General features: G+C 41.0%; 1 pseudogene; it reads right to left on the reverse strand.

Moving 5' to 3' along the window:
- Positions 1 to 34844: 34844 nt before the first annotated feature.
- LOC145393160 (5S ribosomal RNA) lies at positions 34845 to 34964 on the reverse strand (annotated as a pseudogene).
- Between the last annotated feature and the right edge of the window lie 37125 nt (positions 34965 to 72089).

The following is a 72089-nucleotide window of genomic DNA, read 5'->3' on the forward strand; positions in this document are numbered from 1 at the left end:
AAGAGAGAGACTATTACAACAGAGTTTTGAAGTTCAGTTTCCTGCTTGTCAGAGGTACAGTACATACTTGATGGATTTTTAATCTGGTGCCTTCTTGTGGTACACTTACTGATAAATTATATTGCTGCACATTCTTAATCGAATAAATAGTTTGTTGGGTTAATATCGTATCAGTGATATTTTGAAGTCATTTGCTATCTGCTCGGCTTAATAATGCTGTTTAGTATGCCAAATCCCATTTCTGCTTCTGAATATGTTTGGGATATTACTGTCCTACTTTGATAGTGATGTTGCTTTTAGGTTTTGAAAACGGGACTTTCCTGGTGTTATAAACACTTCGGATATTTTATGCGATGTCTGTCTAGTGGTACATATATGAGGAAAATAACATCCTGTCTCTCCTGTTGTACAGTTGTGAACTTTCCAAACTTAGTGATGCGATCCGCGGTGTACTTCAAGCTTTCCATAATAATATAAGAGTTTCCTTATTTGACTATAATCTGCAGGGATGTTAATGTTTGCAGCCTAATATTTCAGGGAGATATTAGTTTTTGTGGTACAGTTTCTTTGGATATTTCCCCCTCTCGCCTTCTAGTGGTACATTCACTGGGGATATTAATATGGTGGCATGACCAGCTGTGCTCCAGTTGTTATACAGCCATTAATCCCAAATGTTGTCAACCGCACCCCAACCCTGACTCTTATCCTCACCACTCCCACCACCACCACCAACACCACTACTACCACCACACCTCTTACCACTTCCAACACCATACTGCTGTCTTTACCATCACGACCACCATTACCCTTACCGCTTCCACGACCACTACCACTACCACTACTATCATCATCACGGCGTCCACATTTTGACACCATCATCCCCAAAAGTACCTCTTCCTCTCACCACGACCATGATCACCATTATCACTACTATGATTGCTTCTGCTTTCACCACCAGTACCACTGTCACTTGTTTCACCACCACAACGACCACATATTACCACCGTCATCTTCAGTCTGCCTCTTACCCTTCTCGCAACTACTAACACCACAACTACATCCATCATCACTGCCACTGTCACTGCATCTGTCTGCACAATCACCGTCACCACCGCTTTACTTCTCTTTTCCAACGCCAGCGTCACCACCACCACCACCATCATACTGTATTACTGTATTATCACCTTCACTGCCACTCTACTGTACTTTTTCCCTTTCACCATTACCACCATCACTTCAGCCACTACCATTACCACCACTCAGATCACTACCATCACCACCACCCCTACCTCTACCACTACTGCAATCACTGCCATCATTACTATCACCAAAATCACTATCACCACAACTATCTACATTACAGTATTCCTAGATTATCACTATTATCAGCATCACCACAACCACCATCACAACCACGGTCAGCACCACTACCATCAGCAACACTCCCACCACCACCACCATTTCCTCTGTCACTACCACTCACACTTCCAGCCTACCTCCCCTCCGCACCAAAGTAATTTCCCTTTCGCAGAACCACCATCACCCTTCCTGTTCCTTCACCGCTATCACCATTCCCCTGCTCCCTCCATCACAGCAATATCTCCCCTCCCTACACCATCACCGCCATATCTATTATGTCCAGTCTCACTCATACTCCTCTCTCTCTCTCTCTCTCTCTCTCTCTCTCTCTCTCCATCCGATCTCCTGCCTCTCCCGCTCTTTCCATACAGCAGCTGTGACGTGAAAAAGCCTGGACCGAGTTTTCATTGCTTCTCTATGGGTTTATGTAGAGATCTATGGCAGATCTAAGGTTATATTGGATCACCGGCTGGACGTAGCGAGAGAGAGAGAGAGAGAGAGAGAGAGAGAGAGAGAGAGAGAGAGAGAGAGAGAGAGAGAGAGAATTAGAACTGCAAGGATGAGACCGCCAAGAGCGAATGAAAGACCGTGGAAGAGGACATTAGAAAGCCAAAATATAGTAAAGGAAAAGAATAGGATGTAACTTTCAGCAAGAGATTTGATATACCGGTATACGAGTGTATATATATATATATATATATATATATATATATATATATATATATATATATCCCCGGGCGATTCTATGCAGCACAGGATTCACTTTTCAGCAGGGTCAGGGGGTGGGTACACATTACCTTTAATAATGCTTGTGTCATAAGGCTATATATTTTCTGCGTGTTCATTAAAATCGTTTGGTCGTAACAAGAACAATCTCCTAAATAGTCAAGTGATTGTGAGAGAGACATTTTGAGGGGAGAAAAGCAGAGGAACAGAGAGAAAAGTGAAAATACACAGTCAGGGACAAAAGTTCATGTTTTGTCTCCATGCTTCTGGCTACACTTAGAGTCAGTCCGTCACTTTCCTTCCTCATTCACTCTATCAAAGAGAATATCATTGTTCAGAAAACATGCGAAGTATCTCCCAGTTTAGCAGTATTAACTAGCAGGCGAAAGTAAAAAGTAGAAGGGATGAACAAATAGAAGAACCCATCCTCCAACGGTTCAGAAACTAGAGAAAGAAATGCCGAAATGAAAGAAGGGGAGTGTAAAGCTCAGGGAAAGTGTTAGCAATAATGTGCACAAAGAAAGATGATAAAGGGCAAGAAATTATATATATACTGGAGAGAGAGAGAGAGAGAGAGAGAGAGAGAGAGAGAGAGAGAGGACAAAGACTCTAGAGGAAAGGCTGACTCTAAAAGGCAAAAAACCCTTTCGAGTTCTTATTTATCAAGCACTAACGCATTCACTCCGATGATGTATTATCATGGTCTCAACACTACGGTAGAACGATACTGTATTTTCAGCTTCATTCATCTGTCTTCTTTTCTTCTCTCCTCTCTGCTCATATTTTATATTTAGGCCTCTCATGGAATTTCATGAGGTTAAATGTGAAATCATGCATACACATATTTAGTGAAATGTGGCAACACAAATCCTCAGAGTTTACCATGCTTCTGCGGTACGGGATGAGAACAAAACGCATTTTGGTTGCTAGAGATTTTCTGTGAAGATTACCTTAAATTTTCTTGGGAATATTGGCTGTCATTAACAACAGTTTACTCGTGTTTTTACTGACGATTATATGAAGCGTATGAGAGTCTGATGAACCGGAGGAGTTAGATGCATAATTCCTAAACTAAAAGAGGTTCATCTCGTCAAATAAAATCATCACGTAGTAGCCTGAATAACTTAAGGAGTACGTCACCAAAGTGAAGAGGTACAGCCTCTCATGAACGGAACGACTGTCGCATTCCATTCCAGTAAGCGTAAGACGAATGTTTTCAAATGAAAGTAGACCAGTGGGAGCCAGAGGGTGTCATTGCTGTCAGCGATAATTCTCTCCGGGTAAGGACAAATCTAGTAATATATTCCAGCTAATTTTGTGCGATTTGTGTTCAACTAAGATCTAATATAGAAGCATAAGCATGTTGTTATTGTCACAATTAACTCTCACGGTCTGGGGAGCAGTATTATTTTGTTACGAGTACCTTTAGGGTCATAGAAGACTGAGTGCGTGCATCATAGAAGACTGATTAACTATTAATAAATTTACAGTACCTAACTAGTCTCCACTGCAGTTCACTGTTCTTATATATTTCATAAAATAAGCTTTCACTTCAGAACTCATTCTACTCAGTGACAAAGTACTTAATATCTGTATGGGTGAAGATAAAAAAAAATAAAGTAAAGGAGAACACGGTCTCAGTACAACTTTCCATAGTCTGCAAAGGAGGCAGAGCCCCTATAATATTTTTGCGTTCTACTAACATTAAAGCCTGGTCTAGGGTGTGTGACCTACGTAATCTCTGTCTGTCTGTCTGTCTGTCTGTCTGTCTCTCTCTCACACACACACACACACACACACACACACACACACACAGTTGCATTCACACTGCTCCAGCAAGTTTGGAAATACTGCCTCTGCTGACTCCTCTTCCATCTCCGATCCAGTGGTCCCACAATCTTAACTTCTCCCCTAACTTTGACCTCAAGTCCAAATGGAAACAGAGAAGGCACATATATATGGGCTACTCGTTATGTGTGTGTGTGTGTGTGTGTGTGTGTGTGTGTGTGTGTGTGTGTGTGTTGCATCAAGAAGGACAAGTATCGCTGTGTGTCGATGTGACTGCTGCCTTGGATTTTACCACGTTTGGAATAGCTGCTTACTGGGGATATACAAAAGTTTTGGTCGAAACTGTTGTGTCTCCCCAATAAACAACTTTTCTCAGTATGGGCACAATCCTTCCCTTACTTATCTCTGAATCTCTGTCTGAGTCTCTGTCCAGTTGTCTATTTCTTGTCCCTCTTGCTTGCGTCTTTAAACTTAATTAATCACCGAGTGAATTGCGAGGGGAGAGCAATATCCTTACCACCATATAAGTGTATGTACAGTACATTTTACCCCTATGAGTGTAGATCACTGTATTCCTGTTCGTTTTACTCTCTCTCTCTCTCTCTCTCTGTTCATTTATGTCTCCCCTTCACCTTCCTGTCTCCGCAATACACTATGTCGTCAGCTTAGTTGGATGTAGGTGGGGAGAGGGCTAAGTATACGGGTATTACCGATACATTTTTGTCTACCTTGCAACCTCAGACTTCATCAACTGCCTATTTCTTCTTTCCCTTTACATTCATGTGGCTAAATATATACCCTGTAATTAGGCCAACAAAGTCTATATCTACTTCTCCGTACCTATCCCCTCTCCTGCCATCCTCTCTAAACTCCATCCATCAGGACTACGTAGAGACGGCAGAGAGGGTTCACAAACTGAGCGAGGTCCTCAAACTCAGCACTGGCAAATATTGACGACTCACCCTCCTCCACGGCTGCTCTCTCTCTCTCTCTCTCTCTCTCTCTCTCTCCTTCCACACATTTTGCCTTGCTTGAACACACAAAAGGAGAGGAGAGACGTGTATCAGTATTTATGTGTGTTTTGTGCAAGTTCCACATATTGTGCTCCCCTTAAAACTTAGGTGGCGAGTTCTCGTTTGTTAAAGGGACGGCCCGTTCAGCTTTAGCAGAGTCTAGCCTGTATCATTTTTACTCCACCTGATCCTTTCATGCCTTTGTGCTTGCGTTAGTATGTCCAATATTTGAAGTCTTATTTCTACACAGGGATAACCCACTCGCACTCTCACATCAAGTAGTAGCATACTACGGGGGAGGTGGCATGGGGGGGTATGCCCCCTTGCAAATCACTGACCCTCCAGACGCACCCTCACTCAGCCTATGACTTAGTGATCAACATGGATGAGTTTATTAACAAGTTTTCTGTCAGTCACAATAACAGAACAATTTAGCAATTCCAAGACATACGCAAGAGAAGCATAAATAAATCTCCGTTATTTTCTGTACAAAGTACAGTATTTAACTGTAACATCTGCATGCTGTTACGAAGTATTCTCTGTTCAGTACAAGCTATGACGAATTTGTGCAGTTCAGTAGTCTTTACGAGCATTGGATATTTAGACATTTTTTAACTGCTACATATATGATCATCTTGAGTGAGCAACATATACTGTACATGAGATTTACTTTACGTTAATAGATATGCATTCTAATATATCTACCGTATATCTAATGTTTTACACCAATATTTAATTTTTTTTCGAAGGATTTCGGACGTGTTGTAGGCTGTAATGATAATCGTAATCGTAATAGCATTAACAATCGTGTGCTGTAATATTTTTAATTTTCGTTTACTGTTCTAGTGAGTTGTAGTAGTAGTAGTGTAGCAATATAGTAATCGTAGTGAATATATATATATATATATATATATATATATATATATATATATATATATATATACATATATATATATATATAATTGGCGCCTGGTGGTTTAGTGGGTAATTACAGCGCTCCAATCGGATTGAGCCGGTGAAGGTTTATATCCAAGGGATGGTTGGGGTTATTGCTCATGTAATGCCACTCAGGGATGAGTGAGGCGGGTCACTCTCATCTTAAATGTCAGGATCGAATTGCCTAGCCCCGGGCTTCTACGCTCCTCATGGGGCAACGTAGAATTAGAATTGGATGATGGATATATATATATATATATATATATATATATATATATATACACACACACACACACACACACACACACACACACACACACACACACACACACACACACACACACACACACACACACACGCGCGCGCGTAGCCATCCTCTCCACTTGCAGCAACCTCACGCACCCCCCCCCCTCCTCCCCCACCCATGGCCAGGCGGATAGCTACGTCACTGACAGCAGACTGACTCGACCCCGCAACATGTCACTGCCAGGTGTGCCCCAAGGAGAATGCAATATACAGAATACCTTGTATGTTGTACAAATTACTTGCGTACTAACTCTTTGGCACCGGTGAGCTTCTAAAGTCTAGTAAACAGAATACGAAGATCCTCATTCTTGGCCAAAACTTAAAACGAAGACAGTTTTAACCCTCCTCATTTTTATTCCGTGTCAAAGGCTTTTCGCACTAGCATTGTAAAATCGTCTGTCCTTAGGCGAAGAAAAATGCACAGGTGGTATTTCTTGGACAATGAAGTAAACAGATGTCGTCAACGATCGTGACAATGTTTGCATCATTTAATAATTCTGTGAAACTTGGTGCTGTCCCCAGGAGGTTGCCTCCAAGGTCATTGCCCAAATCCATTGATAGCATTAATGTTTTCGCTTCTTACTCTATGAATATTTATAGAAAATTGATTGGCCCAGCCACAATATTCACTGTTATAATTATTCCTTGGCAAGCCAAAACACATACCATTATTTCTGATTAGTTTCACACACAAAATAATTCAGAAAGAAATTCGATGCGGGAATGAAAATATTTAGTTACTGATAGCGTGGGCGATGAACGGTTTGGTTAGGTTACGTATGGTGGAAAGTTTGTTATGGGAAAGGCTTAATTTAGGCTGGATGATAACGGACAGTAAAGTGGTAAGCTTACGATAGGGAAGAATTAAGCTAGATAAGGTTAAAATGAAAGAGTCGTAAGCTATCAGTCGGAAAAAGGATTAAGTTAGGTTTGATTAGGTTGGAGGCAGAATAGTAAGCGAACGATCGTAAAGGGTTAGTTTAGGTTAGGCTAGGTTAGAGTGGTAATGTAAGCTAGTGGTAGTGATATAAGGTTAGACAGGAGATGGAGTGGATAGCAAACGATGGGGAAGGGTTAAGTTGTGCTAGGTTAGGTTAAAGGTACAGCAGTAAGGTGCTAACAGGGGAAGAAAGTTGGTGACAACAAAGAAACTAGATACAGAGAAAATCACCCATCACCAGTAAAAAAGGGTGATTAGCTTGCATCCTCCCTCTGCGTAGTAAATGAGGGAAAATGACTTCTGCAAGCCCAGAGTGAAGCCTGAAAAAAAAAAAAAAAAAAAAAAAATCTTGACTTTGATACGAGTCGCCGGTTTGCACGATCTAACATGGCGGAAAAAGAAAAAAGAAAAAAGAATCCTTCTTGCCCAGATAATAGCACATTAACCTCCTCAGTCCGATAATGTATTTGACAATATTAGGCATCGTATTTCCGACATTATTCAGAATACGAGAAATTAATGGAATTGGAAGGGTAAGATTTAGTAGAATAATCATTGCAGTACAGTGATTAATGTTGGACCTTCAGAGCCGCATTCAGGGCTCTATTCTACGTAAAATGGAAGGCTTCAGACGCCTTTTCCTTATAAACTTATGTTGTATATGGCAACTTATGATTCACTCTTATGCTTTACACTTCCTTATACTTCGTTTTGATAGCTACATAGTTTACATTATTAACATTCAGAAGGATTCATTAATGTCTAACGCTCAGAATGAATCGCTCGATAGAAAGTGTTACAAAATCTCCAGTGCCGCGTCAGATACGATCCCATATCTGATAACTCGCCTTTCATCTCCCGCCTCACCAGCACCGCCGCCAAAGAGAAAATAACATGTGGGGATATATATGTTTCTGAAGATGATGGAGCGCTGGCCAAAACATCCCGTTGTCCTTGAGTTCGTTTATGGCGTCGCTTTCAGCAGCGTCAGGAAGCAAGGAGAGAGAGAGAGAGAGAGAGAGAGAGAGAGAGAGAGAGAGAGAGAGAGAGGCAAAGTTTGAAGGTGGTGGTGAAAACTGAGAGAAATACAAAAATTAATTAAAAAAAAAAAAGAAACAGGCAACTGTAGACCGGAATATGAAGGTTATGGGAGGAGATGTAGTGGAAGAGCAATCAAACGAACTAAGACTAGGTGAAGGGAAGGTAGCCAATTACGAAAAAAAGTGGAAAAGTAGTATGCATTGATGAAGGTGAAAGGGAAGACTAAGGAAAATGCAAGTGGTATAAGTCAGGAAAAGGATATAGAACAGATGTGAAAAAATAGAAGCTTGGATTAATGCTTGTCGTTTGCATAAGGGTCATCAAATGGAAAATGAGACGAGATGTGGTGAGGTTGAGGGAGGGGGGAAGGAAGCTATTAAAAAAAATAAAGACAAGGATGAAAACAACTCCGATAATAAGCGAACAGGAAATAAAAATGTTATTGGAAACATGCAGGTCATAAAGCCAAAAGTGTAGGGAAAAAAATTCATGCAATATGAACCAGGAATGCAAGTTAAAAATAACAGAAAGAAAAAGCAGAAAGGAGATGGGGGGATGTAGCGGGTTAGGGAGTACACGCAGGCAGTGAAAAAAATAAAAAGTGAGGAAAAATATAGAGGAGAATTTCTAGATCAAGGGGAAAGAATGAGAGTGGTGGTTTAAGAGGAGAGGAAAATATGAGAATTTCTAGATCAACGGGGTAAGGAGTGAGAGCGGTGGTGAAAAAGGAGAGGAAAGTAAGAGAATTTCTATATCAAGGGGAACGGGTGAGAGAGTTGGTGAAAGAGGAGAGGAAAGTAAGAGAATTTCAAGATCCGGGGGAAAGAGTGTGATTGATGGTGAAAGAAGCGAGGATATGAGAATTTTTAATATCAAGGGGAAAAGGGTGAAAATGGTCATGAAAACTAGAAAAAAAAATATGAGAAAAGAGGGAGAAGACAGCCAGCAAATTACGTAAAAAAAAAAAAAAAAATGAACGTATGCAGTGGAAAGCAGGGCCTGAATAAAACTTCCTAAGACCAGATGGGAGAGAGATGGTGTGAGAGGGGCAAATAGTTGGGTAAAGAGAAGCAATGATGAATATAATGTTATAACGATGAGAGGAAGTGGTGACAACTGGAAGAGAAGTAAGGGGAGGGGAGGGGTGGTGAGAACTGGAAGAGAGACCTACGGAAACGAGAGGATAAATGATGGAGAGGAGTAGCCTACACACACACACACACACACACACACACATATGTACTGTATGCCGATGAAAGATGTAAGAAAAGAGAGCCAGAAAAAAAAATACGGAGAAACGGGATGGCTGAGTTACTAAGGAACAGGGAATAATGGAACAAAAGCTGACAGTGTCTGGGGACTGATTGAGTGGATGGAAAATGGAAGCGCAAATTGGAAGAGAGCAATGTGACACTATACGCAAACAAAGAGGAAAATGCGAATGTATGAGATAAAGTACAAAAATAGAGACAATTATAATAGATGAGGGAGGGAAGGAATAATGTGAAAATGAAAAAGAGAAGAGTGAAAATCCAGCAATGTGAAAGTAGTGGAATAAGAAAGAACTAAAAAAAAAGAAAAGAAAATATGAATCACAGAGAGGAAAATATATAGGCTGCAACTGAGGGAATATGGTGAAATGTCTGGTAAACATTTACGAAAAATAATAATGAGGAGGAATACCTGAAATGTAATATGAATATCTAGTGTGAGAAGATGTAAGGTAAATGTCACTAGAGAGAAGGCGGAGTCATTTAAGAGAAGCACAAGGATAAAAATATCAAAATTAAGGAAAAAGAGGTGAAAATGTTAGTGATGAATGGATGAGAGAAAAGCTTATATCAGTCACAACTACAGAGAAAGTAATATGTATGGTGAAAAAAAAAAAAAAAAAGGAGACAGAACGAATGGTAGTAAAATGGAGTAAGAGGCTATATATAAAGAGAGTGAAGAGATGTTCAGGCTCCATGACTGAAATGTTGGGATGGGGTGGAGGAGAGATTGGTGGTAAAAATTGGAGGAGAGAAATGACAAGGCCCAGAGACCATTTATGTACAGGAACGAAAAAATTAATAGAAACTGTAAATAAAAGAAATCAGGGAAACAAGGAGGCAAAAGTGTTATTAAACTTGATGATATACGGACAGAACGAGTCAGGAAAAGGCAAGAAAAACATCAGACTGTTCCGAGATTGATAAATGGTCCGAAAAATCGAGAGTGAAGAAATATGTATGTTGAAAAGTAACAAATAAACTGACAACATGAAGAAGGAAAGTAACAGGAAAAATGCGTAGATATATTATAGAGTTCAAAGACTGGGGAGAAAGCTGTTGTGAGAAATGGTGAGCACTAGTGGAATAAAGAAAAATATGTGGATGTGAAAGATGAACAAAAAAGCATACGAAAAAAGTGAGTTGCGATGAGATTGAGATCCGAGGCGTGTGGAAACGGCGTATAAAGAAAATTTCTACAGGTCTATGACTGAGGGGAAATTGGGGGAGAGAGGATAAATGGTAAAACTAGAAAACAGATTTATTGCCAGACGCCTTAATCCTTGAGGTGGCCACAAACAAAACGCCTTCATATCTTCCGATAATCCACCATCACACCATCAGTTACCGTCCCTACAGCTCACACATACTCACACACATCCTCATACATGTATACTCGTATCTCCACCCCATCCAACTGCCTTATCCTTGGTATCCCCATCCACCTCTCCCTCTTTTTCTACCCCTCATATATATATCTGTGTATCTATCTGTCTATCTATCTATCTGTCTGTCTATCTATCTATACAGTATATATATATATATATATATATATATATATATATATATATATATATATATATATATATATATATATATATATATGCAAAATGGTAGAATGGTCCACAAACAGCGCCCCAGTAGAAACTCATGTAGAGGTTCCTTATGTTTTGTAAGGAAGACTTAGTCTGCTGGTGTTGGTTTGGATTTGGCAGTGGGAGTACAGAATTAATAAATGATGCAGGATAGATATTGATAACGCTCAGTGGGCCGTCTTCGTAACACACGAGATATAACTCGACGGAGTGGAAGAGGAGTAACTTATATATATAAACATTGTATACAGGCAGACAGGTAGGTAGATAGATAGGAAGATTGATAGACAGATAGAAAGGCAGAAAGATAGATAAAACATAAATAATGGAATGCCATGGTACGAAAAATAAAAAGTATTTTAATTAGAGTCGGTGTGGGGGAGAGTAAGCTATTAGGTATAGGAGGTAAGGAAGTAATGAGTTCCGAAACTGAGGGAAAGAGGGTGAAAATGATGGTGAAAACTGACAAAAGAAAAAAAGTGCAATGGAAGAAAATGATATGTATATATATTACGGATGGATGCGAGATGGGAGACTTAACAGTTGAGAAAAATGAAAAACAAAATTAAACAGTCTGCAGAATATAGAGAAGGTGGAGAGGACAGACCACTTAATGAAGAGCAATGAATCAGATGAATAACAGGACCTAATCCAAGTAGCAGTGAAAATATGGGAGACGGTCAATAGAAAGAGAGGGTAGAAAAGTATAGATTTTGGAAATGCAGGGAAAGAGGGTGGAAATGACGGTGAAAAATCTATAGTGAGGGGTGGTAAGGTGGTAGAGGGGTCTGGTTTAATTGGAGCTCGTGCCCAGGCCATTAATCAAGCCCTGTGCCTGTATTGATTACATGTCTTTAATAAAACGTCCATAGGCTGATCATTCGTCTCACTCCCATCATATTTTTTTTTCGGCGGGTGTTGTAGGTTACCCATTCGCTGTGAAGGGTTAGCCTATCTCTGAAGTGGATAAATTAATCTGATGGAAACAAGAAGAAGAATAACCTAAAAAAAATCAGTGAAGTGAAGAAAGGCTGCGTCTGTTTGCCTGTGTGTGTGTGTGTGTGTGTGTGTGTGTGTGTGTATGTGAGAGAGAGAGAGAGAGAGAGAGAGAGAGAGAGTAATCTTTTTCTGTCTGTCCGTCCATCAATTTATGTTTTAATTTGGAAAGCCTCGACAAAATCTCCATTTTTTGAGGTCATGGTTCAAAGCTTCACATCACTGGTTAAAGCAATGTTTCGCTGTTTGCAAGTATGTGAGTTCCATCAGAGCCTTGAAACCAGTTTGATGCTTTAAATCTAAATAAGACAGGCTTTAGTGATCTACGTCAACATCCCGTTAATACCACGACACCAGTACTGAGTGAGACGGCCCTAGCATGCGTTCTGTATTGAAGATGGGACGTTTGATAATATCTGTGTGATAGGAACTGAGATACCTAGAGACATTACACCGGCGCTCGTCGTGCAAAAAAAAAAGAGTTTTATGTATTTCTGCGTGCATGCATGTGTGTGTGTGTGTGTGTGTGTGTAAAGAAAAGAACACAGTTTTTATCCAATATGAACCAGACTTAGTGAAAGGATTACGAGGTAGCCAGTGAGGAAACTTGATGGTGTTAAGAACAATAAGTCGAAAGTCAAGGTTATAAGACTAGATCACAAGTTGACCTAGCAGAGTCAAGCAACACAGATTCCATCCAGCTGTGACCAAACATGAGAGAGTGACTGACGGCAAGAAAAGAATAAATTCATTAGGTTTGTAGAACAATCAGTGGAAGGTCGAGGCCACAGAGCTAGGTCATGTTCGTCCCGTGTGTGTAGGTATTAACAACACAAACAGTTTTGGTACGGTTTTCACGAAACTTGAATGTTTTAAGGGTCAGGGAAAGAATACAGACTTTCCTCCTTTGAACAGTGGGTCATAGTTCAAGGTCACAGGATAAGGTCAACTTAAACACTTTTTTGCCCGATTTAGACGATACTTCGAGGAATGGTTGAGAGTTATTCACGAGTAAATGAATTCGATTTTGAGCACAATCTGACAATGGCTGTAGCTTCAGGGATAGGTAATATGCTAAGGATATATGGCAAGGTCAATTCAGACAGTTTTGAATTGATTTAAACCAAACCTTTATGAAGGGTTAAGGATCAAGCAAGAACAAAATGATTAAATTTTTTGGACCAATCACGCAGAAGTCAAAGTCACAGATCAAGGTCAGTTTTCAGTCCGTGCTTCTGTATGTGAACAAAATATGTAAAATAGTTTTGAATGCTTTGGATCAAACTTGGTGGATGAGATCAATATTACGTAAGAGGATGACCCTGTTTTTTAGAACAAAGTGTCGAAGGTGATGAGCACATGACAAGATCAACTTAAACACAGTTATTCAGCGTAGACAAAATTCTGTGGAATGGCAAAGGCTAAACAAGAATTAAGATATTCGGTTTTGATAACAATCAGTGGAAAGTCAAGATCACAGAGAAATGTCTAAAGCCAAAGTGACTGGACAAAGTCAGTTAAATCAGTTTCGATTTGATTTGAACCAAAGCTGATGAAAGGATTAAACTTTACAGATAAATGAAGTAATTCGGTTCAGGGAGTTGTGATTAAAATCAAGGTCACAGCGCAAAGTCAAATATTCGGCTCTTAGATTATTTCCTGTCGTTTGCAACTGATATCATTCTAAAATTCTTCTCATTTCACGTGACGCGAGAGCTTGCTATGTATTGTTGTTGTTCAGGATTCCACATTCTGTGGAGTTCTATTGATATTGTAGATATTATTTTTTTGGGGGAAGGAGATCTAGAAGGCTGGGATTCCAAGACCGTTCGAGATAGAGACCTGAAATTTTGAGGAGTGATGTATCTTGGAAGAGTTTCTAGAGAAGGGAAAGAAGTTGTATGTGGCCTTCATGGATTTGGAGAAAGCATACAGTATGGCAGGGTGGATAGACAAGGATTGTGGAAAGTATTAAGAATATATGGAGTAGATGGGAAGTTGTTGAAGGCCGTGAAGAGTATGTATGAGGGTGCTAAGGCTGCGGTGCGTGTGGATAGTGAACTGAGCGAATTTTTCTCTTTAAAGGTTGGATTGAAACAAGGATGTGTCGTGTCTCCATTTTTGTTCATTCTGTATATGGATGGGGTTATAAAAGAGATACAAGGTAGGGCAGTGGACGTTTGAGCGGCCCTAGTGAGAGAGGGCTGTGTTTGGAAACTCCCTGTACTGTTGTTTGCAGATGATACTGTGTTGTTAAGTGAAGACGAAGGGGAGCTGCAAGGCTTGGTATATGAGTTCGGAAGAGTGTGTAAGAAATGGAATTTAAAGGTGAATGTAGGGAAGAGTAAAGTTATGGTCTTCGAGAGAAGTGAAGTCAGTGAATGTACAGTGAGGTTGGATGAGGAGGAAATGAACAGTGTGAGTGCGTTTAAGTACTTGGGTAGTGTGATGAGTAAGGATGGAAGTATAGAGGGTGAAGTGCTTGAAAGGGTACAACAGGGAAGAAAGATTGCTGGTTCCTTGAAAGCAGTGATAAGAAACCGGGAAGTGAGCATGGAAGTGAAAAAGTTACTGCATGACAGTATTGTGATACCAACTCTAACGTATGGAAGTGAAGCTTGGACTTTGTTGGAGGGACACAAGTCAAGAGTGAGAAAAGTGGAAATGAGTTATTTGAGAGGCGCATGTGGAGTCACATGGAGAGACAGACTGACAAATGAGGAAGTGAAGGAGCGCTGTGGTGTGGATGTGGATGTGATAGGAAGCGTTAGGAGAAACACACTGAAGTGGTTTGGCCATGTGGAGAGGATGGAGAGTGAGAGACTGACGAGGAGAGTGTATGTGAGTGAGGTGGAAGGGGTGAGAGGGAGAGGGAGGCCAAGGATGAGATGGAGGGATGGAGCCGAGAGATGTATGAGAGAGGGGGGTGTGAGCTAGGAGAAGGGCAATGAACTGGCGAGGGACAGGGCGACATGGAGGCGATTTGCTTGTGACCACCCATTATGGGATTGAGGTGTCTAGCTATAGATAGATGTATCTTGGTTGCAGGCTTCTTTTGACACAAACATTTTTTTTTTCCCTAGCGCTAGCGCCGCACTAGCGCCCTCTATGTTATTTTTTAAATTGTTGCTCCTCTGCGCAGCAGAAACTACAAAATCGATTGCTTTGCTAATGATCCAGTATGTAGTCGTCAACATATGCTAGTGCACATTGATAATAGTATTGAGATCCGACAAATAATTTTAGAGATATTGAGGAAAATCAATTTTTTTTTTTTTTTTTTTTTTTTTAATGCGAGGAAGAAGGAACCAAATGCCATAAGCCCGCAGTAACAGTTCCCTCCAAGAGAAAAACAAAATACAATAGAGAGCCAAATTCAAGATCCGATCATTTTGAGATGTCTGGACACACTGCGTTTGAAAGACTGGAGATCATAGGCAGCAGGAAATACAGACAGAGGGAGACAGTTCCAGAGCTGACCTGTTGCATAAATGAAAGACTGGGAGTAACGGTTAACTCTTGCATTAGAGAGTTGGACAGAAAAGGGATGAGAGTTTGCTGCCAGACGGGTGCTACGCGCCCGTCGTAGAGGTGGAGGAATGCAAGCAGACAGTTCAGAGGAGCAGTGACCATTAAAGTAGCGATAGAAAAGAGATAAAGATGCAACAGAGCGGCGAAGAGACAGAGGTTGAAGGGAGTCAGTAAGAGGTGGAGAGTTAATGAGACGAAAAGCCTTTGACTCCACCCTATTGAGAAGAGCTGTATGTGGGGAGCCTCCCCACACATGAGAGTTGTACTCCACACAGGGGCAGATAAAACCCCTGTATAGAGTCAACAATTGTGCAGGGGTAAAGAAAGAGCGGAGTCGGCTTAGCACACCCAATCTCTTGGAAGCAGATTTTACAAGAGATGTAATATGATTTTTCCAAGATAAGTCCCGAGTAAATGAAACCCCAAGCATGTTCAAGGATGATGCAGGATTAAGCTGAATATTATTAAACATTAGTGGGTATACCTGTGGAAGATTTTGTCGGGTTGATAGGTGTAAGAACTGAGTCTTAGATGCATTAAAGACAGCCATATTATTTTTACCCCAGTCAGAGATACGAGCCAAGTCAGACATTAGGTGTGCCATAGCCTCATCCCTTGTTTCTTGAAGTAACTGTTGAGATGGGCGTTGCGGGAACCGAATGGAAAGGTGAAGGGTGGAGTCATCAGCGTATGAGTGGATAGGGTTAGATGTACAGCTTAGAAGATCATTGATGAATAAAAGGAAGAGAGTTGGTGAAAGGACAGAGCCCTGAGGAACACCACTGTTGATAGATCTAGGAGAAGAACGATGGCCGTCTACAACAGCGGCTATAGAACGACCAGAAAGGAAACTAGCGATGAAGGCACAGATAGAAGGATAGAAACCGTAGGAGGGCAGTTTGGAAATTAAAGATTTATGCCAGACTCGATCGAAAGCCTTTGAGATGTCAAGTGCAATGGCAAAGCTTTCGCCAAAGTCCCGAAAGGAGGATGACCAGGAGTCTGAAAGGTAGGTGAGAAGATCGCCAGTGGAGCGTCCCTGACGGAACCCATACTGACGATCGGAAAGAAGGTTGTGATAGGAAAGATGTCTTAAAATTTTTCTATTAAGAATTGACTCGAAAACTTTTGAAATACAGGACGTTAAAGTAATTGGACGATAGTTGGAGGGTTGGGAGTGGTCACCCTTCTTAGGGACTGGCTGAATGAGAGCAAACTTCCAGCAAGAAGGAAAGGTACAAGTTGACAGACAAAGGCGAAAGAGTTTACCTAGGCAGGGTGTAAGCACAGAAGCACAGTTCTTGAGAACAACAGGAGGGACCCCATCAGGCCCATATGCCTTGTTAGTACTGAGGCCAGTGATGGCAGAAAATACATCAACTGAAGAAATTTTAATGTCAGCCATGAGGAAGTCAGAGGGGGGAAGTGATGGAGGAACAGCACCGGAATCGTCTAAGGTGGAATTGGAGGAGAAAGTCTGTGCGAAGAGATCTGCTTTATCAGTAGAAGAAATAGCCACAGAACCATCAGAGTAGAAAAGAGGAGGGAAGGATGATGAGGTAAAGTTGTTAGAAAGATTTTTGGCAAGGTGCCAGAAGGAGCGGGAAGAATTCGAGTTGGAGAGTTGACAGTATGGCCGCCTCATGCCTGAAAGTACTGAATTGTAAATTATTTGGCCGATTTAGACCAAACTCGGTATAAAAGTAGTGGGTCATGAATGAACATGTGTTGCGTAATATTGAATGACCATGACCCTGATCACAAAGTTACTGGTCAAAATCCGAAAAAAATTTTTTGAATCGTACCAAGTCCTTTAATTTTAGGGCTACAGTGATAAAAGTATTTGCATGTGGAATGTGGGGTTCTATGAATATTGCTTCAGCAGTTTCAGAACTCTAGTTATTATTATTATTATTATTATTATTATTATTATTATTATTATTATTGTTATTATTATTATTACATTATTATTATTATTATTATTATTATTATTATTATTCCTAGTAGTAGTAGTAGTAGCAGTAGTAGTAGTAGTAGTAGTAGTAGTAGTAGAAGTTGTTGTTGTTGTTGTTATACTGGTTGTTGTTGTTGTTATATTGGTTCTCGTGATGTTTTATTCTCGTCCTGCTTTACCACTCACCATCATCCCCGCCCATCCAGCCCGCCAGTTTCCATCACTGCCAACACCAACCCTAGTACAACTCCCATCTTCACACCCATCGCTTAACCTTCCATGTCCCACCACCATTTGTGCCAGCCCAGTTACCCATTTCCATCCAGATCACCAATTTTACACCCCACCCCCTCCCCATTGAACTAATAAATCTGTTTTCACCGCCAATGACGCCCATCTTAATTTATATCTTGGACATAAAGGAACCTGAAAAACCTGATCTGTCATGTATCAGACACCAGTGAACTGATAGGACTGATTTATAACATACGGATTCATAGGTGTGTCTTGATCTATCTTTATTGACCTAAATCGACTTCATGGACCGAAAGTGACCTGTAAAAGGTATGGATGAGGACAGACACCACGATGCGCTCAGCCACAATGCTCATGTCCATAACTTAGGCCTTTGAGCCTGTGAGATATAAGACCACTTCATTACTCAGGTTACAACAGTTACCTTTCCTAGATGTTGCCTTAGGCATCAATTTAACTACCAACCCACAAAGGATGGATTGACACTGAGTTACGTGGTTCCAGGTAGTTGCACCAAGAATTGATCCCTGGCATTACTGGGCCGGCAGCTTCATAGGTAGCAATACCAACCACTTGGGCCATCACGGCATCGAAAGAACCTAAAATGAATAAAACAGATCTGAACTGATGAGCTTGAGTGTGAACAAGGCAGACATGAACTAAACAATTGATGAGTGATGTAAAGTGATATGACAGGCTAAAACTGGACCTAAATTGACGATCCTGATTTAAAGCGAAGACCATGAGTGAATGTAACTGAACCTGAATGGCCCTGAGCAGACCTGAACTGTTCTGAACTAATGGACCCAGGTGGAAAAAGGCATCCATAATGATAGGTCTGGGTGGCAGCAGGGAAGCAGTATGACAGACCTGGGAATGATACTGATGATTATGATGGAAAAGTCGAAGTAATATTATCACCTTGAGGATCCTGACTGGTAATGAGAGTACAATAATTGATGTGTAGAAGTAAGATGGCAGAATTACGGAATCGGCGATGATGACGATGATGACGACGATGATGATGAATAGCCTAATGACGATGGTGAAAGTGTCGCAGTAAATGACGGACCCGAGGACCCAGGCTAAACAGAAGAACCTGACTGAATGATGTTGGTGGAAATGATGGCAAAATTTAAGTCCTCGTAAGCTGATAAATCTGACTAGAAAATGCGAAATGAACTGATGGACGCGACGAGAAGGACAGAAATAAACTGATGAAGGAGGCGAAGTAAAACAACATGACCTGGTGAAATAAAGAAAGTAAACTGATGAAAGGATGAAGTAAAGCGGCAGGGCTGGCAAAAAGAAAAAAAAGATGAAGGAGGGTTCACTCGCGTTAGGAACTCTGGAACCCGGGGAAGAGCATGAGGAAGGAGGGGGAAATCGGATTACCACGGAGGCGAGCGAAGTCGCTGACACTCGCCAGATCAAGATGGAATTTAAAGCATGTTTCATATTTTCCTCGGGACTAGTAGCCAGTGCAATGCTTTCTTGTCAGGAACATGATTGTCTCCTACACACTTTGAGAAAAATATATATCTTCATCCAGTTAGCTGATATTTTCAAAATGGTCGTTGTTGCAGCCTGTTTTTTTTTTTTTTCCCCTTAAGGCAGATATTTTTGAATGGATTGTGCCTTTCATAGACTGTATATGGTGTATCGATCAAAACAGCAGGTACACATCATGAAACACTATCGGGAATTGCTTTAAACCCTTCGTCAAATATTCCAAAATATAAGGATGAAAAGAGTTCAGATACATTTTTGATCGAGTTAATGCTTTTATGGGATATTTAAAACTATAAATAATCAAAGTCTGTTTTTTTCTTGTTCAGGCTTAGTAACCGCTACATGTTTTGTGGGAAGAAAAGGACACTCAGCTGTTTAATACACTTTCATGGTGTTTTTGAAGATATAAAAATTATCTTTTGCGGTCTCATGGGCGGTTTTTCTTGTTAGAGAAGGAGTCTAGTTATTCGATGCGTTTTCATGGAGTGCTTTACACAGTAATGTTTTTTTTCCATCCTTGAGTGAAAAAAAAAATAATGATATGATGATGATGATGATGATGATGATGATGACGACGACAGGAGCATGTTGGGGTGCCGTCTTGGCAAAGGAGAAGGAATAGTGTTATAAGTTATGTATGTGTAAGTGAGAGGGAAAACAATACCGATATATTCTCATGGACTACGAAATGCGGTAGTGGAATTTATAATACAGAGACCAGTTTATTTCTAGGTGAAAATAGGCTGTATCACTTAAAGCTATACTTGAGTTGATATTTTTTTTCCCCATTATCCTGTCCATAGGTGGGGAAAAACCTAAGAATGATGATGATGATGATGATGATATTAGTTGGTAAGATGCATTTTTTGGCAGGGATAGAAATAATAGTTCGATAAGTTTACATGCAGTATTTAAACACTACACTCTGAGAATATAGTTATTATTTTTTTTTCAGACTACCTCCAGACAATCTCGTACTTAAATGCAGGGAGAATTTCCAGTGTGAAGAGGTCTGACATAGCTTTCATGAACTTCTTGACAGCGAAAACTAATCCCTAATTGTTTACTATCATTTGGTGGCAGGAAGAATAACATCCAAATGACGAACTCGGCTGAAAATAAAGGCTGTGAAAATGTTAAGCTTATATTATGCACAGCAGCCGATGAAATGTTTTCTTGGCAGAGAAAGAAAATTTTTCTCGATAGGTAACCACGTATTTTCACTGTGGTATCTTTTTATTTTTCTCCACTGCTACCGGAGAGTTTTATTTCGCGCCGATCATCCTAATATTGAAGAGGTTAATGAAATCTAAATGTAAACCCTTCTCTTTGGAAAGTCTCTCGAAGTGACCAGAGTCATTTGGAGACAGCAAGAATTAAATACAGAGTAAGTCATCGCATTACAGTGGTTAAAGGTATAAAGGAATTCAAGATGTAATTCAGATTTAGTACCAGATGAGAAGTTGTATTGGCAGAGGAAAAGAATTATTTATTAGATATACAGTACTGCCACGGAAGGTTTAACACATTCAGTTCGGCACCGTCTCCAATATATATATATATATATATATATATATATATATATATATATATATATATATATATATAATATTTGGTGGTTGGTGGGGGCGCTCACCATCCACTCACTCAATATAGTGCTGCTTTCAGGTGTCTGCCCTTTCCTCTCCTTCATCCTTCTTTCCTTCCATCATCTTCTGTCTTTCTTTACTTCAGTCTTTCCTCGTCTTTCTGCCTACGGGTGACTTTACACTCTCTCTTCAATCTTTCTTTCCTTCATTCTTTCCTCTTCCTTCTGCCTGTGGGTGACTTTACACTGAGTGACAAGCCAAACGGTTTCCTGTACACCAGGAAACCATTTACTACGCTGGGTGGTACCCATATAACCAAATTTTGGCGCCTGGTGGTTTAGTGGGTAATTATTGTGCTCCAATCGGATTGAGCCGGTGAAGGTTTATATCCAAGGAGTGATTGGGGTTTATTGCTCACGTGATGCCACTTAGGGATGAGTGAGGTTGGTCACTCTCATCTTAAATGTCAGGACCAACTGCCTAGCCCCGGCCTCCTACGCTCCTCGTGGGGCAACGTAGGATTGGATGATGGATGGATGGATGGATATATAATATTTTTATCGCTGCTGCCAGGTAGTGATATTCAGTATAGGTCACTGGCTGGGTTAGTTGTATCTTTCATTAACCACTCTACCAGAGGGTTTTCCTTTGTTTCATAACAACAACACGGTCACCAAATAAAAGGATTTCGTTGTAAGACACAATAAAAACTTCCATCCTGAGGACAGGGTAGTTGTCACTCAAAGCAAAAGAGAATGTTGTTCTTCAATTCAGATGGCAGGCACTCGGTAGCCTGTGAAATGTTGGCCTTCCACTCACGCTGAAAGAAAACAGAAAACAAGAGAAGGGATTATTAGTGTCAAAGAAAACAAAACATTTTTCTCTCGGATACGTAAGTGCCAGTCAGTCGTTTTCAAAAAACGCTGATGTCCCTGTGTGAATATGGTCTTTCCCATGACAGGAACACGAATAAATAGAACATTTCTTGTTCGTCGAGTTGTTTGTGTTTAAATTAAATCCAGAAAAAAAACTCCATCCATTGTCTTCCGTTTCATTTATCTCTTCATTGCCTCCCTCATACGCCTCATGCCTTCCAACCTCGTCTCCTTTGCGTTGTCTGTCATTTGTCTCATTTCTTCCTCCGTCACTGTCCTGTAGGCTACTCCTTTTTCTTGCTCCTCCCTCCTTCTCCTGCTTACCACACTCCTCTCCTTTGTCTCATACCGCATGCTTGCTTCCCTCCTTCCTCCCCTGTCTCTTGTCTTTCTTTTTTTCTTTCTTTGCTTCGTTTTGCTTTCACCTTTCCTGCCTCCTTCTCTTTCCCTGTGTTTCTTCCCTTTCTTATACCTACCTTCCTGCTACCTTCTGCCATCTCTGTTGCCTACCGCCTTCAGTTGTCCATACCACCTCCCACTTGCCTCCCTTCCTTACCTTCTGACTTTCCTTTCTCTACTGTTTCCCACACTGCCCTTTCTATCAACCTGTCTGCTTCCTCCAGTCTCCGTTCTTCCTTCTAGTCTCCCGTCTCGTGAGTTCTTCCTGTGTCTCTTCAAATCGCTTCGATGACGTATACAAGATTATAATACTGTTACCACTAGACAACTTAACTCAGTCAAGGAGATTAACTGTAATACCTTTCATAAATCGCGTCAGAACTAGTAGAGTTTCTTAAACCTAATGAAACTGGCTGGAATTCGCAAGAATAAAAAAAATCTCATTGTAGTGGCTGCCTCATCCTGGTTATTCTCCCTCCCTCAGAGTGCTCTCCACTTCTCCTTACTATCTCTCGTCTTTCTCCCAGCTTCTGTTGCGTGTCGTCTGTCATCCTCCTCGCCGTCCCTCCTCTGCATTCCCTCTGTCTCTTTCCTTCATCTCTTCTCCTGTTACCTTTCTTCAGCGTTCCCTCCTTGTGTTACATCGAGAAGTCTGTCTTCTGCTGAGTAATTTTGTTAGGAGATATAGACTATATGGAGCTACGTTGTTGGCCTGAAGGGGTTATGCTTTTTTCTTGAAGTTTTCGTAGTCTTGCACCTTAATTTAGGCCAGATTTTCTTTTATATATATATATATATATATATATATATATATATATATATGAGTGATCATTGCAGAATAAAACAATGTACGGTTGCACGCGTTCTCCACAGCACTTCTTCGTAATTATTGTCATAGATTAATCTCTTGCTACACCTGAGCATTTTCTGTTGGGGTAAAAGAAGCCAAGTTATTTTAGTGCATTAAAAATAACTCCTCAACTTTTCAATCTGACTGAATCTTTTACAAGAGTATACATAAATTTTCAGTACCATACATCTCTGTCCATCATCATCTGTCTATATACAGAGCCTTTATTTCTTTCAGGACCTTTCATGGAAAGATCATATTACATTCCTTGCAAAATCAGCCTCCCAGAGATGGGGCGTTCTGAACAAATATGTACTTTCTTAAATCTTGCGTAATTGCTTTCTTTGTGCAAAGGCCTTATTCTCCCCTGTATAGGTTACAAACCTCATGTGTGTGTAAAGGTTGGGGGGGAGGGGGTGGCTTACCACACACAGTGAATAACAGGACGGAGTCAAAGACTTTTCGTGTCCTCAACTTTCCTCCTCATACCAGCTCCATCCAACTTCTTTATCTTTGCCGGAGTGTTGCATTTTTCTTCCTCTGCTGTTGCAGCGTCAGAGTTTACAGCTCTTCTGAACTACCTGCTTGCATTCCTCTCCCATGACGGCGGCCATGCAGTACCCGTATAGCCATATACATTCGCCAGTTTTCTGTACAACTCTTTAATGAAAGAGATTACCGGTATTCTGTAACTTCACAAGTTGGAAACTACCTTTCTTAGTTTTATTACCGTACCCTTTATCTATTACCTACAATCTTTTCAATGTAGTGTGTTCAGGAATCACGAAATCTTGAGTTTGGCTCGCTTTTGACATTTTTCTAGGCTTCCTGCCATTTGCAGTTTCTTTTTACATAGGCCACTAGTATGAAACCCAGTCACTACAGCTGTCTACCTTTTTCCCACCTCCCCGATCTCTTATCTTCCATTGTCTTATTGTTACTGTGTACCTCCCTTCGTGTCCTTCCCATCCATTCACCTTGCTTCTTCCTGCCTCCCTGTACCCCACCTCCTGCCTCCTCCTCTCTTCCGGCCTCTCTCCCTTTACGCCTCCCTTCTTGCTTCCTCATGCCTTCAACATGCAGTCTCAACACGCAGCTTCAACACGTAGCCCCCCTTGCCACTCCATATCCCCTCCCCTGTTGCCGCCTCCCACCCACTGATCTCGCCTTATCTCCGTACTGTCGTCTGTCTCGCTTCCTGCCTCTCTCGTTCTTGACTGTTTCTAATCGTTCTCTTACATCCCTTCCCCAACCCACTTCTTCAGATCCCACGGCTCCACCTCCCCCTTTCTTATCCTTCTTTCCACTCTTCTCTTCTTGTTTATCCCCCTCCTCCATCCTACCTCCCATCCCTCCCTACCCTGTCTCCCTTCCGTCCCAATCGTGCCTTCCATCCTACCTTACATTCTGCACCCTCCTTTCTCATACCCTTTAAGTTCTATCCTCCCGCCACTTTCTATCTCCTACCTTCCCCTTCCCTGCCTCTTCCCGCTCTTCCTATCTTGTTCCATTTCTTAACCCTCTTTGCCTCCCTTCTGCCTTCCTATCCTTGATGCCTCTCCCATACTTGCCTTTTTTTGTCTTTCTACTTCTCCTCTGCTAACTCTTAACTATCCCATACCATTATTATATTGCCTTCTTCTCCAGTCGTAGTCTCTGGCTGCTTCATCATCTCTCGCTTACACTATACCTCCCTTCAGCCATCTTCCAACTGTCTATTGCTTTCCTCTTTCTTCTGTTTCGTTATTCCATGTATCGCCTCTTTCCCCTGCACCTCTTGCCTTTTGCTGTGTTCCATGTCTCCTTTCCTGGTCTTTGTTGTCATCTACTTACTCTTTCATCTCGTTCCACCTGCTGTCACTCACCTTATTCTTTCTCCCTACCTTCTTGCTAGCCTATGTTTCCTTCTCAGTCTAAAATTATCTGTTGAATTCTCTCATACCTATCTCCTCTCTTCTCTTTTTCATCTAATCTGTCTCTATCTCATCACCTTTCTATCTGCTTTCTCTTCTGTCTCCTTTATGTCTGGTCTCTTCTCTTTCTCCTCTCTTTTCGGTTTACTTTCTTTTCCATTTCCTCTGTTCTCTGCCTCCTCTCAGTCTCCTTGCTTCTCCCATTTCCTCTAGTCTCTGTCTCCTCTTCTATTTGTCTTTCCTGTTCTATCTCCTCTCTTCCCCATCGTCTCTGTAACTCCTGTGTCTCCTCACCTCCATATCTCCTCTGTTCTCTTTGCCATACTCCGTTTTATACCCACTCACCCTCCTGCCTCTCCGTCTATTCCTTGTCTCCTTAGCATCTCCCTGTCTCAAAAAAATCCTCCCTAATCCATCTCCTGCCTCTCTTCTGCACTGTCTCTCCCACCATTTCTTCCGGCCAACCTCTTGGCTTTCCCGTTTCATTCCCTTTCGACTTCGTATTTTTTTCTTCCTCCCTCCCTCTCCTGCCATCTTACCTGCCTATCTCTGATCCTTCCTGCCTGTCTCCCTCCCTACCTCGTGTCCTTTTTGTCTGTCTGCCTGGTTACGAACCCCTCCTACCTCTCTCTCTCTCTCTCTCTCTCTCTCTCTCTCTCTCTCTCTCTTTCTGTGCCAGCCTCGCATCACTTTTTCTCAAAAATATATAATCTTTGACGGAAGTAATATAAATATAAATGTAAAAGATAAGTTGTAATCATCATTATCATCATCATCATCATCATCGTTAACAACACTCATTATCATTTCATCACACTGAGAACATTTAATAGTTCTCCTATACCTCCCAAAACTGATTACATATTTGCACCAAGCTTCCTCACTCCCTTCCTGACCGATTTCCTGAGATGGACTCTATAGGAACCTGATGATGGAGTGCGACGTGGCCCGTATTGGTAGGGGTATTTTCCATATAGTGAGTCAGCTGTCAGAAAAAAGTTTCATCATTTTATGGCTTAGAATGAAAGTTTGATTTTTAATATGATTATGGACTCCCCCCCTCCCCCTCCTTTCCAATATGCAAACGAGAACTTTTCAGAAGAGAATATTTAACCTCTGTGTTGTTGATGGAACTCATAGTAAAAACTAGAATTAAAAAATGCTCTCCTCTTCACGCTTGTCATACTTTGGTTCTGAATACGCACGACTAACTTTGTTTTCCTAACGTTGTTCCTGTTCTTTTTTTTCTGGCTAAAACGGCAGTAAGAGCTACATATCACATCGCTTCACTTACATTATAAATGTTGCTTGAAAACCTTACATAAACCATACTCAGAGGTTCATCATAATTATCATCATCGTCATTACCGTCATCATCATCATTATTATCCTGGTTCTCAGTAACATATTCAAAGTTTAATTCCTTCTGCCCAAGTACGTACTTTGCATTTTCTTTTTAGTACTATCAGACGACTTTCTTTAGGTTAGGATAGACCCACTGATAGGCGTTCAGTACCACCTGAGGTGGATTATGATGGTGCAGTGGTGTTCCTACACATGTGTTCACACTTTTCTCAAACCTTGTGGAGGTTGCCTTGATGCCATATGAGCAATGTCATTCATAGTTAAAGCTACACTAAAACACATTTTCCAACTTGATCTTATCCTGCTCTCAAATGCCTTCTACTCTTATATACCGTGCATGAAGCATGGCTGGAGCGGGTCACTTCAATAGCGGGCAGTGAGGGCCATCGGATCAGCTGTCCTCCAGGTCCTGTAAAATACGGCTTGAGAGTGTACAATCCCACCCTTGTCAGGCAGGTGCAATTTAACCACAACTACATATACTTTTATTTTGCGTATTCTCTCACTAAGTCATTTTATATATGGCAACATAGGATAAACGTCTGTGTAGTGAAAGAGTAAAAGCAAGAATTCCTTTGCCCCTGAGTTGGAGACCCCAGTAGTTACAATGCTGCTTTTTTAAAATCGTATATTCAACTACCTGGTGATTTCATTCATCTTAGAAAAGAAAGGGTCAAAATCAAGAGTATCATTGTCCGTCTCTTAAATGAAGGTTAATACATGACCCGAGGAGCCAGAAGTGTGTCAAACTGCACACAGTACCTATGTGAAGCAGCACTGTGGCTCCCGTCCTTTCCCTCCCTGGAGGCACCTCGGCACTGGAGCTATTCAGAGTTCATTTCCAGCATACTAAGTCCTGCCTCCCCCCCCCCCCTCGTTACTAGTAAAGAAAAAAAAAAAAAAATCCTACGTGGGCATAGCGTGGAGGGTAACTTCGCTGATTGTGGTGTGTGGATAGTGGTCTAATCAATTTTGCCTTTCATGCATTTTTTCCTGAATCTGAATAAAACTGCGCAATTGTCCAGGCGTGCATTTTTTGCAATTTACCTCTGTTTTATACAACAGGCAGTGTTGGCACAAAAATGGACGGACCATCGGAATCGGAGGGGAAGACTTATGCTAGATCAAAACGAGAATGGAGGGTCGTGAGGGCTGAGGGGAAAAAGGGATTCACAATATAACTGAGATATGAAGGGTGGTGGTGAATGTTAAGCGTGGGGCCAGATGGGACGTTATGGCAGTGGAATGGACAATGGAAACTTGTACTGCTGGTTTACTTGGGAAGCACGGGTCATCGGTGCCCAGTGAAAGGAAAAAATGGCTGCATTGTGGGCAGTATAATGTGCTGTTGTACAGTACAAGCAAAGAACTGTCTCCGCGTTATGCGAATATAATATGTATTCTACCTTTCGTAATACAATATTTTTTTTTGTAGATCCGTACCTTTCATAATACAGTGTTTTGTTGTGGATCCGTAGCTTTCTGAATACAATGTGTTGCTGTACGTTCATGGAATAATGTTCATGTTTCACGCATATATATATATATATATATATATATATATATATATATATATACAGTGCTGGGCAGGTGCGCAAACACTTCCGCAAAGCGCATTTGTGCACCGTTGCGCTTCCGTGAGTATCGTTTACGCATTGCACACCGCAGGAGACCATGCTCAATATTGCACTTGCGCACATGAATAGGCAGGTGCGTAAGCCTACCTGCCTTGCGCACCTGTCCTGTGGCCAAGGGACACGTGGTCTTCGGAGCTTCCCGTATGTCTGGACCTGCGCTGTCGGCGATTTATTCGTGAACGTGCTTCACTTATTAATTACTGCGGCGCAGCAGACGTCCCCTTCACCCTTTCCACCATCCTGGGTGATGGGGACATTGTTATGACTGATAAATTGATGGCTTTCTTGAGAGAGACCGGACTGATCAGAGTGATGTGACTTTTTTACTGTGTGGTTATGGTTTTTATCAACGGTAAATATGTATATATTGTAATATTAATTAGGGTTGACAGTTGACATATTTTAAATAGTTCCTCCTCCCACTGATCTATTTCTAATATAGATGTCCCCTACATTAAGCCAAATTCCTCGCCTGACAGTCACCAGCTGATGAGTGCAAGTGTGCAATATAGGAAGGTATTGGGCACTTGCAGTCGATGGTGGTCTGCTGGGCGAGGTTCTTCACTTTTTGTACAAATTATGTAAATACATTATATTATCTTGCTTAAGTTATTCTAATTAGGGCCGACAGCTGACGTATATGGAAATGTTCCTGACTCGTCTGGTTCCCTTTCATATATTGATGTCCCCTATATTAGGTTGTGCCTTGACTGACAGTCACCAGGTGATGAGTGCAGGTATGTCATGTAGAAAGGCATTACATATCTGCAGTCGATGGTGATCTCTTGGTCGAGGCTTTTTTTTTAACCATTAGTGTAGGTCTAGTTATTTGTCTCTTAGGATTTAGTATAGGTTAGTGATTTGTCTGTTAGGTGGTTAGTTTTAGGGTCTTTAGATTACGTATTTTAGTTTATAAGTCGTATAAGGTTAAAAATATTAAAAAATAAATAAAAATAATAAAAATAAAACTACAAAAAAATTATAAAATAAAAATTATTATATATATATGTACGTGTGCATGAAAGTGTGTATGTTCATATGCATGGATGTGTGTATGTATGTAAGTATGTATATATATATGTTCGTATATATATGTGTATATATGTCAATATATATACATATATATATATATATTGCCTTAATGACCAGGGGCTCCGGCCCCAATGGTCGATAGGGAAAAAAAAAAAAAAAAAAAAAAAAAAAAGTATGTCTGGACAAGGGATGGGGGAGGCTTGGGCGGGTCGCGAGGGTTCTGCCGGGGGGAGGCAGGAGGGACGCATGGGAGGGACGGAGGGTAGTAACATTTCTTATTATGCTTCAACAGAGATAACGTATTTTAATATTTTTCAAATTATTTTTATTAGTAGTAAACAATAATCAATTAAAAGTACATTATTTATTAAGAGTAGCATATGCAGTTCCATACAAAAATCATTAACACATTTTTAAAATCAAATATCCACAGCCTAATAATTTATTAGGCTGTGGATATTTGATTTAAATAATATGTTTTAATGATTTTTGTAAGGAATTGCATATGCTATTGTATATCTATATTAAATTATTAAATAAAACGTCTTGAGAAATACAGATAAAACAACAACTGGCAGCATCACAGCCTTTGTTTCCCTGTCCCTCCGCTTTGCAGCCCGCTCACTCCTCTGACTGTATGAACTTCCACGAGTGAAAAAGTTACTACATGACATTACTTTGATACCAGCTCTAATGTGTGGAAGTGAAGCTTTGACAGAAGTCAGGAGTGAGAGCAGCGGAAATGAGTTATTTGAGAGGAGCATGTGGAGTTACATGGAGAGGCAGACTGACAAATGAGGAAGTGAAGGGGCGTTGTGGGGTGGATGTGATAAGAAGCGTTAGGAGAAACACACTGAGGTGGTTTGTCATATGGAGATGATCAAGAATGGGAGACTAACGAGGTGAGTGTATGTGAGTGAGGTGGGGGGGGGGAGAGGGAGGGGAAGGCCAAGGATGAGATGGAGGGATGGAGTGGAGAAGCATATGAGAGAGGGGGGTGTCAGCTGGGAGCAGGACAGTGAAATGGCGGGGGACAGGGCGACGTGGAGGCGATTTGTTGCTTGTTTGTGGCCAGTGGCCACCCCTTACGTGATTTAGGCGTCTAGCAATAGATAAATAGAATAATAATAATAAATAAAAGTAAGTATGCTACTTTTAGATATCTCAATATTTTACAGTAATTCCCACAAATATATGCAAATGGTTTGCGCTAGCGTTTAGGGACATTGCGCAAGCTAAATATTAGATTGCGCACTTGTGCAAATTACAAATATTAGAAAATAATAAATAAAAGTAAGTAAGTATGCTATTTTATGTAAATATCTCACTAGTTTACAGTAATTCCCACAAATATATCCAAATGGTTTGCGCTTGCGCTTTGCGACATTGCGCAAGCTAAATATTTGTCAGATTATGCACTTGCGCTTGTGCAAGGTAGTGAATTGTGGATTGCGCTTTGCTCTTGCGCAAGGTCCTTCTTCGTTTGCGCTGCCCACCACTGTATATATATATATATATATATATATATATATATATATATATATATATATATCCAAAGTTATGTCATCATTTATTAAGCAAACGAAATCTTGTGAATGTTACTTGGATAATATCATTATTTGCCATACTACAGTAAGTGGGGATAGTAAAGACACCGTCACATTTCCATGTCGATTAGCAATTTTGTTATGGATATCATAAAACTATTGATGGTAATGAGGATAACAATGGTGAGAGGTGCGTTTATAATAACGGTAATGACAACAACCAGTCTCACATGCTGGTAGGCAATGATGGCGAGCTCTAAGCGGCCAAGCTTCGTCAGTGATGGGAAGTGGGTTTCGACACTAGAAGTCATTTCTATATGAAGGTACTCCAGTGCAACATTCCACCCAGAAATCTTGGCCCTGGCTTAATAATCTTCAGAGCCTAAACATTTTGTGTGAGCAAGGTGGCAATTTTAGCATTTTTCATATGTTTTGCAGTTGATGACCTTTTACCTCTGACCTAACGGATATAGGTCATGCAGGTACGAAGTACACTTGTACTCATGAACATCTATAAGCATGCAGAGTTTTATTCGAGCAGAATGGTCCACCCGAGGTACAACTTGTAGGTGGCACTGCTAGCAACTGGAAGTGAGTTTCAATACTAAATGTCTCTTTTGTATGAAGGTACTCCAGTGCAATATTCCAAGAATCATGAACCTGGCTTAATAGTCTTTGGAGCATTAGCATTTCGTGCGAGCATGGTCGTGATTTTAGCTATTTTCACCTATTTTACATTTGATGACCTTTGACCCCTGACCTGGCCAATGTAGCTCATAGGTGAACAGTAGAAAGTTGTAGTACTGGTCAGTGTCTATATGCATGCAAACTTCATTCAATTCCATGAAACCGCTGGGGAACTAAGGGAGCATTTTTGAAAACCGGTACTAGTTGCTATGGATGCTGAGGCCAACCTTCACAGGGTTGCCACTAGAAAAACTTGAGAGAGGGGAAAAAAATAGATGGCACACTCCAGATAGAGAATGGCCTCAAAATTACGCCTAAAGAAGTCAGAGCTTTCGAAGCCCATTAGTAATGCTTCTACAGCTCATAATGTGAAAAGTACGAGAAAAGCGGTTTTTCAACCGTTGGTAGGCAACGGGTTGCTGCCTAGCAACTAAAACCATGAGGACACAACTAGGTCATAGGCTGGTCGTTGTGCCCAAGTTTGGTCGGAATCGATTAATTCTGAAGGGTAGAAGTGCCTTCCACAATTAAACAAGAAAAAAAGTCTGGTTTTCGGCTGTTGCTAGGCAACGAGTAGTTGCCCAGCAACCAGAACCTTGTGGACACAACTAGGTCATATGCACATACAAACAAGGTTGAAAGACTTGCGTTGTGACGAATATCAGAGAACTGATTGGTGGACGTGTTGTCTGCTAGTGACGCGGCTCACTTTCACCTAAATAGCCATGTGAATACATAAAATATGCATTTCTGATCTAAAGAGTAGCCTAATGATCATGTGGCGCCATCACTTAATGTCGTAAAAAATCATTGTCTGATGTACATATGGCCGTAATACAGGTGGTGGCCCACACTGTTGGAAGATGAAGATGATCGACCAGTTGCTGTCAGTAATGAACGATACATTTCTCTACTGCAAGAAAAAATATTTCTAACATTAAAGAGGGAACGAGGAGCTGACATACTGTAGCAACCGTCATTCACCAGTAGGATGGAGCAGAATAATATCCTACATTGTAACTTTTCAGGGAAGAGGCTCAGCTTACGTCGGTAAAAAAAGAAAAAAAAAAAGTGGCTTTCACATTCCCTTGATTTTGCCCCTCCTAGCTACTTTCTATGAGGCTGCTTGAAAGAGAGAGCTTACACAACCAATCCCCTGGCAATAGAAGCTTTGAAGGAAAACATTCACAGGGACATCGGGAACATTCCAGCTGATGTATTAGGAAGGGTCTTTGATAACTTTAATGTTTGCGCCCAGCTGTGTTTCAACCGCGAGAAGGATGAATTAGACAAATTAGTTTTAATGATTAAGTTTTGTTACGATATACTGATCTGATTGGATATGATCTGCACAACGTATAACTTTCCTGTCCAACAATTATAGAAAAAAAAAGGGGGGGGGGAAATACGTGCACACGCGACAGTCAATGCAGAAGGCTATAATTTTTGGCCTCTCTGTATGATTCATTCTAAGTAATACCAGAAGATTTTAATAAAGCTAAGAGAGCCTTTTCGAAGGCTTCATAAACCCTTTCACTACTACCAGTCATCTTTGAGCTGAATAAAATCACAAGGGAGCAGCAAGATTTAATTGCAACAAGACGACTCCAAGGTAAAGTGGATAACCCTTTCAGGACAAGGACTAACAAGAATACGGCCCCGGATATTTTCCTACACCTATGGAAGTGGTTATTATCTTTACCATTTCTTTCTTCCCCCGCCTCACTCTGCTTTCCCACATCTCCTTACCTCTGTCATTCCTTTACCACTTTCTCTCCCTCTCCCTCCTTACCTCCTATAGTAGGACTCGCCTAAATATGCGGCTGTGGTGTGTCCCGCACCTGTGTACAGTGGTGCCACGTTTTCTATACCGTTATCTCTCTCTCTCTCTCTCGCTCTCTCCTGGCGGGAGATGTGACCCACCCTGAGTACTTTTGATTCTTTTATAAGTTTTTTATAATTGTCCTTTCATTTGTTAATTTGGTTTTGTTATATTTAGTGATATTTATCATTATTTGTATACGGCGACAGATGACCTGTTATTGCAGTACCATGATTGATTTTCATTCATTCATTCTTTTTCCTTTCCCCCCCTCGCGAGTGACTGTTTTTTTTTTTTTTTTTTACTTCGGTAGTGGCATATGTCTACTATTTCGTCCTACATATTAGCTTATGATTATAAATGTGATTATTCCTCGCCCTTAAAATTACGATAAAAGCCAGTAAATGTGAGCATTTTTCCCTAGCAACACCTGTACAAGCTATGCTTGGGGGTCATGGAGGTACGTACTTTACCTTAGGCCAGACTGGGTGTGTCAGTGTTGCCACTCACAAGAATTATATGAGTTATTTCTTTTACTTTGGATATTGGCATATTTCTTCTTTTTTTTAGCAGCACTGTACAATATGTATGCCATGTTTCTGTGTTACTGTATAAATATTTTATGCATAATAAGATTACTGTTGATTCATCCATCTAAATACACAAGTGTAGGTTCTGTTCATCTGAATGTATTGTATTTGCGATGCCTTGTACATAAGTAGCTTCTGTTTCACATCGCAAGTTGGGGAAACGTGGCACCATTGTACACAGGTGCGGGACACACCACAGCCGCATATTTAGGCGAGTCCTACTATAGTCGCTCCCCCTCCCTCTCTTCATTCCACCTCAGCCAAGGCCACCGAGAGCCCCAGCCGTTCACTCTGCCTCACTCTCATCCCACGCACCCATCCGCACCTCCCTTTCCCTTAACCCTTTCACCCCCCCCCTCATCCCTTCACCCCCTTTATTCTTCTCACTCCCTCACCTGTACTCACACCTCCACACCTATACCTTTCCTCACCCCCCTAACCCTCCTGCTTCATCTGCCTTCGCCCACCAGACTTCCATACTCATCCACACATCCTCATTACTCCCCTCTTCCCCTTCACCTATCTCACCCCCTCACCCGCCGTCTTATCTCGTTCCACCTGGCCGCCCAGCACTGCTTCGTCATGTGTTTTCTCTTCATTCATTTACATTTCTCTGGCGATGTAAACTTTGCTGCTAATGGCCGCAAAACACTTCGAGTCAGCAGCGCGCACCGGACCCACAGGCAGGTAATTTCCGTATTCGCAACTGATATACACGGGAATACGGATCATTACCACTCCTGGATTATTATCACTCGGTCTTAGTGATATTAAAGTTTTAACGAAAGTCATTATGCGGCCGCTTCATTTCTAAAATTCTTTAATTAGCTGAAAAAAATCTTCGAAAATAGGAATTTAAAGAAAAGGAGAAAAGAAAAAGGTATAACTTTAGAAGTAACCAACGTTACCGATTTTCATTATATTACGTCCCTGAACTATTCTAACCAAGACTTACCTTTTAAGGCTAGTTTGAGTTGGGGGAGCTAATTTTGTAGGGGTCGTCATATAGTGGCTTAGGTTAGGCTATCTCTCAGTAGCGGATGAATGTTGCGCCATATTGGCTGGTGCAGGAATGTGCACTCGGTCTATGTCAGTCCCTAGGTTAGGCCTAGGTTAGGTTAGGTTAGTTTAATGCAGAATAGCGTGTTTTCAGTTAATTTTGATCTTGATTTGGGGGGATACACCCACTTTTGGAAATTTCATTCATTCATTGCCAGACGCCATGTATCCCAAACGGGGTGGCCAAGGGCTTAGAGTTAATTGTTTTTACAGGGAGGGGCACTAATCCTCCACCAACCCCACTTGACACGTAGGGATGCCAACAGCATCTGGTGTTCTCAGGCAGTCACCCATCCAAGTACTAACCAGACCCAACGTTGCTTAACTTCGCTGATCGGACGGGAAGCGGTGTACTCAACGTGGTATACTTGAGACTAATGAAAATGTTTCTTGCTTCCTTACTCCTTCTTGCAATGCTTTTCACTTTACCACATTCACTGATGGAACTGGGACACGATAATGGTCTTTGGCTTCTTAGTCACATTCTATACCTGAAAGAATTGAGGAAAATTAGTCATGAAGAACATCATAGTCCAAGTTACGTTTCATCATAAACAAGACCAAGTCTACTAATACATAAAAAAATATACAGGAAAAAAACACAGCAATTTTTAAATTCGGAGGAGTGGGATGGGGTGAGTACTTGACTGTAAATCCATATTATATACGCTGGTGTTAGAGTTCTGAAGTATTGACTAATTCCCTATCAATGGTACTGCTATCTGGGTGACAGTGCTACATCAGCTACATTTTGAGCTACAGAACATTAGCTGGCAATCTTTCCAATATTTACTATGAAAAAAAAAAAAGGGGGGGAAGGGGGGAGCAGCATAAGAAGTCTTACTGTACATCCGTTGCAGCCTCTTGATAAAACCTTATGGATGAAACATATGGAAAATGAAATACAGTGGTCTTTCATATCAGCCAGGGATACTTTATAAAGATGCCTGTTGATGGTGGAAACCTTTATATTACTGGCATCCTGTGGTAAGCAGTGGCAACCATCACCCAATCATGCAGTCCTGCCTATTTCACAACAATGGGTGGTAACCATATAAGCAAATAACATGGTGACGGTGCCCCTGTAAATTGGATGGAGAGAGATAAAAGCAATGTCCATTAAAGAATAAAACCTCCACACTCTTCACTGCACCTTGCTGTGGCAAGGCACTACTAGGGAACACTGGTTTATGGTGGTCCTGCAGAAGCAACTGCTTGCCTGTGGCTGATGGGTCTGCTCAGCCATACAGACCTTTACTTTACTACTACAACTATAATCTGTCTCAGGACAGACGAGGGTAGAAATCTTACTCAAAATTACAAAAGGGGGATTTTCCCCCCAAAATGAAGGTCAAAACTAATTAAAACACGGTATTGGAAACCATAAAAATAATAATAAAAGAAAACGTTGGTTACTTATAAAAGTTTACCAAGAAAAAAAAAAAGTTGCTTCATTTTGAGGAGTTGTGTTTATTCCTTCTACGTCTTGGTGGTGGCGACCATCATCCACTCTTCATCATCTTTATCATTAATTTCTTTATTTCTCCCTGCTTTCTTATAATTTTTATTACTCTTCACTCCACTTCAGGTGGCTCTGAGTGACGAGCCTAACAGTTTCGTGTAAAACAGCAAACCTTATAACGTTGGGTAGTAACCATATAACCAGATAATAGGGTGAATTGGAGTTTAATATGGTACCCCTGTTAACTGGGTGGAGAGAAGCAAATCTGGCGTCCATCCAAGAACCAAATTATCATTCTTTTCCCCATACCTTGTGGCGAGACGTTGTCAGCAGCAAGGGAACATCTGTTCAGTGCACGGGACAGCGCTGTAGGGGCGATTGCTTGCCTGCGGTTGGTGGATCTGGTCTGCCAGACAGACCAGGGTTGCTCAACAACAACAACAACAACCTCCAAAAGATATGATTTAGCTAAAGTTATGCTCGCAGTGTAGGGGTTACCTGTAACCTTAATCAAATCCTTCATTAATAGAGATAAATGAAGTAATAGGTTGTTGTGTGAATGAAATTTAATCAGATAACGACGGCATTGTAATGAAAGGATCCAAGCAGAGAGGAGAGGAATCTGAGAATATGATGCGAATGAAGAAGATAAGTTTCGCGGAATACGAAGAAGATGGAAAGAGGGAATGGATGGTGTACTGGAAATTTGTTGAGGGTCAAGAGCAAATTGAACAATAAAGCAGTGAGGAAAGAACATTAACTAAAACAAGAGGGGATGTTTGGAGTAGAAAGAAAATCAGACATCCATGACTCACTCTCAGCTACGGCACTTGAATACGTCTGATGTTAGGTGTAGCAGATTGCTAGAGTTGTCTCGATCATGAGAGATTATTGGTACCAGCCTTAACACACTTAGGATCCTATGATTAAATCTTAGTTTGGTAAAATCGTCTGGGGTTAGTTTAACAGAGTACTAGTCTCCTTCAGAAAATTACTGGTGTCAGTATTAACACACTCAGACTCCAGTGACATACTCGCAGTTGAGTATAATCGTCTGGCACCACGAGAACAGGAATGCCATTGAAAACAGAGAATGTATAATTCTGTTTTGGGAATGAGAACAGGAAGGGTGATAAAACATGAAAAAATATCATAGTGTGATAGCCTCTTCTAATTGTAAGTGACACGGGAGTGTACGTAGCATCTCTTCCTTAATTATATATATATATATATTGTTACATAGCCTATGATTTCATCATCCTTTGTGTAATTTTAACGCACAGTTGCTGCATGTTTGATCACGAGCGTGTTCTGCCTCAGTCCCCCCCTTCTACCGTTATAGTAGAGTAAGTCGACATCTCTGTTATACTTTGCGGGATTGTCATCTCTTTGTCCCCATGGCTTCATTTGCGCGTCCTCATTACAAGTTGTATCAGGCTCTGCTGGCCCCTATATAATGAGCTCAATCTCTGCATCATTGCCACTTAGATCTGCTCCTCACTTTGTTCACATCTCTGTCCTCCCCTATACAGATATTATTATTGTGAGTGCTCAAGAAATCTCCAACCATCTAGCAGCTGTGTGTAATTTGAGTATTACTGTTATTGCATTTTTTCTTGTACTGTATAGCATAAGTTTAATTTGTAGGCTTAGTGAAGTTTTTGTAATTCATGTATGGATCTTTATGTCAGTCATTTTTGATAATAGTTTGTATCTGTAATAATTTATCTGGCATTCACTGAGTATTATCTGGTATCTCATTTTATCAGGGCTGACTTAGATAAATTTACTCTTGCTAACTTCGTGTTAATAGAGGCTATTGCAGTTAACCATATATTTAACCTGTTTATGTGCCATTACATTATCCTTATGAGTTCTGAATGTTTTGTTGTTAGTTTGTGCATTAAACTTTAACTTGTAATTTTACCTAACTCTTTTGTTTTGAACCTGGAACTTTACGGGACAGTAGTGACTCTTCGTATTCTCACTTAAAGTGTACATTATCTTTCTCTGTTCCGTAACATAAATTTGGCGACCTCGCCAGGATATTCAGGATATTATCATAAGGATATTGTTTGATATTTTGTGACTGTGATATATTCATGATGGCTACTATTTCTACACTTGATGAAGCCAAAGATTTTTTGTCAAATGTGCAAACAGTGTGTGATATAGAAAACAGAACAAAGAATGAACTTAAGCATGTTGCTCAACAATTGGGAATTGCAGTTCACTCTCATCATTCTAAGGATCAAATTGTTGGCATGATTAATAAAAGCTTGTTTAATGTAACTCCTCCAAATGAGCAAACGCAGATTGAATTAGCTAAGTTACAGCTAGCTCTGCAGGAGGCTCGTGCTTAAGAAGCTGAATTTCAGGCAAATGCTAAGCAGGCGGAGTCTCAGGCTCGTATTCAGGAGGCTGAATTTCAAGCACGTGCTAAGGAGGCTGAGTCTCAGGCTAAGGAGGCGGAATCTCAGGTTCGGATTCAGGAGGCACAGATACAGGCACAAGTTGAGCTTGCCAGGATTCAGGCAGACCATGAGTATCGCATGAAACAAGGTGGAACTGGATCATCTTGCTCTGATGATTTTGATGTGGCTAAAAATGTTAAACTTGTCCCTCCTTTTAATGAATCTGATTTAACAAAGTATTTTCAGTTGTTTGAGAGGGTAGCTACAGGTTTTAATTGGCCTAAGGAGTATTGGCCAGTACTCCTTCAAACTGTTCTCACTGGTAAAGCTCAAGTAACTTATGCATCTTTGCCTCAGGATCAATCTGATAATTATGATGTAGTTAAGAGCTTGATTCTTAAGGCCTATGAGCTTGTTCCTGAAGCTTATAGAGTAAAATTTAGGACAACTTACAAGCAAGATAAGCAATCCCATGTTGAGTATGCAAAAATCAAAGAAGATTTGTTAGAGCAGTGGTTAAATTCTAAGAATGTGGATTCTGATTTTGGTAAATTTAAGCAGATGATTTTGCTGGAGGATTTCAAAAGGTGTATTAGTAAAGATGTAAGCCTATATCTTGATGAGAAAAGAATAGATAATTTGTCTGATGCTGCAGTTTTAGCTGATGAGTATGTTCTCACTCACAAGAGATATTCTAGAGAAAAAGGGAAAGCTGAGAGTAAGTACGTTGCCTCTACTCAGAGTACAGGTAACAGGAAAGAGAATAAGGATGATGTTTCTCAGGAAGTAAATACCAGCTTCACCTCTAGATTTCAGAAAAGTAAATGTACTTATTGTAGTAAGCTTGGTCATACTACGGAGAGATGTTTCAGGAGACAGCGTGATGTGAACAAAAAGGAGTCTTTAAATATTCAGTCAATTGGTCTAGTGTCCACTCTTGAGAGTTCCCAGAATTCTTTAACTGAGTTAACTGAACCTGCTTTGAGGGGTAACTTAAATTCTCATGATGGAGCTCCTCTTTTGAGCAGTAACGTGGGTGACACTCTCAAGAGTTCATGTGCTAATTTCCTGTCTGATGGTTTTGTCAGTCCTCTGGACAGTAATGACAGGAAATCAGTTAAAATATATCATGATACAGGTGCTTGCCAATCCCTTATGCTGACCAGTGTTCTAGGCTCTAATGTTAATTCCTCTGATGAAACTGTAATCTTACAAGGTGTAGGGAATAATTACTTCTCTGTTCCTATGTGCAAAGTGAATTTAGAGTCTGGTTTTGTTAATGGTTCTGTTATGGTTGGGTTGGTTGAGACACTCCCAATGTCAGGTGTAACTTTCTTACTTGGAAATGATATTGGTGGAAGTCAAGTGTGTCCAGCTCCTCAGTTGTCTAGTCAGCCAGTGGCTGCGTCCCAGGATTGTGATGTCCCTGATGTGTTCCCTGCATGTGCTGTCACTAGGGCTAAGTCTAAAGTTACTGGTGATTTAGAGGATAATGATGATGATGATGTTATCCTAGCTGACACTTTTCTTGCTAATTTGGACCACTCACCAGATGAGGCAGTACCACGTAGTGTTGATAATTTGTCTCATCAAGAGTTGGTTGAGTTGCAGGTTGCTGACCCTGAGTTGAAAGGTCTAGCTAACTCTGCTTACAGTGAAGAAGAGTCAGCCGGTGCTTCTACTTGTTATTATGTAAAGTCAGGAGTACTTATGAGGAAGTGGAGACCCCCAACAGCATCAGCCGACTGTGAATGGGAGGTTGTACATCAAGTTGTCATCCCTCGTGTTTGTAGGCAGGATATCATTAGAGTGGCTCATGATTCCAGTTTGGCAGGACACCTTGGAGTGAGGAAGACTGTGGCACGCATTTTGAAACACTTCTACTGGCCAGGTATCTTCAGGGATGTTTCCTGGTATTGTAAGTCTTGTCACACCTGTCAAGTTGTGGGGAAGTGTAATCAGACCGAAAAGGTTGCACCTCTAGTTCCCATTCCTCCTTTTGAGGCGCCTTTCACCCGTGTGTTGGTGGATATTGTGGGCCCTCTTCCTAAGACTTCTTCAGGATTTTCTTATGTGTTGACCATGATTGATATGGCTACTCGTTATCCTGAAGCCATTCCACTTAGAAATATCTCAGCAAAGAACGTGGTTAAGGAAATGCTAGGGTTCTTCACAAAGTTTGGTCTGCCCAAGGAGGTACAGTCAGACCGAGGAAGTAATTTCATGTCAAATGTTTTCAAGCAGTCTCTGAAAGAGTTGGGCATCTCCCAGATCACGTCTTCAGCTTACCATCCCCAGACCCAAGGAGCGTTGGAGAGATATCATCAAACACTCAAATCGATGCTCAAGAAATACTGTTTGGAACATCAGAAAGACTGGGATAAAGGTCTTCCATTCGTTGTGTTTGCCGCAAGAGAATCTCCAAATGAATCACTGGGCTTCTCACCTTTTGAACTACTGTTTGGCCATGAAGTAAGAGGACCCCTTAAGTTACTCAAGGAATGCTGGCTGTCGGAGGAAGATGACGTCAACCTGCTGGAGTATGTGATGAAGTTCAAAGAACGGCTGTCCACTGCTTTACAGCTGGCGAGAGAGAATTTAGGAGCTGCTCAGGAGAAGATGAAGACTTGGTATGATAAGAAGTCCAGGTTACGCCACTTTCAGCCAGGAGATCAGGTTTTGATTCTGCTACCAGTTCATGGGCAACCTCTTCAAGCCAAGTTTAGTGGCCCTTATTTCGTGGAGAAGAAACTCAGTGATGTCAACTATGTCATCGCCACACCAGATCGTAGAAAGAGCAAGCAACTATGTCACATCAACATGCTAAAGTTATATCACAGGCGGGACGAAAATAATCCAGTCTGCACTGCAGCTGTTCCACCCGAGTCTGCAAGTGAAGCTCTCCCATGCAGTATGAGCCTGAGTGATAGTTTGGGGAAGAATCCTGATATCATGAATGATCTCCAGACTAAGCTTTCTCATCTACCACCCAAGGAAAGGCAGGAGTTTTCGGCATTACTGCAGGAGTACCCGCAAGTGTTCCGTGCCACTCCAGGAAGAACCACTGTGTTGATGCATGATGTCGATGTTGGAGACGCAAAGCCAATTAAATTGCCTCCTTACCGTGTGAACCCAGTGAAAGTTCCTCTCATCCAGAAGGAGCTTGGCTACCTGTTGGACCACAAGATGATTGAGCCCTGTCAGAGCGAGTGGAGTTCTCCTGTCACTCTAGTCCCTAAGCCAAGTGGGTCACATAGGCTTTGCATCGACTACAGACGTGTTAATCAGATAACCAAAACAGACACTTACCCTCTCCCTCGTGTGGAAGATTGCATAGACAAGATCGGAAAGGCTAGGTACATAAGCAAGTTTGATTTGTTAAAGGGATACTGGCAAGTACCTATGACTGAACGTGCTAGGGAGATCTCATGTTTTGTAACATTAGGAAAGGCTTTTGCATGTTCAGTAATGCCGTATGGTATGAAGAATGCACCAGCCACATTTCAGAAGGTCATGAATGTTGTAACAGAGGGTTTGGCAGGGTGTGTTGTTTATATTGATGATGTATTAATCTTCAGTGACAACTGGAAAGATCACCTATGCCATGTCAGTAAATTTCTTGACCGTTTAGTTCATGCTAATCTTGTAGCTAATTTATCAAAGTGTGAGTTTGGTCAAGCTAAAGTTCAGTACCTTGGGTATGTAATTGGTGATGGACATGTTGCACCACCAGGAGCTAAGGTTCAGGTTATAAGTGATCTTCCCAGACCTAAAAGTAGGAAAGAGCTACAAAGATTTTTGGGAATGGTAGGTTATTACAGGAGATTTGTTCTTAACTTTTCTATTCTTGTATCACCACTTACAGACCTACTGAAAAAGGGAGTTAAATTTGTCTGGACCGATAACTGTGAATCCTCTTTCAACAAACTTAAAGCTATTCTATTAAGTCAGCCAGTGCTCGCTACTCCAAATTTTGCTAAGCCTTTTAAGATGGCTGTTGATGCAAGTGATACAGGAGCTGGGGCTGTTTTGCTGCAAGAGGATGATCAGGGTATTGAACACCCTGTATCTTATTACAGTAAGAAGTTCACTCCACCTCAAAAGAACTACTCCACTATTGAGAAAGAGCTTTTGGCCTTGATTTTGGGTTTACAGCAGTTTTCATTTTATTTGTGTTCTGGTTTTGACCCCATAGTCATTTATACCGATCATAACCCACTGAAATTCCTTAGTAAGTTTAAAGATAAAAATCAGAGATTGACAAGATGGAGTCTACTTCTTCAGGAGTATTCATTAGACATACAACATGTCAAGGGGAAAGAAAATGTTATTGCAGATTGCTTATCTAGACTTTAGACAGATTGTTTAGAGTAATAAGAAATTTCCTTTGTAAATTTCTTTTTCTTTGTGGGAAGGTGTTACATAGCCTATGATTTCATCATCCTTTGTGTAATTTTAACGCACAGTTGCTGCATGTTTGATCACGAGCGTGTTCTGCCTCAGTCCCCCCCTTCTACCGTTATAGTAGAGTAAGTCGACATCTCTGTTATACTTTGCGGGATTGTCATCTCTTTGTCCCCATGGCTTCATTTGCGCGTCCTCATTACAAGTTGTATCAGGCTCTGCTGGCCCCTGTATAATGAGCTCAATCTCTGCATCATTGCCACTTAGATCTGCTCCTCACTTTGTTCACATCTCTGTCCTCCCCTATACAGATATTATTATTGTGAGTGCTCAAGAAATCTCCAACCATCTAGCAGCTGTGTGTAATTTGAGTATTACTGTTATTGCATTTTTTCTTGTACTGTATAGCATAAGTTTAATTTGTAGGCTTAGTGAAGTTTTTGTAATTCATGTATGGATCTTTATGTCAGTCATTTTTGATAATAGTTTGTATCTGTAATAATTTATCTGGCATTCACTGAGTATTATCTGGTATCTCATTTTATCAGGGCTGACTTAGATAAATTTACTCTTGCTAACTTCGTGTTAATAGAGGCTATTGCAGTTAACCATATATTTAACCTGTTTATTTGCCATTACATTATCCTTATGAGTTCTGAATGTTTTGTTGTTAGTTTGTGCATTAAACTTTAACTTGTAATTTTACCTAACTCTTTTGTTTTGAACCTGGAACTTTACGGGACAGTAGTGACTCTTCGTATTCTCACTTAAAGTGTACATTATCTTTCTCTGTTCCGTAACAATATATATATATATATATATATATATATATATATATACACACACCTTAGTATTGTGTTGTATCCTCACTGTATTGTTTTATTACCGATTTGCATTAAATTAATGTCTTACATAAGGATAAAATGGTGTTGTGTGAAAAATATATCGCTAACGAGGAGTTGCTGCAAAGCCTCCTAAACCACTAAGAATGCGACCTATATTCTGAGGCAAACTGTCATGTTGTATAGATCGGGTTAAAGATTAAATAAGAACGAGGGAATATACGACGAACGAAGCCGGAAGAAGATGCAAATGTCTTCATGAACGACAAGTTATTAGCTTATGATCAAAGAATGTTTACAAGGAATGTCTATGATTAAGGTACATTATTAGTAAGTGTATGACGAATTTAGGAGCCTGTTCAAGTGTAATATGAAGTTACGATCACGAAAAGCCTTATGGACTGAGTGGTTGTTAGTGTGGGTTAAATAATACGAGTAAACCCTTAACCCCTTTACTCCGATGACGTTTGTTAGTGCTTTACTCTGCTGCCAAACGTTGTCTAATTTAAACTAGAAAATTAATGATTTTTACCAGTAAAGGGGTTAGTGAACGCTATATATACTCTCTGATAATGAACAAGTATTTCCTGCAGTGAATAAAATTGTCCTCAGAAAGAAACGAAAAAAAAATAACCCTTGCCTCTTATGACGTAATTTTTACCTTTTTTACTTGTATTTAATCCTTTCTCTGGCATGTATTTTTCATTTTGTCGCCTCGGTCCGGTGACGTATTATTCATTGTACTGTAGCTGTCACTACACGGTTTTATTGAAATTAAAGAACACCTCTGTTAGTGTACTGTAGGTGTTGATGAAGGCTATGTCTAACCCCTCCAGTTCAAAAAAATCCTCCTTATATTAATAAACTCACCTAGAGATGACAAAAATTACATTAAATATATGCCTCCAGATTATTATTGTTATTATTATTATTATTATTAGTAGTAGTAGTAGTAGTAGTAATAGTAGTAGTAGTAGTAGTAGTAGTAGTAGTACCAAATTTAGTATTAGTATTGGTAGTAGTAGTAGTAGTAGTAGCAGCAGCAGCAGTAGCAGTAGTAGTAATAGTAGTAGTGGTAGTAGTAGTTGCAGTCCTTTGCTCATCTGAATGTGAAACTTGCAATCCTATGCTCATCTGAGTATGAAACTTGCAATCCTATGCTCATCTGAGTATGAAACTTGCAATCCTATGCTCATCTGAGTGTGAAACTTACAATCCTATGCTAATCTGAGTGTGAAATTTGCAATCCTGTGCTCATCTGAGTGTGAAACTTGCAATCCTATGCTCAGTTGAGTGTGAAACCAGTGAACTACTGGCTAAATTTACTCTTGGGAAGTTGCCCTGGAGTCCTAGAGCCTCCTGTTGATGCTAGAGACGGGAATGAGGGACGGTTGTATGAACAGGGAGTGGAACCACCAGGTCATTATCAGTGACACCACTTGACGGCGTCACTCTCCAGCGCCATGTCCTCGACTTCAGCAAGGTAATTATGGCCGGTCTGTTTTCGATTGACAAAGATTCTTAATTCCGTGGAGCTCAGTTGATGGCCAGCTGTAGTCAAACTTGATGGTTGATTTGACTAGTTACCTAAAATACACATTCCCACCTTATGGCTAAGGTACATTGAGTTTCAATAACTACGACCCTCTATTGAAGCTGTAAGAGTGGCCCAGTTTTGCCAGATGGAAGCAGGCCAGTTATAGGCAACCATCAGACGCTATTGCTCAACTCAGAAAGGATCAGTAGTGGTAAACAGATTGACTGAGGCTATTTCTGATTCCTTCAGTTCGAAAGGAAAAGTAGTTGCTAAACGTACGAGGGTCGTTTGGTGATAGCAAGCATAAGGCAAAAATGACGTCATCAGAGTTAAGGGGTTAAGCTATTTTAATACAAAGTATTAATCGACGTAAAAGTCCACACGACTGACGGGTTCTGTCTGATACATAATACAGTACAGGTCTGCACAGCCTCTCAGGGATTACGAGAGAACAAGGTGCGGATATTAATTCACCGAGTTCTGGGATGTATTTTTCATTTAATATCTTTAAAATCATCTGACGGTGTTATCTGAGCTATGATAGATTCTTTGAAGTTGAGAAATTATATATAGCTTTATTAAGCCCTTCCATTGCCAGAGTTCTTTCGTAAGTTGAGTAAAAACGTCTGGTAGCGGCAAGGCCCCAATATACAGGACGTCTTCTGTTTTCAAGGGGTTAATGCTCCTGGGGTCATATAACTCACTCTCATCTGATTATATTCGTTGGACGTTTGCTGAAATAAAATGCTAAAGAAGATGCATCCATCAGTGGGTTGATGGTGACAGTTATAACGGCGGCGGCATTAACAAAGTGCTGTGACATCAATGAAGTGGCTGAGTAAATCTGACTCTAGCTGGAAGAAAGCATTTGAGTTGTAATCAGCCAAGAGAAGGTTAATGGGAAGAGTATGAATGGTTGAAATATTAACAAAGCAGGCTTCTTCGACTCTCCCTTAGGTATATAAAATCTTGAGGTAGCTGAAATAAACTACTACAGTTGTTCAGATCAAGAGAAGCTTAAGTAATTTGGCTTTAAAGTTGAAATCGACGGACAAGTTAATACGCCTCCAACAGCTTAACTTTAATCCATAATATAGTGCCATAGAGTCTCCCAGGGATTATCAGAGAGCAGAGAGTAGGAGCTGGGAAATAATGTTGAAGGGGTGGAGGAGGGAAACCAGTCATGTAAGGTAATAAGTATGGAGGCAGTGGGGGTGGAGTAGCTGGGTCGAAAGGGAGTGTGGTGGAGTACTGGGTCGAGAGGGAATGGTGGAGTAGAAGTGGTGGAGGGGGAGTTGTGGAAGGAGTGGTGGAGCAGAAGTGGCCAAGTAGGAGTGATGCAGCAATAGTGGTGAAGTTAGAGTGGTGGAGTGAAATGGTGAAGTAGGAGTGATGGAAGGAGTGGTGGAGTGGGAGTGGTGAAGCAGGAGTTGTGGAGCGAAGTGGTGAAGTAGGAGTGATGGAAGGAGTAGTGGAGTGGGAGTGGTGAAGCAGAAGTAGTGGAGCAGAAGTGGTGAAGTAGGAGTAGTGGAGGGAACAGTGGAGCAGGAGTAGCGAAGGACTCGTGGTGGAGTAGGAGTGGTAGAGGGAATGGTGATGTAGGATTGGTGGGGAGGCACAAAGGACAAGAAAAAGACAAAGGGTATAAAGGACACGAAGAAGGGATGAAGAGAGAGAGAGAGAAGGGAGAAGGAAGGAAGGAGGGAGGAAGGATGTGGAATAAGTAAATAAATGGGATGAATTGCAGGAGGAGGAATGGTGGGAGGGGGGAAGCAAATTTATTAAGAGTGTGGGCAGAGGATGTAGAGTGGAATGGGGAAGAGGAAAGTGATCTGGTGGCTGAATGTGCGGACTGAGTGACTGAAGAAAAGAGCAAAGGAGTGGAAAAGTTAGAAAAGGAGAGGACGGAGCAGGATGTAGGGTGCAGGAGGTGGCGATAGTATGATTAGGAGCAGGGGGTCAGGATGTGGACCGGAAGAGGAATTGAAATATGAGTGATCATGTGACTGCCGATATGGATATTGAGGCCGAGAAGGATGGAAAGAGAAGATGAAGCGTCGGAAGAAGGGACGGGACAAGAGGAGTAAGGAACGTGTATGGGAACTGGAGAAGGCGGAGAGAGAGTAAGTGATTAAGCGTAGGGGTCCGGGATGTGGAGTGGAGGAGGAGATGTAGGGAGAATGATCTGGTTGCTGCAGGTGTGGAGTGAGTGTCTGAAGAAAAGAGCGAGTGTGGGGTGGAGGAAAAAGAAGAGACTACAAGGAGGGGGTGCAACATAAGTGGACTAAGATCTGGAGTGGAGGATGTGGAAGAGGAACTAGGATTAGAGGATCAGGATGTGGAGAGGCGATGCATGGAGAATAAGTGCCTGCGGGTATAGATTTTTTGGTTTATAAGGAATAGGAGAGAAACGGAAGTGTGGGAAGAGGGACGAGGTATGGGTAAAGGAGAAGTAGGAAGCGATTAAGTAAAATGGAGAAGATGGAGAGAGTGGTCAGGCGTAGAGGACCAGGATGTGGAAAGGAGGAGGTGGAGGGCTTGGGAGACTGATTGGATGACCATTGATGTGGACAAAGTGGTTGAGAAGGGACAGATGCGAAGTAGAGAGGTATATGTGGACGATTAAGGGACGACGCAATAGAGTGGATGCGAGGAAAGTATTATGACTGAATAAGGATTATACAGCTGGGGAGAAGGAGCAGAATGGGAGTGATGAAAACGGTACATGAAGAAGTGATGCAAAGGGTGGAAGAAGGGAAAAGTGGTGATAAGAGTGAAGCACTCAGTATGGTAATGAATGAGGAGAGAGTGGTGAAATGAGTGGATGAAATGAGCGCAGGAATGAGTGAGTAAACGATGGAAGAGGGAAAACTGTGAAATAAGTGAACGTGATAAAATGGAAAAATTAAGGACTTGTGATTTGAGAGAAGAAATGTGTGATGTAATAAGTTAAGGGTAGAATGATATCATGAGTAAACGAAGGAGTGATGGACCGGTTGAAGGAAGTAATGATGGAGTGCGTGGGTTTAACGATGAAGAGGATAAGGAGGGGTATTTAAGCAATGAAGGAAGTGGCTTGATAAGTGGTTAAAGAACTATGTTGAACAAGGAGGTAGAAGCTTAATGAGGTAAGCTGGATGACACTGAGCAGCGATGGAGTACATCGAACGAGAAATGAAGAGGATAAGGAGAGAGGAGTAATTAGGTATTGAGGGAAGTGGTTTGATGTAGGTGGGGAAAATTCTCATTAATCCGGCTTAATAACTAGACTTAATAAACGAAATATCTGCAGTTTTCAAAGCACATATATATAAGTATAAATAAATAAATAAATAAATAAATATAGATATATAGATGGATAGATAGACATAGATAGATATAGGTATAGATATAGACATAGATAGATATTTATAGATAGATAGATAGATATGTGTGTGTGTGTGTGTGTGTGTGTGTGTGTGTGTGTGTGTGTGTGTGTGTGTTGACCTTCAGAATCAGAGTTTAGCCATAGTGGGACCCCCAGGGGGCGCTCCTTCACAGTATATCATTATTCGCCTTATAATACTGTAGAAATGGTGGTGGCTGTCTTTGGTGCCCATTGTTTTGTCTTGCTACCGCCAGGCGATCTAATTCCGCTGATAGGAAGGACTTCTTTGGCTAAATGGATCAGTATTAACCATTATCTTATCTGACCCGATTAATTAGTCGTATGCAGTAACTTATCTGCCTAACCTAATCAGTCGTACGCTTCACATTATCTGTTCATCCTAGTAAATATATATTCGTTTCAGTATCATCATCTTCGTCATCATCATCATCATAATCATCATCATGGCCACCCTTTTTATACTGGTACATAAAGTTGGAGGAATCCAGAAACAGTAATAGGAAAACAGAAAAATCACCCACACGTCCATTCTCTGATTATTCGTCGGTTTGAAATTCTGAACTCCATCTCAAAGGTCAATTGACGCACACAATACTGGCCGGCCTAATCAACCATATCCACTGTTGTTATCTACCGACAATCAAGTCTTCATTTTCAGGCTACTTTCATCCCAGCCACTATTATTGAGCCCAACACAGTGACCTCTGCCTGGACACTTCCAAACGCCGCCCCATAGTCTCCCCTGATCTCCTCATGTCACCCCAGTGAACTTCGAAATCATATTAGCCTATTCAGTTCGGTTTCGGAACCTCTGTTATATACTTGCAGCTACTAGCTTACTTTATTTAGGTTAGGAAAGGCTTTGGGAAGTGGTAGGGTTATATATAACCTTTATTAATCCCTTCACTGACCCCAGCCACCCTGAAGCCTACGACAGTGAACCCAGCGTTAACACTATCATGCTCAACCCTGTGTTCTTTCCGTGGTGTCCCTCTTATCACTCCAACAGCATTTCAGCCTTAGGCCGTATTACAGCCAGCAAAGGAGGCTTTACTACCACTTTCACCTCTCCACACCGATGACGTATTTTTCAATTTATTTTTACTGCCCCTCCCTGTAAAACAATTAACTCTAAGCGCTTGACCACCCCGTTTGGGATACATGGCGTCTGGCAATGGATGGATGGATATCTTTATATTTTGATTTGGCGCTTACCCCCAAAATGAATAGTTTAGTGAAAGTTGTATCATGCCTTTCCATCTCAGATGATCTCTTTTATGTAGAATGAAATCGTCTCGTAGGTACAAGAATATATCGAAAATGACATCCTCGAGCTGAAGGTATAAATTTAATCCCAGTCACCCTTTAGCTCACCTTTGGCCTCTGACAAGCTCCACCCTGTAATCCTCCCTGACGTCCCCTGTCACCGCAACAGTGCCTCAGCCTTTGACTACTAGCCGGTCACCGGTAACGAGATTGGACTAGAAGAGAAATTACCTTTTGGAAGCCAGATCAGTAATCGCTCGTGTTCCCTGATGATATGGATTAAAAAAAATGTAATTGGGTTTTAGGTTTTTCGAATGACCCAGCTAGCTTGTTTTTCTATCTCTCGTTGATGTGAAGAGTACGAAAAATTCAAGTGCGCTGATTGTAGTTGCTGTAAATTTCCTGCAATTAAGGCGGTTTGGAAAGTGTTGTGACATGCTGGGAGTATCCACTAACACTAACGACCTTCAGTGGTTGCTCTAGTGGGATTGAACTTAGAGGCAAATTTAGTCGACGGTGACCATTTCACCACCACTACCATATCTTGCACACCTTCGATATTTAATAGACGTAAGTAACACATAACAGGGTATGAATCCCTGAAATCCCGTGATAGAATATTTAGTTGATATTTCCTAATTCTTGGCGTTTTTATTTACTATAGGAAAAAGGTAAAAGCAATAAATGTTACGTCATCTGATGGGGTTACGATGTACTCTGTGAAATTTAATATGCATAAGATTCTTCTAAACTTGCGAGAATGCGGCTCTGTGAGGCTGGAGTTACCCATTCGTCAGTATCAGTGGCTGGAGACTGGTATTACAGGCTACAATAAGCCCAGTGTATATATAATCCTGGGATATCCTATATTATCTTTCTCGTTCTTAGCCGTTCCAGTGTCGTAAGCTCTCCTACACTTATTGTAAGTCGTGTAAAAGACTATTTATGTACAGTTTACTTTTCTCATCGCACATGTAGAGTTCACAATCAAAGCTGAAAATTAAATTTATAAAGTATGAAGTACAAATCGATATTTAACAAATAGTTAACCCATACGGAGATTCTGCATATCGCCACAGTTGGATAGGATTTTTATTACATACGACCACGCGACACTCTCCGTTTCTCCCCCCCCCCCCTCCTCTATGATTCTGGTTTTCTTAGTTGTATAACTAGACCGAGTTTCTAAGACTGACAGGTTAAGGGAGGCGGCAGTGTGGTTCATTTTCCTTATTTCCTCTTCGCACTTCATTTGTATCTCTCTCCTTGTCAATAACACTAACCATTAATTGCAGTCGATTTTTTTCCCATATCTTTTCCGTAGGTATTATATACATTCCAATTTTCTGATACACTAAAATAATATATGAAATTACAGAGAATTATTGCAAGGATTCTGTTTGTCTGTCTGTCTGTCTGTCTGTCTGTCTCTCTCCCTCTCTCTCTCTCTTCTGTTCTATTCTATTCTATTGTATTCTTTAGCAGCACAATTTCCCTGCATCCAAAGTATAGTACATCCTCACTGGTGCTCCGACGTCGAAGGAAAGCTATAACTATTTCCTTCACAGGGGCGGGACATTTTTCAATATTAACTATGCAAGTCCCCTTTTTCAACTGTACTTCTCCATTCATGTTATTAATTATGAATATCTGAGTTTGCCCTTCGTCATTCATCTGACATAATGCGTTTTCTACTGACAATCCCTTTACTTTACATAATTCTTCTAAGGCAAGAACAGTACTATTCCGTAATTTGCTCTTTATGGTAACTTTCATATAGGAATTAGGTGGTATAACTAAATCATTGGTGAGATGGACGGGAAAAACTGATAAATCAGTACTGTTACCTGGGTCTAATCATGGAGGCTGGGGCTGGTGGTGTGAGTGGATCTATACATTCATCTGTTTGTGTATGTTTGTTTAAGCTTTTAATATTACCAATTCTTTTTGGTTCTCTTTTACTAATCGGTGAGGGCTCTGATGGTATTTCCTCTATGAATTCATTGTCATAGTCTATTCCATTCATTTGTGGAAGTAAGGTTATTTTCTCTGTTCTCATGCATCTTAAGCCCAGTAACATATGAGCTTTAATTGCTAAGTTTTCAACGATATAGAAAAATGCAGAGATTGGTCTTGCAGTCTCTGTGAAACTGATATTTAACCTTATACCTTTTACTGTGATTTTTTTTCCATCAGAAAAGTTACTTTCTTCTTATTTTTAAAAATTCTATTTATTTCTTCTTGTGTTATTAAGTTCACTGGAGAGCCTGTGTCAAAAAATAAGGAAACGTTTTGATCCTCACATACAGCTGGTATCAAGATACACTCATTTCTCAACATGCCTCCTGTGTGAATTTTAGACTTGCTTTTCTTTACATTTGTTCGTTTTTTGTCATAACTTGGTCTTCCCCCGATTTGAACATAAATTTTTTGTACTGTTTTGCAGTTACTGGTCCAGTGCCCTTGGCATCTATGATGCCTACAGTAGGGACCAAATCCTTGTGTCTTTTGTCTCTCCTCTTTTGTTTTGATAAAGCATTAATTCCTTGTGTGTCCTGGTTTTGCACAATAATGACATAGAATGGACTTATCTCTTGACTGTGATCTACGAGGCGACTTCCCATATGTAGTGTTGTTTGTGGCGCGAGATCTGCTTGGGCTGCGCGAACACTTATGAAACTGCCTGTAGCCTGGTGTTTGTGATCGAACCCTCGTCACGTTTAGTTGTTTGCTCTGCCTGCTTTCGGGTCGCGATCGATTTTGTTCTCTGTCTCGTTGTAGTTGTTTTCACAGCTGATACTGTCTCAGGTACTCTCATTCTACTAGAATGTGCGTGTGTGTCGATCATCCTTGCTTTACTGCACTGCATCTCTACCTCATTCATTAAGTCTAGTAAGCACATGCCTGGGGTGTACGCGATCGTCTTGGCGATCTTAAGGGTCCTATCAGGTAATATACACAAGGCAGCTACATAACCAGTGATGTCCACGACGAGGTCTGGGGACATTTTTCCATCATCTGTTATCCAGTTTGAGTTTTCTAAGTTAGCTAATAATTCTTTTGATTGTGGAGACATCAGCAGTTATTTCACTGAGCACATGGTTTATAGTGTGCTCCCTTACAAGATCTACAATCTTATGTAATTCTGAGATTATACCTGGCAAGAAGTTCATACCTCCGGAAAATTTCTTCAAAAATTCAATTTTAAATTCATCATATGCCTTAGCCTTGAGGAGCTTATCTGACCTTAGTAAATTGCTTGCTGGACATCTTTCCTGGCTTATGCAAGATGAAAAAATGGCAATTTTCTCTTGTTCATCGATTATATGTCTTTTCATAAAGATCTGTTTGCACTGACTGACCAATGAAATGACGTCAATACGATCTTTTTCTGTGCCAGAGAATTTTGGGGCAGTTTTATCTTCATGATAAACATAAATATGAGGTGGGGATGTTTGATCCGCGGTATTGGTTGCGTTATTCATTTTCACTGTTTGCTCTGTTAATTTAACTTGGACTTGTTTATCGTTGTGTGAGGGAATAGTGGAATAGGTTCGGCCTGAACGGTGAACCCTGTTAAGTATATTTTCATAGGTATGCAAGTCTGAGACAAAGTCCTCACTTGCTACGTCAGAGGGGGTTTGCCACTCATCATCTAGAACTGATGTATTTGTTTCTTGATCTTTAGTTTGTGTTGAGGTTTGTACAATGGGTGTATTGCCTTGGTGCTCTCCTAATTGTGGATCCGCTGTGGGCGCTAATCGTGTATCATCTGGTATTAACACGGGTGGTGGCGAAAATATCCCTGTCATTAAGGTATGGTGTTATGAAATACGTCTTTTGTTTATGTCCTAACTAAATTGATGAGTAAATGAGTTGTAATAAATGATAGATAGTGAGTGTATAAGTGTATATATAGAAATAAGTAAAGGAGTTGAATATACCTAATTTTAGCACTAAGAAGAAATGAGTAAGTATAATTACACCCACTTGATACAGATTTGAGAGGCGTGTCGATGCAATTGTCGATCTCGGAAGAAAAATGCAGGGTTGAATGAAGATCTCTCGATAATTCTAGGGCTGTGTTGATGGACGATATTACTCAGGAAATTCTATGGCCTGGTGCATGTAGTGGTTAACAGCTGTAGTCACAGGCGAACCTCATCATGGAACGTCGAATTCCCAACTCAATACTGTGGAAATTAATGAGTATGAGTAGGAGCTATGTGAATAATGAGTAATGAGTAGTGGGTGAGAAGTGCCTGGTGTCAGTCACACGTTGATTGACATGGCATTGTGTCAGCAAACTCGTGTGGTGACGTCGGCTTCCCACACTGGTAGCTGTGGTGAGTAACTGAGTAGCGATGAGTAACCTGAGTGAGGAAAGGTGAGTAAGATGCATTATAAATGTGGCTCTGGTGTTTTGCTGTGTGTCTTAACCTCTGCGTCAGTGATGGAGGTAGGCGAGAGAGAGTGTTGTTTTTTTTGTGCTTGTTGCTCTGGTCTTTCTTTTCCTTTACTTGTTTTGTTTTTTATTCTCCTTGCTGCTGCTTGAAGTTGCGTGAAGATTATAGAGTTGTTTTATAGACTTGTTATTTGTAATTCGTCGTTGCTACTATATGCTCGTAGACTCGTAGGCTCGTAGACTTGTAGACTGCCACCATTTAATGTTAAAAGCTTTGTAGCCTTAATTTAGATATGTGTAACTCTTAATTCTTGTAATAGGTGAGTCTTGAGTTTTTATTGTTATTTTGATAATTGAAGAGCAGGAGGAGTTAAAGATGAATACAGGGAGTTGATCTTGATTTATTATCTTCGGAGAAAGTCTTAAGTTGAGCAGTGTATAATACAGAGATAATATACTTAGTAAATCTAGTTGGACCCCTCTTCTTGTTCACTCTCTTCTCTACCTGTCGGTTCTATGGCTAATCTCCTTCTGAGCTCTGCTTCCTAAATTCTGGTGTAGCAGGGGTCGTGTCACGTGTGTTACACTGTTTTGAAATGTTCTAGAAGCCTGTGTGTGAGTACGTGTGTATGTGTGTGTATGGTCACTAGGCATTGTTCGTGTGCCTATCTCGCTGACACACTACCTATCTCATCTCCTGACTTGCTGCTTCCGGTGTATTGTCAACATTCCTTCACTTAGATTTGCAAGCTCATATCCCCTTCCCAGGCTTGCCTGGTGCTCTGTCTATCTATCTATCTATCTATCTATAATGTTTTCTATAATGAATTGTATTTATAATATGGAGTCCTGACACTACTCCTTGAGGCAAAATGGGATCCAACCAGGAAGTTCTCCGTTTCCTCTTGACACCCCAACCCATGCCATCACCTACCCAGACCCCCTATCCACATCCCCCTCAATACCCTTGCCATCCACCCCATGCGAATCTTTCCCAACCCCCAACCCTACCTCCAACCTCCCCTTCGTCCTCTCTCTCTCTCTCTCTCTCTCCACTCTGACCTCAAATATCGTTCACCCCCGCACTTCGCTGTCCTTACCGCACGCTCTCAACAGTGGTTTATTGGAATCTGATGTTTCCCACCACCTTAAAAGCGTGGTACACTAAAAATTAATATTATGAGAATTCTTTCTTCCTTCCCCATGTTTCCCTGTCGCCATTGAATCTTTGCTTGCACTTTTCAGTGGTATTTTGAAGAGAAGTTACACGCCATTGAAAAAAATATTCGCTCACTCCTCTTAGATGTTTCGAAATGTTTGAGACCATCGAACAATATGCGTCATTAATATTTCTGTTTAACAGGTTTGGAATGTTTTTTGAGACAGGTTGGGGCGTCCACCATCCACTCTTGATGTATTGTTTTCTTCAGGTTACCCTGCAATCTACACTGAGTGACAAACCAAAACGATTCTTGTAGTCAGGGAACCATGCACAGTGTTGGGTGGCAATTATAATTATATTCATATAGACACCTAATGTTCTAGTATGTAAAGGTGCTGCAAACATATGATCTGTGAGGGTTTGCCCTTGCGATATGATTGGGATTTATTTCTCACATAATTCCACTCAGTGACGAGCGACTGATCACTAGCCATAAATGTCTGTAGGCTAAGTAAGCTAGTCCCTGAACTTTACGGGCCTGATGGGGCAGAGAAGGATTAAGTTAAATATTGCCAACTTTCCCAAGTGAATGCGGGAGGGTCTCCACTGATATACAGGTACTTCCGTGCAAATTGCCATAATGATAAATGAACTTAAAAGAACAAAGGATCACCAGATTTGTGTGATTGTGTGGCTTGACCCTTCACCTCATACCCCCTTAGAGTAAAAGAAGAAAAAAGGGTGTTGGGGGGGGGGTTATATGCACACTGGACCAATTTACCAAGTTTGAAAGGAAATGACAGAGGTGTAATGGAATGACTAAACTATAAAATGTTAGGAAGAAAGACAAACGAAAGAAAAAAAGAAAGAAAGAATGAAGGAAAGAAAGAAGAGGAAGAAGAAGAAAAGGTAGAAGAAGAGGACGGATGAGAAGGAGGAGGAGGAAAGAAAGAAAGACACAAAGCAAATACAGAAAGTCTCCACATAATTGTGTGGAGACTTGATAGTAGAGTTCAGATTATTTTTTTCAATATCAATATGTGTACAATATTTACAAGATAAAAAATAAATCATGGATTAATATCATATGTGTTGCTGTGAGCAGCAGCTAATGTGAAAGGCTTCACAAATTATCCAGTGCATATCTTTCTCCCGTGGAAAGTTTTTACGAGAAGCCCGTCATGATGAGAGCGGCAAAACTTTTCCCCACAGTCACCACGAGGAACGCCAAGGTTTGAAAATTAGTAACATTTAGCCAGATTATGACTGGCACATATGCGATCGAGAGTTCCCGTTGTAGGGAATCTTTTGGAATTAGACTGAAATTGGTTTTAATTTTTTATACTTTTTGGATTAGCTTAGAGGTGGCATTTGCTGACACCAAGGTTTTGAATATTAGTAACATTCGGCGAAGTTATAACTGATAACGAGGTGAGTGAGAAGAGTTGCTGTGGAAGGGAATCTTTAAGAATCTCAATGAAGATGGAATAAAAAAAAAAAAAATTTGTAGCTGCTAAATATTAATATTCACCGATGCGTCAGTCGAGCGTCGTTAGGGTTCTAGGTAAAAGCGAAATGAGGATTTCAGTCAACAACAGTGGCAATAATAGAAACAGTCAAGCTAGTTTTAATCTTCTGCTCTCATTCTCATTCTCTTTCGCAACTTTCTTTCTCGCTGCTATCGTCTCCATCTTTTTAATCTTTCATTATTATCCTTGTCCTCATTCTGAGTGTTGTCTCTGACTATTATCTTCATCCTCTCTCTCTCTCTCTCTCTCTCTCTCTCTCTCTCTCTCTCTCTCTCTCTCTCTCAGCTTTCGCTGTTACCTTTCTCCTTCATCACCTCGTCCTTTCTGACCAGTTACCTTCATACTTTATTAAAATCCCTCTGTCTCTCACTGTTGTCTTCTCCCTGCTTCTCAACTTACTTTGTCATTAATACCTTTTCTGTTTTTATTTTTCCATCCTGCTGTTATGTCCGTCCTGTTTCTCAGTTTTTCTGCCTCATCCTCCTTCTGTTATGCCAAACTTCCTTTTTCCTCTCTTTGCCGTATTCCTTTACTTTTCCGACGTCCATGTTGGTTCTTGCATTCCTTTTTCTTCCTCCTCACACGTGCATGTTGCTTCTTGCATTCTTTTTTCTTCCTCCTCACCTTCATCCTTACTTATCTGTTTTCTTTCCTTTTCTTACCCTGTGTATGTGTGTGTGTGTGTGTGTGTGTGTGTGTGTGTGTGAGAGAGAGAGAGAGAGAGAGAGAGAGAGAGAGGAGTGTAATATATGGTGTAGAGCACATATAGCAGAGTGGAGGGAGTAATAAGATTGCAGCGAGAGAGGGAGAGAGGGGTGATGCAGTTCATTATTTAGTGACTCTAACTACACCAAGGCCATTGGAAGACCGGGTGGGAGAAAGAGAGAGAGAGAAAGTGTGTGTGTGTGCTGGGAATGTAAGGAGACCTCGTCTAACTATGAGTCGTGAGAATAAACGCATACCTATCATAATATTAACTCCACGGTGCCCACTTGATGAAGCAGCTGTTCTGACTGTTTACTATGAAACGTGCTATACAGAGTGGGCGTTTTCGTAGGTAACTCAGTGCAAAGTAAGTATTAATAAGCTACAAAACAGCAGTTAGCAATGATTGCGGCATCCAAACGATACTTGCGCCGTTCTAGGTGTTAAACCAACAGACCACCAGGTACCAACGGGGAAGGTTTAGATGAAGAATGGAGAAGGGAGGAATTACAACAGACGATGTGGCAGATAATGGAAACTGTCACTAATGCAAAGGTAAGGTGTTGGGAAGAGAAGCCCCTGGTACTCGATATGAGGAAGATGAAGGAAAGTTTGATCGAGAAAGGGAGACTGAATTATGCGAGAGGGGAATGGAAAGGGTAAAAGGGGAAAAGGCGAAGTGAAGCATGGAGGGAAGAGGTATCAGTCTGATAAGAGAGTGTGGGAAGTACATGAAGAGAGTAGAGGTTTTCTTAGATAGGATGGGTAGAAGAGAAGAAGAGGAGTGTGGACAAGAGAGGGGAAGAGAAGAAATGATGGTGGGAAAGAGGAGTCTCGTAGTATTGCAGGAGGGGCGGAAAGTATGCGAGAATATGTATTACTAATGCTGCCGGAGAAGGGGAGAGTGAGCATAGAAGAGGAGAGGTGAAAGGGGAGGCTGAGGAAGGAATGGGGGGGAAGCGGTGTGGAAGGGGAGGGGGATGAGTGGAAAGGGGGAATGAACAAGAAAGGGGAGAGGAGGGCGAGTAAGGGAAGGAAGGGGAGGGGAGGACGGCAAGCAAGGAGAGAGAGTGGAAGGAGAGAATAAGCAAGGAAGGAGAGTAGTGAGGCAGGGATTGAGGAAGGAAAGGGAGGAGGGAGCGTGGGTTTAGGGGAGAAGGATCACCAAGGAAGGGTTTGTTGAAATTATAATACTGTAACAGAGGAAGGTGAGGGTAGAAATGAGAGAATGGGAGAGTGTTCAAGGAAAGATGAGGGGAGGAGAGGTGGAAATTGAGGGGAGCGGGGAAGAGGAGTGGGGAAGGGATGGAAAGGAGAAGTGAGGAAAGAAGGAGATTGGAAGAGGGCTGGAAGGAGAGAGGGGGTGGAAGGTCAAGAAATGAATGTGTGTGTGTGTGTGTGTGTGTGTGTGTGTGTATTTCTGTGTGTGTGTGTGTGTGTGTGGGTGGGTGGGTGGGTGGGTGTGTGTGTGGAGGAACGGGGGTAACAGGAAGAGGTAGTGGAAGTAATGGTGTTGTAGCAAAGGGAGTTGATAGGAGTGGTGGAGTGGGGAGGGGGGGTAATGGTGATGTGTGGCGGTGTTATGCTGGCTTTACAACCGCCCCAGTCAACCCGGGAGCACTAAATGAGTCGAGGTAATGGCGGTCTGGCTTACCCCTTACCCGCGGCTGAACCTGAAACGCCACAGTAAATACGGCTTATTTCTGAGTTTAGTGACAGGAGAAGGGGATGAAGGAGGGGAGGTAGGTGTTGGAAATTCATGGCTGATGTTCTTATTGGCAGCTCCAGCAAGGACATCAGGAATCTGGTGTCTGCGTTTGTCAGTCACCCGCACCGCTCCTTCCTCACGATCTCTCTGCTACCCTGCGACCATAGCTTTGCTCCTTCTCTCCCGTCCATCCCCCCTCTCTGTCTCACCGCTCTCTCCCGCTGCTCGTTCTTAAGTGCACGGGTCGTTAAGGCAGGCGATATTTTCTTGCAATCCATCCTCTAATATTAACCTCCATCTTTTCATTCCCTCTTATGTTCACCTTGCTATATTATTATCTATCCTTTCTCTCTGCCGCCCATTCTTTTTCTCTTGCCTCCCACGGTTACTTTTATTATCTTTTTTTTTGTCCACATCTTTCTTCTTGTTTTTTCACATCAGGCTAATGGTACGCCATTTTATTTTATTCGAGTTACTTCCAGTCGACTTTATTCAGCTTGGGCATGCCTTTTACCAGGGGAGGATTTAATGCAGCCTAAATCTAACCCTTCCAGTTTGAAAATGTTACTTCTATGCTGACAGTAGTTGTCTGATGGTAACAAGAACACACACACACACACACACACACACACACACACACACACACACACACACACACACACACGTCTGGTTATGAAAGGCTTACTGTGAGCACAATTCTAACCAGTCCAATTTAAAAGCCTCTCCATAACTGAATGAAAGTCGTCTGTAAGTAGCATAAATAAAGTATGAAAGACGCCTCCGGACAGAATAGGTTAACGTGATGAAAAATACACATGTAAACAACTGTTTGAGAAAGATGAGCAGTCAGGGACAAAAGTTCGCCTACAACTTTACTGTGTTCTGCTTCGCACATGAGACGTCCGCCATAAGGAGCTACGTATGGGGAGAGGAACATGATAAGCCTCTTACAGCTTAGAAATATCAGCTGATCGAGGAAACTGAGAAGTAGAAGAGGTTATTACTATGCAAACTTTTGTCTTCTACTCTACGCTGGCGGTATGAAGGAATAAATGCAAGAGCTCAAATCCGTATTACCTCACCCCGTTCCCTTCCTCCATACTTGCCTGATGCAGTGGTTTACTAAAATGTGCGTTCTTTTGTCTGAAAAGTGGGTAAATTTCACGTTCTGTTCCATCGCGTACCACTTATGTGCTGTCACAGACTTAGCACTGTGATTACCGGTGGTGTCTTTCTTCTGGGCTCGTATCTTTCTTGTCCTTCAGTTAAAGTTAGAATTCTTGCATCTCTTGACTGTTATATACCTTTGAAGGGAATTTTCGAGTTTGGTGAATCAAGATTAGTCTTCAATAATATCTCCAGTACGAGAGGCCTTTCCTTTGTTAGGTAAGCTTGTGTGGAGATAGAAAAAGAAAACTGAAAAGGTTTCACCGGATTGAAGTGGCTCATCCTTCAGCCAGAGGACGTATAATACACGGTCTGTTTTCTCCTGACGGAAGTGAACCACTCCTACAACGTCAATATTATAGTTGTTGCATGAAACTCGATGAGCTTTAGTTATAAGGCAGGAATGAGAGTCTTTGGTTATTGCAGTCGCTTTGTTTTTACCTGACGGGAATGGGTCTCTCCACGTGGCTTAAATATTAAGTCATGGTTGCATGAAATTCGATTAGCCTAAGCTATGAGGTAGGAACAGGTATCCTTGCTTACATCATTTGGTCTGTTTTTACATGACGGAACTGGGCCACTCCCACAGATTGAATACTAAGTGATGGTTACATGAAAATCAGTTGCCTTTAGTGTAAGGTAGGAATGAGTCTTCTCGGTTAACAAAATGATTTGTTTTACCTAACGGAACTGGGCATCTTCCACAAGTTGACTACTAAATCCTGATTTCATGAAATTTGATGAGCTTTTAGCTATGAGATATAAAGTACTGGAGTTGGCCTATCATGAGTGGGTTCAAAGTGACCGTCTGAACAGGCCCCTATGATTCAGCCTCAGCTAAATTTAATCTGATATTGACTTCAGTACAGTACCAAAGTTGTTTCACTGTGACAGTTGTAACAGTTAAGATGGGATAAATTGTGAACACTTCGCATAAAGCTGGGCATATGTAACTAATGTAGTGTTCTTTCATATATGTTATCATTTTCCTTTTTTTTTTTTTTTGCGACGCTGGATAAGCTAAGTGAATGTCCTCAGTTACGTAAGAATGTTTTTTGCTGTTGTGCAGATGCAGTCAGTTTACGAATCGCGTGAACAGCACTGGCAGCTTCTCCATGAATGTCTACCTACTTTGATTACAACAACATATTATAGTATTTATAGCTTCTTCGAGTGTGATCTTTAATAAATTGCTGTGACCTTTCCGTCATCATCCTGTGTCCCAATAGAATGCAGAGGCATACGTGGACATTACCTCTACTTTTCTATTACGATATGCAGTCAAATATATGTATCTGAAATACACGCAATAGAGAGAACTTAAATTGTTAAAAACAACACTCGTAAATACTTATCAAATAAAGAAAGCCACTTCATCTCCATAAAGGAAAAATTCAAAAGCTCAAGCCCCTGTACCCTCACCTCCATTCCCTGAGACTTCATACGTACAGTAACAGACGTTGTGAACTGAAATAAAATGAAATGTATAGTATTTTGCGCTAAGAATAGTTCCTCCTTTGCCTCAGTTATTTATAGGATTGTCAGTCCAGTAATCACCGGTGCTGTCCGTCTTCCCGATCTGTGTTGCTTTGCCCTTCAGTTAAAGGAAGTATTAAAGCTGGCTTGTTTTTACGTGACGGAAGTAGGTCACTCCCAGAGCCTGATTACTTAGTGGTGACTCTATGAAGTTCAACGAGCCTTTGTTCTGAAGGAGAGAATCTCCTTGGTTGCTGTCTAATACCCGGTTTGCTGTTATCTGGCGCAACTATGCCACTCCCACAACTTAGATACTTAGTCGTGGGTTGCATGAATTTCGATGGGCATTAATTATGAGACATGAGTATCTCCTTGGTTACTACAGTCATTTTATTTTGCCATACAGAACTGAGCTAATCTCACCATTAGGATAATACGTTGTGCCTGGAAGTAATTAGATGAACTTTAGTTACAACGCACAGGTGAGTTCCTTGCTTTCTGGTCAAATTAATCTTTCAATCTGACGAAATTTGATCATCAAAGGAGCTGAAAGGAGTTAGGGATCTTCAGAAGGTTAAAACAAACACCCTGTATTATAGTTTTATTCTTGTGGGTAAAATTCTATAGGCTGATAAGACTGCAAGAAGTAAGTAATGATCACACATTGATTTGTATTCAGAGTGGCTTAGGAGATTTTTTAATATCATTTTTTTTTTTTTTAGAGATTCATTCTCTATATTACGTTTCAGTGTCCTCTTAAGTGTAACTGATGTCAAATTCGTCGACAATAAAACGGTATAACTTAAAAAATAAAATGTTAAGAATTAATATGCAAAACAAGTCGATAGGGAGGACCTCATATGAAGCTTACTGTGCCACCACGAATGCGGTTTTGTATTGTTTCTGTTTGAGTCACCAGACATCTCAATTCCAGTGCGTATTATCTTTCAGTTCATTCTTTGAATCAAAATAAATATTCTGTTAATTTGTTCTTCTAATTTGCAGACAATGCTGATCCTCTTCGAAGGATCCTTTTCTAGTGAAGGGATCACTGGAAGTTATATCCAACTACGGTACTTCGAAAAGTACATAATTTAAGCCTTCAGTCAGAGGATTTATTAGTTGATTACAGTCCAGCTGCCTCTAGACCATTTTATTCATCTTCAGAGGGACAGTTTGTTGTAAACGGATCCGTGAATATTGACATTAAGTTATCAAGTTCAAATAGCTGCTCCTAAGCTGAATCGAGGCATCTAGAGGTAGCAAGAATGAAATACAGAATATGTCATCAAACTGAATAGTTTAACCCTTCAACTACGACGTGCAAAATTTTGTATTTTTTGTTTCCTTGTAGCGTCAGATGATTCTACTCAACTTCTACTCACTCCAGTAAAAAGTTACAAGCTGCCTTCCTAAACACTTTGGTCAGTTACTTAGGCGTTGTATTTTATTCCAGCTACATTAAACGAACAAGCTGCCTTCCTAAACACTTTGGTCAGTGACTTACGCGTTGGATTTTATTCCAGCTACACTAAACGAATTTATTCGCGTTAGAGTAATCGCCATCGAGCTTCACACACTTAATGTATAAAACCTTCCTTTTTGTAAGTGTGATTTCTTTTCGCAGCAAGGACCTGAGACATAGAAAGAGTCTGCACTATTCGTTTCTTTCTTCTTGCAAAAACATTACCATAGTTCTGGTTACCATCATTCAATTTTTACATCTCAATCGGGATGTAACTTTTCTTGAAATGGTGGTAGTTAAAAACTTGATGTGTGTATATGGGGTTTCATTGTGGTGATAATCATTACGAAGAGTGGCATTCTCGTAGCTTAAGAAGGCTCCCTAATACTTTTTCCTTGCAGTGCAGTTCTGCGTGGAGCTCATTAACAATCCCCTCTGTGTACTTTTTGTATTGTACATCTGTAACGAAGAAACAAATAGTGTACATGCAAGTAATAAGGTATAGTATGCAAAATATACTGCTAAAGAACAGGTGCTACGAAGCCTTCTAAGTTATCGAGAATTTAACTGAAGTAGCAAGGTGAGATAGGTAAGGCCGACTCGCTTGGATAGCATTTTTTTTTTTTTAGGAGAGAGAGAGAGAGAGAGAGAGAGAGAGAGAGAGAGAGAGAGAGAGAGAGAGAGAGAGAGAGAGAGAGAACAGAGTGAACAAACAGAATTCAAACTAATTCTCTTTACATACATGCCAGCGTGTATACACACCTACTATAAGAGGGAAATTATCCACTGATGAATGTCATGAGTTGTGTAAGCTGACAGAAGCTGACACAGACTAATTAAAGGGACAGTAAGTACAAGTTCTGTTTAAGCAGCACGGGGTCCGGGTTTGAGCTACCGAGTACAGGCAAATGAAACGAGATGAACAGTTGTTCGCTTTGAATTGCATGATGCTAACAATGAACTTACATCACCAGTGGGAAGTGAACCCTGACCGGTCACTTTCATTTGTTGTGCCTTAACCCACTAGACCACCAGGCGCCCATTTGGTTCTGTGGTTATTATGCATCGCACTAAATGGTTTCTTGGGTTGTAAAAGCCATTTGGCTTATCAGTCAGTGTAGAGTCACTGAAGATAACATCATATCAAGTGAGTATTGAAAACCTCTTTTTGAAAGAAATACAAGAACGGGAAAATGCAAGACTTCCTCATGCCTTCACACCCTTCTGAAAAATAATAATAATAATAATGTGACATGAAACTGGCGGCATCTCCAATTTTGTTATTCTGTGCACTGGATTACTCTGTTAGGACATATTTTCTTCAAAGGTTTCGTGTCTGGGTAATCCGGAAGCAAATGGAGCGACAGTCTGAAGTTACAGCCGTAGGGAGTAATTTCCATAAAGTAATTTTAGATGACCTTTTGCTGAGGCGCTGGCCAGGACACAGAGGGATGGAGATTTCGTAGGACATCTTTTGCATTTTATTTGTAGCATTTCGACATAAAATTCTCTTATATGGTTTTTATGCCTGGTTCATATCGCCATACTTTGCATCACATACAAGGAAGAGCCGGAATCACGTTGACGTAAGACACTTCGCACCACTTCTTCCATTGCATTTTGTTTCGTATGTAGTGCATCCTAAAATTTTCTAGTATGTTATTCATATCAACTCAAACTTCTGATGGCCGGAACACATTTGCTACTCTCTTCCACGTAACGCCAAATTATTTTACTGAGTGTAACCCTTTTACTCCTGGAACTTATTTTTAGGTGCGACAACATCTCCAGGAGCAATCTTTTCAGACAGTCACACCCTGATGGCTTTCACATGCAAGAATGCCTCACTCTAGCGAAGAGTTATATAAGATTTCGCTAGAGTGAAGCATCTTGCCTGCGATAATCCTTAGGGAGTGAGTGACTGACCAGGCCGCTACTAGAGCCGCTCCCTTACCGAAAAATGACAACCACGGACAAATGATTGAAGGTTAAGCTGAACCATAACTCCTGGGCTGAATGGATTCGTCGGACAGCAGCAAGGGGAAGGGGATAATAGGAGATTATGATGAAGCGAGGTGTAACTCGACGGGTGTGGCAAAGCGTATAACTCTGCACCATTGCCTCTCTATACAGGATTGGCAGGACTGCCTTTCCCATGGTGCCATATTTACAATCATCCTTTTTTCGTTTTGAGCTTCTCCCTTTCTTGAACTTCACCCTGTCTGAGCTTTATACCCTTCATTGAGCTTCATCCTTTAAACATCACCCTTTGTTGAACTTTACTCCATAAGTTTCTTTTTTTTTTTAATGGACGTTCCTGGCTATTTCATTTAGGCAGAAATCAGACCATTTTATGCAGCTGGATGGATTTCCAGCAGTCGTAGTTTTAGGCGATATAGTTTGCAACTTTCTTATTACTGGGATTCCCATTAATTCTACAAAATGGTTTTGTGGTAGTCATAGTAAAATAACTTTCAACCCGAGGATATACTTAACAATTTATTCTTGCTACCTGCAGACGGTTTTATTCAGATAACGATAGTTTCGACGTGGAGGAATTAGATACCGCGTTTATCAACCCCTTCAGTACTGGAGGTCTGCCCTAAAGTGGTAGCAAGAATCAGACTGAAAATGAAAATACGTCAGCTGATAGAAGGGGTCAATGCGCCCACAGTGAGGTCGAAGTGTTACCTATACTTAGACCCGGTGTCGCACGGTATTTATTTTATTTTATTTTTTATAATATTTATTCTTTCTGTTATCAGACGATTGTATTTTGCATGGGATATATCTCAGGAACTGGAGAGATGAAAAAATAATCTCCATTAAGCCGTAAGTATTTGGAGACTACTCACGTCAATATGGTCGTTGGTCAGCAGTGAGAGCAAAATAACTCCGACTGGGGTTCGCTTGCCTAACTGACATCACCACCACTGACAACCCCTCTCCCACCGAATGCGAACACTGCGAGGCCTCCACCTCCCAACCACTCCTTCATTACCTGCTCCGTTGCCCTGCCACATCTCGTCTCCGGGTCAACCTCCCCTACCCTAACCTGACGTCCCGAGATCCCAAACTGATCCTATTCCCCTGTGCACGCATCGCAAGGCTGCTGCCGGCATCATCGCCACTACACCAACTCATACCCTCCTAGAAGTGGCACAAACCGTCCCATCTCCTAACCCCCCCCAAAAAAAAAAATAAATAAATAAATAAATAAAGCCAGTAGAAGAACCGCAGTGTGCTGTTGAGCCTTTTGAGGCACCTCAGTGCACGTGCCCTATCTTCCCTGTTACTATTTAAGCATTCCCACACTGACCGGGCCAATGGATGGCCCGGCCTGCACTATAGGTGCAGAAAACTTTAAACAAACGAACTTTGAATGGGTTGACCGCTTAATCATGGCTAATATCTTGTTTTATTCTTGCTACCTTCAGGCAGTTTAATTCGACTCTGGGGTGTCCTCTCATTATCAGAGAGTTAAGTTTTGTATATTATTTCATTACTTATACTTCTGTTTTTCCATACACTTTACAAACTGGAGTGAATAAAAAAAACGAAAACAAAACTATAATTTAAATATCAACCGTTATAGAGAACTGTTTATCTTGCAGATTGTTTCACTCACTAATGTTCGAGAGATGTCTATTATTCTATTCTGAGTAACGTTAGGCGATTTTGTGTAGCTGAGAAGTAATCTTAGGAACCCAAAAGTGTTATTATTATCACCATCAAGCCCTTCATCATCGAGACAACTGTAGTAGGCTAGCCCGTTCGAACTAACTCCAGATTTAACTCAACAGAGTGAATTTAACACTTCTCCTGAACTGAGTAGTTTGGCGTTAGTATGACTTAAGAACTAGAGAATGGAGGACCATGATGGGGTTAAGATATTTGGTAAATGCGAATACTAGCGCGAACTCGGCTTTGCTCAAATTTCAAGACACTCGTCACGCACGACCCAGCCCTCCCATCTCCCTCCACACATTGCTGGTTCATTGCCTCCTACGCGTCTCTTTGGTGTTTCAAGTTTCTCGAGTTTGGAGGAAGGGAAGTTATGTTCAGAACACCTCTGGCATCCTGGATTTGTTGGACTTTCATGGGTGCGAGATTTCAGAGTCCTGCCTTGCAAAAATGTAAATGACCCCGAAAGAAAGCCAAGGGAATTCATCTTAGTTTCTTGCTTTTAATCAATTATTAATCTAAAATTTGATGTTGCGTTAAGGAAAGAAAAGAATATTATCAGACTCTCTTTAAATCAGGCGAACTAAAGAGCTGCTTATGTCAAGCATGAGAACTAAAAAAAGACGACAGTTCATTGTAATTTTTATTTTGCTCCGACAGTTCATTGCATCTTTATTTTAGCCCCATCACTCCGATGATGTATTTTATTACACACACACACACACACACACACACACACACACACACACACACATATGTGTGTGTGTATATATATATATATATATATATATATATATATATATATATATATATATATATATATATATATATATATTGTTACATAGCCTATGATTTCATCATCCTTTGTGTAATTTTAACGCACAGTATGCTGCATGTTTGATCACGAGCGTGTTCTGCCTCAGTCCCCCCCTTCTACCGTTATAGTAGAGTAAGTCGTCCTTTCTGTTGTTCAGTGCGGGATTTTCAGCTCTTTGTCCCCATGGCTTCATTTGCGCGTCCTTCTTACAAGTTGTATCAAGCTCTGCCGGCCCCTATATAATGAGCTCAGTCTCTGCATCATTGCCACTTAGATCTGCTCCTCATTTTGTTCACATCTCTGTCCTCCCTTGTACAGTTGTTGTTGTTGTTGTGAGTTTCTCAGGAAGTCTCCAACCATCTAGCAGCTGTGTGTAATTTGAGTATATCTGTTGTTGCATTTTTTCTTGTACTGTGTAGCATAAGTTTAATTTATAGGCCTAGTGAAGTTTTTGTAATTTATGTAGGATTCATTTTGTCAGCCAGTTTTAATACTAGTTTGTATCTGTAATAATTTATCTTGCCTTAACTGAGCATTACCCAGTGTATTTTCATTTTATCAGGGCTGACTTAAGTAAATTTATTCTTGCTAATTTCATGTTAATAGAGGCTGTTGCAGTTAACCATATATTTAGCCTGTTTTTTGCCATTACATTATCCTTGTGAGTCCTGAATGTTTTGTTGTTGGTTTGAGCATTGAACTTTAACTTGTAATTTTACCTAACTCTTTTGTTTTGAACCTGGAACTTTACGGGACAGTAGTGACTCTTAGTATTCTCACTTAATGTGTACATTATCTTTCTCTGTTCCGTAACATAAATTTGGCGACCTCTAATCAGGATATTATCATAAGGATATTGCTTGATTTTTTTTGTGGCTGTTACTTATTCATGATGTCTACTATTACTACACTTGATGAAGCCAAAGATTTTTTGTCAAATGTGCAAACAGTGTGTGATGTAGAAAACAGAATAAAGAATGAACTTAAGCTTGTTGCTCAACAATTGGGAATTGTTGTTCGCTCTCATCATTCTAAAGATCAGATTGTTGACATGATTAATGAAAGCTTGTTTAATGTAACTCCTCCAAATGAGCAAACGCAGATTGAATTAGCTAAGTTACAGCTAGCCCTGCAGGAGGCCCGTGCTAGGGAGGCTGAGGCACAAGTTGAACTTGCTAGGATTCAGGCAGACCATGAGTATCGCATGAAACAATGTGGAACTGGATCATCTAGCTCTGATGATTTTGATGTGGCTAAAAATGTTAAACTTGTCCCTCCTTTTAATGAATCTGATTTAACAAAGTATTTTCAGTTATTTGAGAGGGTAGCTACAGGTTTTAATTGGCCCAAAAAGTATTGGCCAGTACTCCTTCAAACTGTTCTCACCGGTAAAACTCAAGTAACTTATGCATCTTTGCCTCAGGATCAATCTGATAATTATGATGTAGTTAAGAGCTTGATTCTTAAGGCCTATGAGCTTGTTCCTGAAGCTTATAGAGTAAAATTTAGGACAACTTATAAGCAAGATAAGCAATCCCATGTTGAGTATGCAAAAATCAAAGAAGATCTGTTAGAGCAGTGGTTAAATTCTAAGAATGTGGATTCTGATTTTGACAAATTTAAGTAGATGATTTTGCTGGAGGACTTCAAAAGGTGTATTAGTAAAGATGTAAGCCTATATCTTGATGAGAGAAGGATAGATAATTTGTCTGATGCTGCAGTTTTAGCTGATGAATATGTTCTCACTCACAAGAGATATTCTAAAGGAAAAGGGAAAGCTGAGAGTAAGTACGTTGCCTCTACTCTGAGTACAGGTAACAGGAAAGAGAATAAAGATGATGTTTCTCAGGAAGTAAATACCAGCTTCACCTCTAGATTTCTGAAAAGTAAATGTACTTATTGTAGTAAGCTTGGTCATACTACGGAGAGATGTTTCAGGAGACAGCGTGATGTGAACAAAAAGGAGTCTTTAAATATTCAGTCAATTGGTCTAGTGTCCACCCTTGAGAGTTCCCAGAATTCTTTAACTGAGTTAACTGAACCTGCTTTGAGGGGTAACTTAAATTCTCATGATGGAGCTCCTCTTTTGAGCAGTAACGTGGGTGACACTCTCAACAGTTCATGTGCTAATTTCCTTTCTGATGGTTTTGTCAGTCCTCTGGACAGTAATGACAGGAAATCAGTTAAAATATATCGTGATACAGGTGCTTGCCAATCCCTTATGCTGACCAGTGTTCTAGGCTCTAATGTTAATTCCTCTGATGAAACTGTAATCTTACAAGGTGTAGAGAATAATTACTTCTCTGTCCCTCTGTGCAGAGTGAATTTAGAGTCTGGTTTTGTTAATGGTTCCGTTATGGTAGGGTTGGTTGAGACACTCCCAATGTCAGGTGTAACTTTCTTTCTTGGAAGTGATATTGGTGGAAGTCAAGTGTGTCCAGCTCCCCAGTTGTCTAGTGAGCCAGTGGCTGCGTCCCAGGATTGTGGTGTCCCTGATGTGTTCCCTGCATGTGCTGTCACTAGGGCTAAGTCTAAAGTTACTGGTGATTTAGAGGATAATGATGATGATGATGATGTTATCCTAGCTGACACTTTTCTTGCTAATTTGTACCACTCACCAGATGAGGCAGTACCCCGTAGTGTTGATAATTTGTCTCGTCAAGAGTTGGTTGAGTTGCAGGTTGCTGACCCTGAGTTGAAAGGTCTAGCTAACTCTGCTTACAGTGAAGAAGAGTCAGCCGGTGCTTCTACTTGTTATTATGTAAAGTCAGGAGTACTTATGAGGAAGTGGAGACCCCCAACAGCATCAGCCGACTGTGAATGGGAGGTTGTACATCAAGTTGTCATCCCTCGTGTTTGTAGGCAGGATATCATTAGAGTGGCTCATGATTCCAGTTTGGCAGGACACCTTGGAGTGAGGAAGACTGTGGCACGCATTTTGAAACACTTCTACTGGCCAGGTATCTTCAGGGATGTTTCCTGGTATTGTAAGTCTTGTCACACCTGTCAAGTTGTGGGGAAGTGTAATCAGACCGAAAAGGTTGCACCTTTAGTTCCCATTCCTCCTCTTGAGGCGCCTTTCACTCGTGTGTTGGTGGATATTGTGGGCCCTCTTCCTAAGACTTCTTCAGGATTTTCTTATGTGTTGACCCTGATTGATATGGCTACTCGTTAGTTAAGGAAAACGTAGTTAAGGAAATGCTAGGGTTCTTCACAAAGTTTGGTCTGCCCAAGGAGGTACAGTCAGACCGGGGAAGTAATTTCATGTCGAATGTTTTCAAGCAGTCTCTGAAAGAGTTGGGCATCACCCAGATCACGTCTTCAGCTTACCATCCCCAGACCCAAGGAGCGTTGGAGAGATATCATCAAACATTCAAATCGATGCTCAAGAAATACTGTATGGAACATCAGAAAGACTGGGATAAAGGTCTTCCATTCGTTGTATTTGCCGCAAGAGAATCTCCAAATGAATCACTGGGCTTCTCACCTTTTGAACTACTGTTTGGCCATGAAGTAAGAGGACCCCTTAAGCTACTCAAGGAATGCTGGCTGTCGGAGGAAGATGACGTCAACCTGCTGGAGTATGTGATGAAGTTCAAAGAACGGCTGTCCACTGCTTTACAGCTGGCAAGAGAGAATTTAGGAGCTGCTCAGGAGAAGATGAAGACTTGGTATGATAAGAAGTCCAGGTTACGCCACTTTCAGCCAGGAGATCAGGTTTTGATTCTGCTACCAGTGCATGGGCAACCTCTTCAAGCCAAGTTTAGTGGTCCTTATTTCGTGGAGAAGAAACTCAGTGATGTCAACTATGTCATCGCCACACCAGATCGTAGAAAGAGCAAGCAACTATGTCACATCAACATTCTAAAGTTATATCACAGGCGGGACGAAAATAATCCAGTCTGCACTGTAGCTGTTCCACCCAAGTCTGCAAGTGAAGCTCTCCCATGCAGTATGAGCCTGAGTGATAGTTTGGGGAAGAATCCTGAGATCATGAATGATCTCCAGACTAAGCTTTCTCATCTACCTCCCGAGGAAAGGCAGGAGTTGTCGGCATTACTGCAGGAGTA

This window comes from Coenobita brevimanus, chromosome 23 (assembly GCF_032717465.1).
Source record: "Coenobita brevimanus isolate Jiangsu-jjx chromosome 23, ASM3271746v2, whole genome shotgun sequence".
Classification (NCBI taxonomy): domain Eukaryota; kingdom Metazoa; phylum Arthropoda; class Malacostraca; order Decapoda; family Coenobitidae; genus Coenobita; species Coenobita brevimanus.